Consider the following 55,867-nt stretch of genomic DNA (forward strand, 5'->3'; position numbering starts at 1 on the left):
TCTTACCAAATTAAGGCTGTGAAACAACCCTTTAAAGTAAACTAGCATCCCTTTCCATGAGTACAGTTTTTACGTACGCCTGTCATCATAAATCCGGTCAACCATCTAAATATCAACGTCCATTGAAAATTTTATATAATCCAAGTTTTACACTAATAGCACGAGAGTAGCTGGGTGATTGGCTAACATCTAACAATGGATTCAAATAATGCATGCAATATCAGCCAAGATGCAATTAGCATGAGGCCACCCCCTAAGGCTTGTTTATTTCACAAATGACCCCAATAATACAAGGAAAATGTGTCATCCTTAAGATTTTACCATGGCTAATTTAAATACCATAATTGTTGATCATATGTAAATGCATTTAGGAGTCAGCTAAAGTAAATTGTAATCATTAAACCCTTTGATATAATTAACATAAAAATCTTCAATTCAAACAACACGTCTTTATTTTAATGATGGTTTAACATTTAAGAATGGTAAAATTGTTGTCATTACATTTTTGTCACATCTAAATTTTATAAAAAAAAAAGAAAAGAAAAACATAATTTTGTTATCATTGTAGTCAAATACAATTGATGCGAGGAAAAGTATAAAATCATTGTCTGTTTTCTTAGCACTACCAATGTAATTGGTTGACCACAAGGTAATGTTATTGAGTAAGTGTTTCTTGTACACAACGGAGGATAGAAGAAAAGGATAACGAGACAATTAGATCTATCAAGTTTAGGGCTCGACTTGAATAATTAATTTCTCAAGACAAATTTACTGTACTTTTTTTGAAATTTTCAGCAAGTTCAAACGAAAGAAATATGCAAATTGTCTTCAGGATACAATGAGCTTTCAATCCAAATTTCAACACGAAATTTTGCACATTTAAGTATTGAACAGATCTCTAGTTTTGACATCGATATGCCTTTAAGACATGGGTATTAAATTTTGGTGCCAGTCATCCAAATAGGATAAATGGAAACCAAATTCGATTCCGACAAGTGACATGATCCAGAGAGTTCTAGTTCTGATTTACATCCAAACAGAAATCATGCTTCTTGGAACTGCTGGATTGGGGGGGTGGGGTTTTGTCGGTTAGTACTGTTGGCGACCCTGATCTACGGATACAGGTCACATTCGCAGTAGGACCACCTGATGAGTATCTCGGATCTCTTACACATGTTCCCTGTTCAAGGCCTGTGTGCAGGACTCTGTCAAGTGAGACAGATGGACCTCACTACATACATGCAATGTGCCATATGTGTGAGATCCTGCACATTCATCATCTGCGGCGGATCATTGTTGTGGGTTGCCCATTCATCAGGTGAGTTACACCTTTATGAGAAAAATAGATGGTCGAAGAAAAATGACCAGAGGTTCATATTCAACGTGGACAGCACCTCTCCTGATGAGGGGACCTGCCGAATTGTTAGGACGGTGCATGTTCAGTGGACTCCACTAGATGAATGAACCGGGTCTGCATGTGCATGGAGGTGGGCTCCCCCACTATCTCACTTGTGTTCACATCCCTCTCCTTTTCCATCTACACTCCAGTGTGTAGATTGGCACGTAACGATGCTGTGTATGATTAGTGGACCTCACATTTTCTTATCCTATTTTTTTGAGCAATGAACTCTACGCTAAAAGTGTGTATGATGAGAGGTTTTCAGTTCCATGGGTGTGTACTAACAAGCTAACCCAAAAAAGAAAAAAGACGAAGAAAGAAATAAAAAGGTTGGAGGTTTTCAGTTCCATGCAGGTAAAACTGTGTGATCAAGATACAGATGCTCTTGATGCTAAGAAGGTATTCGACATCTTTATCTTCCAGAGGCACAACCAAGAATTACCAAGTAATCATTTTATCACCTCATTCATCCATGTCGTAACACCCAAATCCTGTTTCCACTAGTCTGTTAAAAAATGTATCAGACCGGATGTGTGGTTTAGTGATGTGCGTGTGGTTTAGTGATCCAGACCATTGGTTTCACCATTGTTGGGCCACAACGTTAACGGACTGGATCAATCAATTGCTTTAAATTGTTTGATTAGTCCAAGTCACATTTTTCTTTTGAACCGTACTAACATTCCTCTCTCTCTCTCATGGATGACTTCCAGCTCCTTTCAGTCTTCAAATGACCCGAGCCTCCCTTCTTTCCCTCTCCTTCCATGTCGAAAAAGAATCTTCTCTCTCTCATCAAACCCCCTTCCTGCAAAAAGCCCAAATCCCCTTCACCTCTCCCCCAAGCCAGAATCCGCCGTCTTGCAGAGAATATCTCCGAAATCCTCAAAACCCATCAATCATGGGACGAAATCCTCGAAACCCAATTCGCCCAAGACCCCGAAATCGCCGTATCCGACGTCTTGGATCGAATTCGCGACGTCAAACTCGGCCTCATGCTCTTCAGCTGGGCCTCTCGCCGGAACGGCGGATCTCCCAACGCTTCCACTTATTCCGCCCTCCTCAAGATCTTAGCCCGGTCATCAGAGTTTCAAGAAATTGAATCGGTGCTGAAAACGATGAAGAGCGAAAATAAAACCCCGAACCGTGAAGCATTCGATGCTCTGATCATAGCCTTTTCCCGTGCTGGGTCAGCCGAGAAAGCCCATGAGCTCTACTCCGTTGTGAAGGAAACACATTGCTGTTTGCCGAGCGTTGTTGCCTCAAATTCGTTGCTTTCTGCTTTGATTGCCCATGGGCAGATTCACATTGCTTGCCAGGTATATGACGAAATGCTCAAAAGAGATGAAAATGGTGGTGATGATGTTTGTATTGATAACTGCAGTACTTTTATAATGGTGAAAGAATTGTGTTTAGAAGGGAAGGTTGATGAAGGCAGGAAGCTGATTGAGGACAGATGGGGAGATGGGTGCATTCCGAATGTCAACTTTTACAATAAACTCATTGATGGGTATTGCAGGAAAGGAGATATCCGACGTGCTTATAACCTTTTCAGAAAAATGAAATTGAAGGGGTTTCTTCCCACACCGGTGTCCTATGGAACCATCATTAATGGGTTTTGCAAGAAAGGAAATTTCAAGGCAGTTGATCAGCTTTTGTCAGAAATGAAAATATGCGGATTGAATGTCAGTGTGGAAATTTACAATAATATCATGGACGCCCAATGTAAACATATTTCTATAGCTGAAGCGATGGCGACTTTTAGGAAATTAATTGAAAGCGGTTTGATCCCGGATATTACGACCTATAATAGTCTTATCTCTGGTTTTTGTAGAGAGGGGAAGGTTCCAGAGGCTGACAATCTTCTAAGAGAGGCTATGAGAAGGGGATTGATGCCAAATAAGTTCAGTTATACCCCTCTTGTTCACTTGTATTGTAGGAATGGAGAGATTGTTAAGGCATCGAATTTGCTCATCGAAATGATGAAGGGAGGGCATAGACTGGATTTGGTGGCTTATGGAGTTCTCATTCATGGGCTTGTTGTCGCTGGTGAGATTGATGATGCGTTGGTGATCCGTGATAGAATGATGGAGAGGGGAGTGTTTCCAGATGCCGGTATTTATAATGTTTTGATGAGCGGACTTTGTAAGAAGGGGAGGCTTCCGGCAGCAAAGAAGCTGCTTGCTGAGATGCTTGAACAGAACATTCTTCCGGATGCATTTGTTTATGCTACTCTGGTTGATGGTTTCATTAGACATGGGGATCTTGGTGAAGCAAGAAAGGTGTTTGAGTTCATGGGGGATAAGGGTATTGAGCCTGGTGTCGTTGGTTACAATACCATGATCAAGGGTTATTGTAAATTTGGGATGATGAATGATGCGATCTCATGCATTGGTAAAATGATAAAGGACCAGGTTTATCCTGATGAATTTACTTACTCAACTGTCATAGATGGATATGTAAAACAGAACGACATGGATGGGGCTCTAAGGATATTTGGTGACATGGTGAAACGGAACCGGAAGCCGAATGTCATCACGTATTCCACACTGATTAATGGATTTTGCCGGAAAGGAGATTTGCAGAGAGCTGAAGATCTATTTAGAGAGATGCAATCCTGTGGTTTGATTCCTAATGTAATTACATATAGTATCCTTATTGGAAGCTTTTGTAAGGAAGGTAATCTTGAGAAAGCTGCCTCATTTTTTGAAACAATGCTGTCTAACAAATGTACCCCCAACAATGTCACATATCATTATTTGATCAACGGGCTCACGAATAACATGTCTGTTCTTGCTTCCGTCGAAGGACATGAATGTCAAGATCACAGCGAGTCTTTGCTTTTGGATATGTTCAAAATTATGGTATTAGACGGATGGGATCCAAGGACTGCTGCATATAATGCTATCTCCATTTGCCTTTGCAAACATCGAATGCTCAAACATGCTCTCGAGTTGAGAGATGAGATGGTAAGCAAAGGCTGCCTGCCGGATTCTGTTACCTTTGTTTCCCTTATATATGGTGTTTGTGTGGAAGGAAAATTGGAAGAGTGGAAGAGCTCTCTTTCTTGCAGTTTTGATCAACGGGAACTCAATGTTGCTCTCAAGTACTCAAAGTTGTTAGATCAATTCCCATGTCAAGGAATGACTTGTAAGGCTTCGCAGGTTTTGCAAACCTTGATTGAGGAGCACCAGTCTGAACTTGAAATGAATAACCAAGAAGTGACCCAAGTACTCAGCCACTAGTAATGGGATGAAAAAAAAAAATTATATTCTTTGGTTTCGAAGATTTGTGCAAAGCAACTTCAATTGACCCAAGTACCTAGCCACTACTAATGGGTTTGCATAAAACAGGCGCCGGTGCTTCATGACAAGCCTCTAGTTGGGTGTGAGCTACAATTGACATCAGTATTCTGAGCTTCTGTGTTACCTCATGGTGGGTATGAGCTACAACAGAATGATCATATGCACTGCTCCTCGTGGCACCATCAAGGTCAACCTAAGCTGTTGGTCAGATACATATATAAAAAATAGTACATTGTATGTCGTCAGCAGGAGCCCACATTCGGAGATCAAAAGAAATTTTATTATGTTCTCGTGGGTGGTTGAGTGTTGATTGAGAATACACATTGATTTATTTCTATGATCACGCTTAACCTCCAATGTACACAAACGAATTGGTTTTATTGACTGAAGAGGGAAATGATTATTTCCTAGGTAATGAAGCATCTGAATTTTGCTACATTATGATGTTATACTGGTATTGGATTTCAAATCATGACTCTGATATTTGGACTGCAGGGTCAGGAAAGGACATAGGACAAGTTTAGGAGAGCAACGTAGCCATCTGCATTGGTCTCATACACAGGACTGCGCAAGTTTCCTTGGGAGTGTGCTACTGTAACTAAGATCTTAGTGTCATTTGTTTTTCAAATGGTATGTTTTATTTTATTTATTTATTAATTATTATTATTATTATTATTTTTGTGACAGTTATATGCATGGAAGTGTTATAATGTAGAATATCATATTGATAGTTGTTTTTGACATATCTCCTCCAGTGGAATGCATATTCTGCATTTGCATCCTTGGGGTAGTTTTTCGGCAGTCAATGATCTATAACAACTTGCTTTATTCCGTTCATGTTTTGGAAGTCTATGTCCATTAATGAAGCATCTGACACACAATCGCTTCCACATATGGATTTCAATGGGCCAGGCCTGAGGTCGGCTTCTGCCCAGATTTTGAACTATTCAGGCTGGACCTATTCAAAGTTTTGATTTTACTCGGCCCCACACAGCCCTTTGACAGAATATGGTCTAGACTTCCAAAATCATAATCAACCATTTTAGCTCTCCTACTTGATATGGTTTTCAATTTTGACCCGTTGGTTTTAGATTTCAGCTGGGCTAAACAACATTGCATTTCAGCCCTTCCAGCATTTTAGCCAATTAATGCAGCTCCTTTTTCTTTTAATAATTTGTTATTTTTCAACAAATTAAATATATGAAGGGGCAAATTGGTTATTTACCTAAATGATCATTTAGGTCTCATCACCATTAAGGTGGAAATAAGATCATCCAGGAAATTAATAAATTTGTATTTGTGGCATCGTGAATTTTATTGAGGTTTGCTAATCCTACTTGCTGGTGAACATGTAAATGGTACCAGTGTATGAGTTTCAAGCCGCTCATCAGGTGGATTCACTAGATGTGACCTGGTCCAAAATCATGCTTCTCGGAACTGCTGGGGGGGGGGGGGGGGGGATGAATGGGCCAATTCGGTGCTCAACATCGGTTAGTATTGTTGGCTAACCTGATCTATGGACCCAGGTCACATTCGCAGTAGGACCACCTGATGAGTATCTCGGATCTCTTACACATGTTCCCTGTTCAAGGCCTGTTTGCAGGACTCTCCCAAGTGAGACAGACGGGCTCACTACATACATGCAATGTGCCATATGTGTGAGATCCTGCACATTCATCATCTGCGGCGCATCATTGTTGTGGGTTGCCCATTCATCAGGTGAGTTACACCTTTATGAGAAAAATAGACGGTTAGAGAAAAATGACCAAAGGTCCATATTCAACGTGGACAACACCTCTCCTGATGAGGGGACCTGCCGAATTGTTAGGACAGCGCATGTTCAGTGGACCCCACTTGATGAATAAACCGGGTCTGCATGTGCATGGAGGTGGGCTCCCCCACTCACTTGTGCTCACATCCCTCTCCTTTTCCATCTACACTCCAGTGTGTAGATTGGCATGTAATGATGCCATGTATGATTAGTGGACCTCACATTTTCTTATCCTGTTTTTTGAGCAAGGAACTCAGTGCTAAAAGTGTGTATGATTAGAGGTTTTCAATTCCATGTAGGTAAAACTGTGTGATCAAAATACAGATGCTCTTGATACTAAGAAGGTATTCGACATCTTTATACCATTTCCAGAGGCACAACCAAGAATTACCAAGTAATCATTTTATCACCTCATCCATCCTAGCAACACCCAAATCCTGTTTCCACTAGTCTGTTAAAAAATGTACCAGACCGGATGTGTGGTTTAGTGATGTGCCTGTGGTTTGGTGATCCAGACCATTGGTTTCACCCTTGTTGGGCTTTTCCATGAACAGACCCCATCTAGAAACTGTTCCATTTTGAAAGTCCATATACCAATTTCAATTGCCTTTTCAGTTGAATTTAGACCATTGCTGTATTTCTCTACGCTTGCGGGCCATTTGCAGCCAACAAATTGAAAAATCAAATTGTTAAATGGACAAGATTTCTGGGGCATGGTCCACAGTAGGGTCCAACAGACCACTGGTCTAGATCACTGAACCATGGACCTCACTCTTACAAAATGTGAACAGGGGCGTCCTGTGCATGTCCTTGGATTAAAAAAGGGTTGGGATAAATCTCTCTGAAATGTATGATATGTTATAGACGGTTCTCATAAGAATGATGGATATTGTTCGTGATAACATGCCAGCAGCCAGTTTTAACGGCTGCCGGCAGGGTCCCTATATATAAAAAGAAGAAGAAAAAAAAAACCTAACCTAATTCCCTCTCTCAAATGCCGTCACACGACCCTCTCTCTCTCTCACTCTCCCTCTCCCTCTCCCTCCCCCTCCCTCTCTCTGCTGCTCCTCTCCCTCTCGTGTGCTCTCCCTTCCTCTGCCACCCTCTCTCTCCCTCCCTGCCTCCCTCCTTCCTCTCTCTCTCTCCCTCTCACTCTCCCTCTCCTTCTCACTCTCTATCCCTCTCTCTCTCTCTCTCTCTCTCTCTCTCTCTCTCTCTATCTATCTCCTCAGCCCTCTGCTGCAACATCAGGTATCTCTCTCTCTGCTCGATCTACCGCACATCAAGGAGCATTCTGCTGCAACATCAGGTATCTCCCTCTCTCTCTCTCTCTCTCTCCTTATCTATTCATATCAATTTGGGCATTTTTTTGGCATTTTTTAATCCTTCAAGTAACATTGTGCAATGATTTGTGTATTGGGAATTTTTGAGTTTCGAATCCCTAATTAGGGATTTGTAGTGTCGATTCCCTAATTGGGGATTTTCTGATATTACAAATTAGGGATTTGGGGATTTTAGAATTTTGGGGATCTTGAGGATTTTTGAAATTGGGAATTTCAGGTGGTTTTGATAGCTGATTTGGTAGATTTGATGTTTATTTGTTCATATTTTGTTTATTTATAGGGTTTTGATGGCCGATTTGGAGGATTTGATGGTTATTTATTCATGTTTTCTTGATTTTTAGGGTTTTGACTGCCGATTTGGAGGTTTTGGTGTTAACTACAATATTCCCTGGTGGCCCTTTGATGATGGACTAGCCAGTGTATCTAGTAGAGATAGGTTTTGGTATATACTTTCCTTTTCACAGAGTATTAGGTCCTTTATCTTATTCTTTAATGGATGTTCCTCTCTTTTCACCAACAGTAATTTGGTGGCTAGCTTTCCATATACAAAAAAAGATCGGTGAGCTTACGCATCCTTCTAATTTGCATTTTGTATTTTTGGGAATGCCAATTACTTTGCTAAGAAATGATATAAATACATGAATCTAAAATTTCATGCCTTTTTTTGTAGGGTTGTAGAATGCTTTAGAGCGAACTACCCCTATTCTGGGAAAGCAAAGAGTAAATATAAAGATCAGGAACTGTGGCCTTTGTCTATCGAAATTATATAGCCATGTAATTTTTACTCATGGTATCTGAGGAAATTTCTTTATGTTTTGACTCTACATGCAAATAAATTTGAATTCCATGCATTTGCAGACTATGAATAATTCATAAATTGTGGTAGTGAGGCACTACATTGATCAGATCAGACCACAGATACAACTAGTGTTTAAAAGTGAATGATAAAAAAAACAGAGAAACAGTAAGTTTTTCTACAATTTGATTTTCATTTATTGAAGCGTAGCACAGAGTCTTACAATTTGTTTTATGCTGGTAAGTGGGTTTAATCATGCATTAGTTGCCTTTTCATCTCTTCTAGAACATCCATCGTTAGAAACCTTAATAGGAACTGCTATCAATGGTAGAATTCATTTCCTTACAGGATCTTGAGATGGTTGAGTGATGGAGACGAGAAACTGAAAGCAACCAATAAGCAAAATACACATATTTTAACATTTCATTATCGAAGCTGAAAGGAGATTACCTTTTTGGCAGTTGCCATGTGACCTTGGTAATATTTTCTAGAGAAATTCCCATTTCTTTTTCTTTCTTTCTTTCTTTCTTTTCTTTTCTTTTCTTTTCTTTACTTTACTTTTTTTTTTTCTTATGCAGATCTAGTTTGATTTGGGAATGGATTGAGAAAATACCATCATAGATGAAGGAAAAAAAAAATTGATGGGTTCTGTTATGTGCACACTCAATTTAGCATTTCAGACTCTTTCTATTTGATTTGGAACTTGCTATCAAAGGAGAGATCCATTTTCCTTTTGTCACGTTTTGTTGTTTCAGTTGGATTTAGAAATTGTTTGGAAGGAAAATGGCATTTGTAAGTATTGGGCATTACAGCTGTTGCTGTTTGATTGGGGTAATGGTTTCTGGAGAAGAAAATAGCACTACATCCGCCACTGATATGTAGTGATTTGGGCATTACAGCTGATTTCTTGTTAAATGTTGGCCATTGGTTGGGACTTTTTTAACCATCTGTTTGTAATTATTGAAAGTCTTCTAGTGGCTACGATCACCTAACGTCGTGGTTTTCTGAGGTACGGCTAGAAGAATGGTCCAGATCTCATGCATGGCATCACATGTTTGGAGAAGTATTGCTGGACAACTAACTATGATGCAAGTGTCGAAACTGGTTCCTTTCTCAACTTGTTCAATGCGAAAGCTTGTTAAGTCTGAAACGAGCCCCGTTTTTTTGTAGTGTTTGGTATGCTTCAGTATAGTCATATGCATTAGTTTTTAATTTCTCGATGATCCATTTGGTATAGTCATATGCATTTAATTTATTTTTTTCAATGGACATTGCTCTTGTCATGTGGCATGTTATTAACATATACTCACAGAGATAGGAATTTCCTGAATAATCGGCCATTCAATGTACATTGTGATATGTAGTCATATGATTTGCTAACTTCCAATTGCAGGGAAAAAAAACCCCACCTGAATTGACTGAATTAGTTATCTTGTTTACCTTATTATCCACGTTTTTATTGTAACCTGATGTTATAGATGTGTGTGTGTATGATTGTAAGTGCCATTGATTTGACAGGGATTTTGGTGTCTTTCTTTGCAACCATTATTTATTAATGTTTTCACATACTAATACCTATTTGATTTGTGATTAGTGTATTTGTGTTTGGATGTATTATGCTTAATTAAAGTGAAAACAATAGTTTGGAGTAGAGGCTTAAAACAAACTGTTTCTCCATGTTTATTTTGCTCCTAGTCTGGTCACTCTTCATCTAGAGAGGAGCTGCACTTGTAGCATTTACAATTATAAAAGGAGTTTCAGCTGTCCTTGTACAATTTACTTTAATTTTAGTGATATTCATGGGATGTTAACTATAAAAGGAAAGACTGAAGATTCAGTGACTAGGATTTTCCAAATTTGGGATTTTTGTGTTAACTATAGGAAACACAACTTGATACTCACCATCAACACATTGAATCAAATTTGGTGACAAAGAGTTGCTATACATGTTGTCTTCTCATATATCTTTTTGATGATGCTTTTCTTCTTCTTCATGTGTAATTTGTTAAATTTCATTTGTCAGTGCTTTTGTTAGACTTGCACTCTTGTTCACTTAGCTATCAGATGTCGACATTTATCTTGATGATAGAATCACTATAAGCATTTCATTTATGCATATTCTGAAGCTTCAAAGAGTGTTATGCAGATTTTATGGGAAATTGGAACATCTGGGTACACTGGTTCTGGAACCACATGGATAAAGGAGTGGACCTCCGCCTTTGAATCGTTGACCCATTATGCCAGAATCTCTTAAATGATTTATCTACGTGTTGCCTTCCTTTTAGTTTTGTTGTAGTATAGTCATTTTATTTTATAAGCATATGTCATTCAAGGTGACCTTTAAAGAGGATGCTTATGAAAGGGAAAACTTTCTGGCTACAAAATATCCTTACAGGCATTAGATATATAATCTTTATATACATGGAGATGCACTTTACAGGAGTATTGCAAGTGTTTGATGGTGGTTTTCCTTTCCTTGACATTGTCTGATATATGATTTTGTCACTGGTTTCCTCTTCAATCTAAATGCAGTGATTTAAACATGTCCATCTAATAAATGCAGGATATCAACTGAACTTGCTGCCTTGTCTAGTCAGCAACATGGTGCCTCGTTTCAAGACTAAAGCAGCAACGATAATTTGTTCCAGCGAAATCTGGGCATATCCAATGATCTCTCAAGTGATCCCAACCAACATTCACACAGGTGGTTACTACTTGGTTTAAGTAAATAAATCTTCAAGTATAGGACTAGCCCACCTTTTGATGGCTATCTATTAGTTCTTTTGAGTAGTATATCATGATACACGTAGATGCTAAGATTCTTTCATTCCTTGAACCAGTGCTCGAAATATCGATACTATCGGCCGATATTATCGTTATCGCTGCACAGCGAGATGAAACCCATCCGATACACGCGGAAATTTTTTTAAAAAAACCAAAATTCTTTTTATCGTACAATATATCGCACAATATCGCACAATTTTTTTGCAAAATCACCGATGTTAGTCATACTATCGTGTTGTATCCGCAGATTTACCGGAAAATCAAGAAAAAAAAGGGAGGAAATCTTTCTTAAGAGGAGATTTCGGTACCTGGGAAAGAAGATTGAGTGATTGGAACCGTGGGGCCACTCAGGGTTCCGAGATGACCGGAACCCTATTCCTGTTGCAGCGAGAATGGCTTCGGAAGCCTTTTTTGAGGACGCCATCTTCTTTGAAAGGTGGGAACGAGCAGCGCTTTGAGTCACGGAAGCGGATTAGCTGGTGGTGCACCACAAACCAGCTATATAGTTGTTGTACTAACGTTAGCAAGTTCTGTGGGTCCCATTATGAGTTATACGTTGTATTCAAACCGTCCATCTATTTGACGAGCTTGTTGCAAGTCTTGAGCCGAAAAATAAGACAGATCTAAAGAACAAGTGAACCACACTAAAAAATGCAGTGGGAGATTGAACGTCTACCATTGAAAACCTTTTGGGGTCACAGAAGTTTTGGATCAATATGATATTTGTTTTCCCTCTAAATCCAGGTCTTTATGACCTTATGAACATATTGGATGGAAAATAAACGTTATGGTGGGCCCTACAAATGTTTTAACGGTGAAAATCATTATCACAGCTGCTATATGTGGTGTGGTCCATTTGAGCTTTGGATATGATTCATTTTTTGGCTCATCCTGTAAAATGATCTCACCAAATGGATTAACGGTGTGGATATAATAAACACATCATTGTAGGTCATGTAATTTTGATCTCCTTTGAACTGGTCGTACAATTCGGAGCTAGAGGAGTGTCAGCGCTCGTCTTCGCACGACACGTACCCACAATAGCTATATAGCTGGTGTGTGGTATACTAGCTAATCCGCTTCCGTGAGTGGCCACGTGATGTATGGGTCTTATCCACACCGTCCATCCATTTTTTTTTTTCATATCATTATAGGATATAAACCCAAAAATAGGCAGATCCAAGGCTCAAGTGGAGTACACAATGGGGATTAAACTCTTACCATTGAAAACTTTTTGGGGGCCACAGAAGTTTTGGATGGAGCTGATATTTGTGTTTTCTCTTCATCCAGGTCTACGTAACTTTATGAATAGGTTGAATGGAAAATAAACATCACGGTAGGCCCTTGAAAAGTTTCAACGATGGGAGTCATTATCACCGCTGCTTCCTGTGGTGTGGTCCACTTGAGCCTTGGATCTTCCTGATTTTTGGGCGTGTACCCTAAAATGATACGAAAAAACGGATGGACGATGTGGATAAGACCCATACATCACAGTGGCTAATCAAAGGTGTTGCTCGTTCTCAGCTAGAGACGAGTTGTGGTAGGACGTAGTCTGGGTACTTTTTTAATTGATGCGCACAGGTTGATAGGTGTGTGTAATGGGCTCTGTGGGGTCCAATATATTTTTTATCCAAGCCGTCCATCCGTCTTTTCATATAATTTAAGGACATTATATGAAAAATTACGCAGATCGAGATCTCAGGTGGACCACACCAAAAAAACTGGTGAATGACCGTTGAAAGTATTTTATAGGCCACAAAAGTTTTGGTTTACACTAATCTTTGTATATTTCCTTCGTTCAGTTTTGATTGACCTTATCAACGATTTGGATGACAAATAAACATTAAGGATCTACTTAAAGTAGGCCTTGATATATTTTTAACGGTGAACGTTCAATAATCAATGTTTCATGTGATGTGGTCCGCATGAGATTTTACTTAATGTTTGGAAAAACGTTCTAAAAGGATCCGTAAAAATGAATGAACGTAGTGGATATATAACATACCATCAAAGGTGGGCCCACATAAATGTATGTATTGTATATCCATTTTGTACATCCATTTGGAGAGATTAGTTTAGGTCATAAGACCAATAATAGGTCAAATCCAAAGCTCAAGTGGACCCCACCACACAAAACAATGGGGATTGAACTCCTACCATTAAAAACTTTGTGAGGGCCATAAAAGTTTTCGATCAAGCTAATATTTGTGTAATACATTATATTTGAATATAGTTGACTTAGTTCAACCAGACAGCGTATGGCTTATGACCCTAAACCTATTGTTTGTACTTTTTTTTTTTTTTTTTGAGATGTTATGATTTAAAAGTGTGTATTGAAGTCTTTTTTAACCATCCCTGAAGTTTCATTGAAAAATTCAACCATTTTCCCAATGTTTCCCAAAAAATGCGATAAATTATGCGATACAAACGATATATCCCATGCGATAACCAATACTTATCTGTATCCCAAGGGTGCGATACATTGCGCGATACCGATATTTCGAACACTGCCTTGAACAATACTCATTCACACTCAAATATTTAAATACTTGTGACAGATAATAATGTTTTCCAATGAGTTGTATGTACAAAAACACTTGATTCCAAAGGGAAACAGAGTCATCTTCTTTGAACTTTGCTCTTTGCTTACTTTCTCTTAGTTTGGTAATTCTCTTGAACTTTCGGTGCTCTGTAATTTCTGCTGAAGAAAGTCTGAATTAAATTTCATTTTTTTTGTCGTGTTCATAGATCCTTGAAAAGCTATACCATGCCAGCCACGTCATCATTGGAAATGAGTTGGTGAAGCTAGCATCCATTCACCTCTCAGTCAATGATTGTGCTTCTGCAATGGATACCATAAAATGGGTAGATGCAATATTTTCACTGTATTATGGATCTCACACGTCGAAGCTATTTCCATATTTGGAAAATCTCAAAAGAAAAGTTCTAAAGCTCGCTCCATAATGAGAAACCTTCTGTTTTATCTGTTCAGGTTAGTAGCACACGCTTTTGCTTCTTGCACCATTTTTTTTTTTCAAGGAATGCTAATTGCTCAACCTTAATACAATAAAGTTCTCATTGCAATGTGCAACTGCTCATCCAGTATGATCACCATGGATGGTCCATGACCTAGAAATAGGATGATCAAACCATCCCAACTGCTCAATCAGGCTGTGACACCAAGATGGATGGTTGGTCATTTTTTTCGTCAAATCGGGTGACTAGGATAATCCAATCAAGTTTGCTTGTTAGTGTGGTGATGTTATTTGGGTAATTCTGTTTGACTGGGGATCCCATTAGTAATTAATGAATTTTACTATTGAATAAATTGGGTGATTGTGTTATTGGGCAGTTGGCTGGCCGCAGATGTAATGAATGTGGACAACCACTTCCTGAAAGTTATGCGCCCCCTGCAGATGAACCTTGGACAACTGGAATTTTCAGTCAATTGTTGCCAAAACTGCCTTGTCAACTGAATGTGTCTCATCTAATGTTCTGGTACCTGTGTCTCAATTCTGCTCTTAACTCATCTCAGCCATCAGTTAGCACCACTGATACATCTCTGTCTTCTGGCAATGGAGCTTTGGATCCTATGGATACGTCTCCTTGTTCTATGGATATCATGCATGCAGACATCTTGAAATTTTTGTTGTATTGATTCTGAGGGTCTTACAAGAATTTGTCTGTTCTCACTTTTGTTGTGCAGGATTTGGCAACTGTGGTTCCAGATCTTGAACCAGCAGGAATTGATCTTCTTTCTGTAAGTTTTGGTTTTCAGTTATTTTGTTTTCATATGCTTACAAGTAATCTTACATAGAAATACACAACTGATTGTTTGTCAAAATAACTCGAAGTATACTCCAGGTTTGTATGTGGTCTCTTACATTTATAGTTTGCTGAATTCCCAGTTAAACACATAATTTCAGTGGAATGCAGGGTTTTATCTTGTAGGGAGAGCAGGTTTTTAGATCTGATCCCTCATCCTAGTCGGAATACTCAGCTGAGCCAACATGCGCATGTAAGGGATCCATTGACACACTTTCTACTTTCCATCATCCAAATTTGAAGTCTCTAGATATAATAGTAAATTTCTGACAGTGAGTAAGATTGTCTTGTGATCTTCATTTTGTGGCCTATGAAATATATGCTGAACCTAGTAGATCTTCAACAACATAGGGAAGACAAAAACCTTTAAACTAATGGAGTTTCAACGGTCCCATAGTCTCTCTAAATCAACAGTCTTATATGTAGAGATAAAGGCAGGCAGTTAGTTTTAAAATTATGATTTAAATATGTTGATACTACAATCAAGAATTAAATGAGTTTGTGACAAAGAATTTAAGCATGGATGGCATTGACTTCAATATATTGGATTTATTTTTGCCTACTGCAGCAACCAATTAGTAGTCATTTGCATAAGCTATGCATCCACTATCCATGCAAGAATTCTTGTGTGTGTTTGCCAATACATGTTAGGAAGTATGGTAACAATGAAAAAACTCACCTCGTCGACTGCCATCCTTAGTAATCTCACTTTCTCTCTCGAAATATTCCTCACCTGAAAGTCATGGTACTTGGGTGAAAACCTTATAATAATAAACTAAAATAAAAGATCTCATATGTGTCTGTGCATGTGAGTTTTGATCCAATACAATCAACACTGATGTAAGTTATGGTTGAGTCGACCTCTATGGCCCCACTATCATGAGGTGGTTCAAATGGGTTCAAAGTTCATTCTTTTGTGTTGATTGAATTGTAAATTTGTTTGATTTGTTCTCTTATCATCTTGTAAATGTAGGCTTGATTAAGTAACTTTAGAAACATGGATTTATATGTTGAATGTTTAATTCTTTAAACTCTATTGAGTTGTATGATTGTTCATTTCAATATACTGATTGATTTCCATTTCCCTTTCTTAGTCCTTTCATTTATGGTCTTCTCTCATTTTTTGGGCTGCAGGTCCGGCAGATTTGCTAGGCTTCAAGGTTCTTCAAAACCAATATTCATATCTACAGGGAAGGTTCCCGTGCATATAGCCCGTTGAGCATTTCTCCATTTGTTTTCTTTTGTAGCCATTTGTAGTTTAGTGTATGGGGTTCCAAAGATGTAGTTTGCTTTTCTTTTATGGGGACCTATGATACCACCAAACCCACAAGATTTTGCTTTTGGGAAAACATATACAAGGTGTGTTTCTTTCTTTCTTTCTTTTTTTTTGGAAACTCACTCGTCTCTCTAGTGATCCCCACTTGCTCTCCAACTTTCTTTCTTTCTTTCTTTTTTGTATCATGGTTCTGAATATTGATTGATACTAAGTTGACTTGGTGTTGGCGGAGAATGAAATGTGTCATTGGCAAGTCACATTCCAAAACCAGACTGAGTCTGAACAATTCTGATTGAGTTGGAATGAGTTGGGTGACTGATACTGGTTTCGATCTCTGGGTGACTTCCACTTTAGAACTTATGCTTAAAACCATGTTCTCTATCATTGATTTCTTTGAGAATTGTCAATCAGCTGTGAAGGCAATATGATGTTGGTACATGATAGAAGAGAACCTTTTTTTTTGGAGAACTGTTCATAATCATTTCGTAATCGTATTCCATTTTCAACAAGTATTTGAAAATGAGATCGAGTGTTATGTCTAGTATATTTTTTTATATCTATTTATACAGACTAACATTTCAGTTTTATCCTATTTTGATATATCCAGGGGCTACTCAGAATGCAATCAAGGCTGCCCAGGTATGTAGGTATGTATTTACTGATTGCTGGTTTTTCTTTTTTCTGCTTATTATTTTGGATAATTCATTATTCAGATAGGTTGAGTTTTTAATGTGTTTCACAGTGGATGCTAGTGCTACAAACTCCTGGTGTGACCAGTTATATGGGTTGCATTAGGAATATTTTGGGTATTATAAATGGATGAGAGGACTCTTGATTTGTTACTTGGTTCATACCATTACAAAATACAAACTGAGATTTTGCCTTCACAATAGAAAAATGATCTTCAAACAACAAAAGTATTCGAGAAAATGTTAAGGATTCTGCACTCGTGTTTGAATTTTGATTTTTACCTTTCTGATTCAGAAAAGCTCTGATCAGTATTTTCAGATTTAAGGAATTGTTTGATACGCCTTTTCACAATATACATAAGTTTTAGAGGTTGATGTTCGAGCTACGGGTAAGGAGCCAATGCATTCTCTACTTTTCTTTCTCTCTTGAGTGTGTATGCTTAGTAGTTCTGTTTTAGCCAAAAGTTGTTGGCTGGGGCTCATCTTCAATTGGAGATTTACTTAGTGTTTCTCTTCAACAACAGTTGGCTATTCATTAGTTATTAAGTTGGCTGAATTTGATGCTTTCTCCTTAAATAATAGTTGACTGGATGCAAGTGAGCTTTGTAATATTACAAGTTCTAAGTAAGGAAATCCAAGGAAAATAAGCATGCTGATGCAGGACGTGAATTTAAATATATATGCAAGATTTCAGGCTTAGATCACACCAATTCAGAAACAATCACACAAATTCCACATCCCACATGAAAATCCAAACATTCAATTAAAGGGGAATCTATGCGGGTCCAAGCCAACACAGGCTAGGACTGGACCAATAAAAATTATAAACCAAACGATGTCAAAGGGAAATAAAATCAACTACTCATGCATAAAAATCAGTCCTTAATCCAAGGGATTCCCTAATTTCAATTCAAGGAACCCTAAGGTGATAAAAAGGGGCAAATCAATTAGGGATTATGTAATCTAGGGTTAGAATTCATGAAAAACGGCTATGAGAGGATAAAAACCTGAGCCAAAAGATGATCCCGCGTGTGGACAACAACAATGGCTCAGACGGACGTGCGTGTGATCCCGGCTGCACATGTGTGGGGCCCACTATTTAGAAAAAGGCCACCTTGGCCCTGGTCGGCTAGAGATGGACTCCAAAACTCCCAAATCTCAGCTCGTTTGCAGGCCGAAATATGAAAACCTGCTGTAATGAAGAAATCTGATGCAACAAAAGGTCAAATTCGAAGTACGGATGGTGAGGGAAGATGGAAAAAAAAAAGATGATGGAAGATGGGGGTGAATTGGGATCGATGTGGATTCGCACCACGGTAGTTAGCCCTTTAAAAAGGGAGGGCTTCGCACCCACTTTTGAATTCTTCCACAACTCACGAAGAGAGCAGAAAAATAAAGCAGGAATTTTTTATTAACTTCAATGAATCAAAAGAACTACAAGGGGTGCCTATTTATAGGGAAAATCCTATACCCCAAAACTCGCACCATGTGCGCAACCTATTACTTGGCGATGAAGTAAACTAAAATAAAAACCAAATAGAGAAATCTAAAGTGTTCACAGTGTTCTAAATAATAACAATAAGCAAAACCTAAAATATGAAATCAATCCGACGAGTGAGCCACAATCATGAGATCCCATGATGGGCTTTTCTTGACTATCGGGCCCACTTTTCTGAACCAAAACTTGTATTCTAGCTAGGAGGCCCTCCCTGGACGTCGTCATCGAGCCAGATCGATGGTGGGGTCCTCCTTCTGCGTACGTACGTGCGTAGGGTTGGTGGTGTGCCTGCATGCATGTGCACGATGTCCTCATCACATGCTTAAACATCAATGATGAGCCTGCACAACTTGAAAGGATTTTTATTATCATGATTTCAAATTCATGTGATCATCTTTTGAGCCCATGCAAAAGAAACAGTAAGGACGATGCTGACGACAACGATGTCGACAACAACAACGACAACGACAACGACTACGTTGACGACATCGTAGCTCTGAAAGTAGCGTTTCGAATAGCAATGGTTCTAAGCAGTAGGAAAATGGGTGACGAAAAAGGTAAAGGGATAGCAGAAGAAATGATCGTGGGTATCGGTGAAAAGGAATGGAATGTTGTCCAAACCAAAAACCGGAACAGGAAATTGGTGGGGGATGGTCGAAGGAAATACTCTTCGTATCCAACCTTATATGTGAAAGGCTACCCCCCTAGGTGGTTCCCCCTCAATTAGGAGAGGATTTTTGGGCGTGTGGGAGCTGTTATGGATGTTATTATGCCGCGAGACAGGGATATGGGTGCGTATTGCGGATTCGCTCTAGTTCGCATGGGTAGTGAAGTAGAGCTGGCAAGGGCGGTGGCAATGCTACATGGAGGCAGCTATGATGACAAAAAAAAATGCTCGTTCAAAGGGCACGTTTTGGCCCTGAAACTCTAACCGCCAAGACCTCTCAGAAGCGTTCCTCCCTCTCAGCGTCTATTCCAACGGAGCGTCAGGCTGCATTAGTCATGGCCTCCCGGCCTCCGTCTCGTTCTGAGGGAGATTCGTCCCTAGATGTCCTGCTCCATGGTCCTAAGGGCACTGTCTTGCCCTCTAAGGGGCCGGAAGGGCCCAATAAGGACCAGTGCAGTCCTAAATGCTCTGATTGTGCTGAAGATCAATCGGATCTCACGGTCGTTGTCGACAGATCTTTGAGAAGAACCGGCAGAGTTGGCTAAGTCGGTGGTTATCATCACAGAAGATGGTGCGACTATTTCGAGTGTGAAGGATTGGATTCAAGAATGCACTAGATTCCAATTCTGCACCTCCGATTTCAAGCCTCTGGGCCACTATGCTTTGTGGGTAAGAGTGTGTCCTGGCCTAAACCCAGACATCTTACCAATGGCGGACCGGTTGTATGCTGATGGCCCGATCAAAAAAATCATGCCGTGGGAGGAATTCTCAATTTTTGGCAAAGAAAATATATGGATCCTCATATGGGATATCCCAATGGAATGTTGGTATGATGATTTCCTCATCAAAGCGGCTTTTCGCCTGGGTTTTCTCCTCGAAATTGATCCTAAGACCCACCTCGGGACGGAACTTGGGGTCATAAGGGCTAGGGTTAGAAGAAAGAAAGGTTATCCTCTCCCGTCTCACTTGAGGGTGAAGATTGATAACCGGATTATCATGCTTTCGGTCCAGAAGGATTCCCCCCAATCCATGAAGCCCAGATGGGGAGATGTATGGTGGGCTAAGGAAATGGTGACGCAGCCATTGTTGCACATGTAAGAAGGAAGGTGGGAAGGAGTTTCAGCCGCATACTCCAGTGGACTACCTAAACATAGGGCTGTTAGACCACTTTTAATAACCGTACATGAAGACAGCGACTGGCTTTTTCAGAGGACACGCGGCTCCCTTTCCTCTGCTTCTGGGTTTCGCCTGTCAGACAAAATCCCCGACGCTGGTGCGAACATATCTCAAGCTATGGACAAGTCGACATGTGTCCCGGAGTCAGATCTTCCCCCTTGGGTAGTGGACCCTCTCTCTCCTCAGGCAGTTACGGTGAGGACACGTGGCCTCTCCATTCTTCATCCATCGAGCAACATTAATTTCGAAGAGACCTTTGCTACGGGCCCGCGACGCGTGTCGCCTGATTGATCATCCAACGGTAGCAAGGCTATCCGGATGGAGGAGCGGACGTCAGTTCCTAAACTGACATCTCTTATTGAAGTCGGATCGTTCGAATTGGGTCCATTTACATCCCATTTCCGTCTCTCCCCTAACAATGGGGTTCGCTGAAGGTATCCGAACTTGTCCCTATCAATCCCAACCTTTTTTCTGCTTTGCACCCGAACATCAGACCCGATAGACCTGATACACTTCAATTCACTGATCGCTCCCAACCTGTCTTTCCTGGTCCACCATCCCATAATCCTGCCCTCTCCGCTTTGACCGACGATATTTCCAGAGACGACATGTCAGAAAACCCGATTTCTGAGTCCAAGTCTACTTCATCTATCCCTTCATCTCCTTTCAACTCCGCATCCAAAGACTGGGCGGACCTTGGTCCCCTTACGCTGTTCTAAGAGGAGACCTCTACGAATGTCATTGCTGCAGAACCGCTACAGATGTGCTCAGAATTTCCCATCCAACAACAGGGCGACGATTCCATGGCCTGTATGGAGGGCAAAAGTAGAGAGGAAATTTACAAGAAAATTGAAGAAAAAAAATGGATTAGAGACACAGTGGGGAACGTGGGTTGATCGCTTGGTATCTCCTTCGGCAATAGGATAGAAGATTACACGGGCCTTTTCCAATACATTGAGAACAGGGGTAAGCCCCTGCCTCCTCCTAAGACCCCCGTCAAACAAGTTTCTCGCTCCCCTAGTAACAAGGAGCTTCTCAGACTTCAATTGTCTCTGGCCATCATGGAATGCCAAATCGGTTACGTATCGGCCGTATCGGCCGATACGTAACGGTAACGGTATGAACCGTTACCCGTTTCGGGGCCGAAACGGCCGATTCGATTTTTTGTACCCGTATCGGCCGATACGGGACCGATACGGGCGTAACGGGCCGTTACGGGCCCGTAACGGGCCCGAAACGGTAACTTGTTTTTTTTTTTTTTTTTTAGCTCTGTTTTTGCTGTTTTTTTGAAACCTCTTGCTTCCAAACTGTTTCTAACTCATTCTACTACTAATTTCGACCAACCTTAGCTAGGTATTTGATAGAAAAGCACATTATATTATAGATTTTTTTGAATCAAAGCTCGGTGGGCCATTTTTTAGAAATTCGTCAAAAATAGGTATTTATACTTTTTTTAATATATTTTGCTGTTTTAATCATGTCATATGATGTGTTAATCATAGTAGAACATGTTAATGTGCATTTTACAGATTTGGGGTGCCATTTAATAAATTTTTAATATTTTTTTCTATTTACGCATGAATTTTGGCCCTTTTTTTTAAAATTCGAAAAATCAGTTTTTAATGGTTGTTTTGCTGTTTTAATCATGCCATTTGATGTATTAATCATAGTAGAACATGTTAATGTGCATTTTACAGATTTGGGGTGCCATTTTATATTTTTTTAATATTTTTTCTATTTACGCATTTATTTTGGCCCTTTTTTTTAAAATTCGAAAAATCAGTTTTTAATGGTTGTTTTGCTGTTTTAATCATGCCATTTGATGTATTAATCATAGTAGAACATGTTAATGTGCATTTTACAGATTTGGGGTGCCATTTTATATTTTTTTAATATTTTTTTCTATTTACGCATTTATTTTGGCCCTTTTTTTGAAAATTCGAAAAACCATTTTTAAATGATTCTTTTGCTGTTTTAATGATGTCATATGATGTGTTAATCATAGTAGAACATGTTAATGTGCATTTTACAGATTTGGGGTTCCATTTTATATATTTTTTATATTTTTTTCTATTTACGCATTTATTTTGGCCCTTTTTTTGAAAATTCGAAAAATCATTTTTTAATGATTCTTTTGCTGTTTTAATGATGCCACATGATGTGTTAATCATAGTAGAACATGTTAATATGCATTTTACAGATTTGGGGTGTCATTTTATATTTTTTTAATATTTTTTTCTATTTACGCATTTATTTCGGCCCTTTTTTTGAAAATTCGAAAAATCATTTTTTAATGATTCTTTTGCTGTTTTAATGATGCAATATGATGTGTTAATCATAGTAGAACATGTTATTGTGCATTTTACATATTTGGGGTGCCATTTTATATTTTTTTTCTATTTACGCATGAATTTTGGCCCTCAAAAATAATTGCAAACACCTAAATGTAAGATATTTTCATATTACATTCATTCTAATGTATCTATCATTGATAGTAGAAGTTAGAAAATTAAATATATGAATTTTGTAGTCAAATTCAGGTTATCTAGTTCATAAATTCATCAGACAGTCCGATACAACTTCTCACTAAAGAGTGGACCGTTACACCACCATAAACATGTTCCAATTTATAAATGAATGCATATTTGGAATGCTTAGAATATTCCGGATTTAATCCATATTTTTTCATATTTTTTTGGTTTTGGAGGTCACCGTTACGCCCACCGATACCGATACGGGACACCTTGCTGGCCATACCTTCCACGTCTTCGGCTAGATGTGGGAGGAAGAGTACTCAGGGCAGCTCGGTGCCCCAATGATTGTTCTTTCTTGGAACGTTAGGGAAGTTGGCTCCAAGCAGAAGCGGAGCCTCATCAAACGGTCTATTACGAGAAAAGATCCGGACGTTATCTGTTTACAGGAAACTAAAGTTCCGGTTTTCTCCAACAACCTTCTGGATACGTTATGGGGAGCTCAGGATGCAAATTTTGTCACATTGGACGCTTCTGGATCTTCAAGAGGTATCCTCATTGCGTGGAAATCCTCCAGGTGGGATCTTCAGTACTCGTTGACTGGAGTATTCTCTAAAGCAGTTGTTCTTCAAGATAAGTATTCATCCTTCCGATGCATTCTCATTTCTGTTTATGGTCCTAATGATGATTCTCTAAGATCCAACTTCTGGGATGAGCTGATTGCCATCAGACAGTCTTATTCAGGTCCTTGCTGTTATGCAGGCGATTTCAACGTGATCCGTTTCGCTGAGGAACACTCTCAAAGAAGGCGATCTACTCTTGCCATGCAATCGTTCTCCGACTGGATTCAAGCCCAAGAACTGGTGGACTTGCCTCTCTCAGGTGCCAAATATACCTGGTCTAATGGCCGCAGATCCTTGATTTAGTCGCGATTAGATAGATTCCTCCTATCTACGGACTGGATTGAGGAATTCCCGACTGGGACTCAGATTGCTCTTCCTAGATCGACTTCTGATCACTGCCCTATTCTCCTCTCAATCATAATTGATGATTGGGGCCCCAAACCATTCAAATTCAACCCCGCTTGGCTGAGTATCGAGGGTTTTAAACAGAAAGTTGTTGATTGGTGGGCCTTATTTCAGGCTGACGGCTTTGCTGGTCACCGGCTCATGTGCAAGCTTCGTATGCTAAAGGAAAAATTAAAAGATTGGAATCAAGATTATCTTAGGAAGAGAGACCACGACACTGAGGCTTTATTTGTAGTGTTGCAGCTGATCGATTTCGGATTAGATGGCCAAGTCCTCCCCTGGAGGTCTTAGCCAGATGCATTCAAATTATTCAATCCATTTCCTCCAGATCCTTGGAGGATGAACTATCCTGGAAGGTCAAATCGAGATCCAAGTGGATAGCTGAGGGTGACAAGAACGCTAAGTATTTCCATAGCCTTGCCAATTTGCGAGCCCGGGCTAAGGTTATCCACAACATCTCTGTGGACGGTAGACAGATTGATGACAAAGATGAGATTTCGGAAGCTGTTGTGTCCTGTTTCAGATCTCTCCTTTCTTCTAAAGGCTGGACTAGGCCTCGGTTGGATGGGATCCTTTTCCATTCTCTTTCGTCGTCTGAAGTTGATCGGCTGGAGTCTCCTTTCTCGGGTGAGGAGGTTAAAGCAGCTATCGATGCGATGGCTGGGGATAAATCTCCTGGCCCTGATGGTTTCCCTATGAGTTTCTTCCACTCATTCTGGGACACACGTTGTTGATTTTCTAAGCGAGTTCCACGCCAGGGGAAAGCTTTCTAAGGGTATTGGAGCATCTTCCATCTTTCTCATTCCTAAAGTGCCAGGGGCAAATTCTTTCTCCGAATTCAGACCTATTAGTTTAATTGGCAGCGTGTATAAAATCTTAGCTAAAATCCTATCCATAAGGCTTGCTACTGTGATGGATAAGCTGATTTCCAATCATCAAAATGCCTTTATCAAGGGAAGATAGATTGTGGATGCAGTGCTTATTGCGAATGAAATTCTTCACTCCTGTCATAGTTCCGGTACTAAATCAGTATTTTGCAAGCTTGACATAGAGAAGGCCAATGACCATTTGGACTGGAAGTTCCTTCAATACATGCTCTCCCGAATGGGTTTTGGTTAGAAATGGAGGATGTGGATGAAGGCCTGCGTTGAATCTCCTCACTTTTCGGTTCTTCTCAATGGCATCCCTAAGGGTTTCTTCCCCAGTTCGAGGGGCTTGCGCCAGGGAGATCCTCTCTCGCCCCTTCTTTTCCTCTTGATATCCGAAGCTCTATCCCAAATGCTGCTGAAGGGCCAGAGCGCTGGGCTGTTCAAAGGCATCTCCATGCCAGGGGTTTTCATGCCGATTTCTCATATTCATATTCAATTTGTAGATGATACGTTGATCATTTGTGAAGCCGATGAAGAAGCCATTGTTAATCTTCACACGACTCTTTGATGCTTTGAGGCAGTGTCGGGGCTGCGCATCAATATGGCTAAGTCCAAAATCTTTGGGATCAATGTTTCCGAGCAGGACTTAAATTCCTTCGTTCTTATTTTCAGCTGTTCCACAGCCCTTCTGCCGACATTCTTCATGGGTCTGCCGCTGGCCATTGGCTCCCCTCCTCTTTCCATGTGGGACAAGGTGGTGGAGAAAATCCAAAAATCATTGGCCAGATAAAAATTTAGGTACTTGTCTATGAGGGGCAGGCTTACGCTTATCAAAGTTGCATTGTCAAATATTTCCATTTATTTCATGTCCCTCTTTATCTGCACTTCGGCTATTCGGCGTTGGATTGACAAGCTGAGAAGAGATTTTCTGTGGAGTAGTAAGGAAAATCAGAACAAATTCCATCTCCTGGACTGGCAAGAGGTCTGTACGCATTTCAAAGGAGGCGCAAGCGTAAAAAATCTGAAGGTGATGAACAAGGCCCTCCTGGGCAAGTGGACCTGGAGACTTGGATCGAAACCGGAAGCTTTATGGAACAACGTCATCAAAGGGAAATATGGGCCCTCCTCGGGAGGTTGGTGGACTAGGGATTCTTCCGCATATGGAGCTTCTCGTATTTGGAAAGGAATCCTTCGATCCAAAAATCCGGTTATGGGGAATATTGCTTTTCATTTGGGAGACGAGTCAGCAATTCGATTTTGGGAGGACCACTGGATTTGGGATAGGAGTTTGAGAGAGAGCTTCCCATCTATTTATCGTCTTGCAGTTAGGAAGGTTAACAGTTTTTTCTCTCAATATGAAAATGGCATAGTCTGGGACATCAGCTGCCGCGGGAATTTGTACGATTGGGAGGTTACTCATTTTGCTGATCTTCTTGATTGCTTATCCAGGGTTTCCCCTTCCCTGTCCGATCCGGACAAAATCATATGGACCAAAGATAAATCCTCCCAGTTTTCGGTGAAGTCTCTTTACTCTTCCCTTCTCCGCTCCTCTCCCCCTGCATCGTCGGTTACTCCATTTATCTGGAAATACCCCGTCCCGCCAAAATATATCTGTTTTGCTTGGTTGGCCTCTAGGAATCGGATTTTAACAATTGATAACCTCATGAAGAGAGGAATGCAGTTCGCCAACATCTGTCTTTGTTGCATGGCCTGTGATGAATCGGTCGATCACCTTCTTGTGCACTGTCCGTTCGTCTCTCAGATTCGGCTGGATTTTTTTTCAAGATTTAGTGTTAGTGGCTGCGTGCCAGCTTCAGCTTCATCTTTTCTTGCTTACTGGCATGGGTTCAAGATGGGTAAAATCAGATCTAAGGTTTGGAAAATGGCAATCATGGCCATATGGTGGGCGGTTTGGATGGAAAGAAATGACAGGTGCTTCAACAATGCGCAGGCTTCGGTTCAAGTTGTGGGATTGAGAGCCAAAAAGTTGCTTATCGAATGGGCTTCTGTTGTGCCTAGTCTTAAAGATTTTAATTTTCTCTTTTTAGGCTTCTAGTTTCTTCTTTTCTGGCTCTGTTTCTGCTATCTCAGCAGTCCCCCTTGTTTCTCTCCTTCATTTTTTAATATATTCTCGTTGCTTTAAAAAATAAAATAAAATCATGTGATCATTCCCCAATGAAGACTTTTGAGATTTTTTTGGTTTTTTTTGGAAAAGTGTAATTATTACCATAAGCTCAATTACTGTGATCATTCCCTAATGAAGATTTACCTCTTGAGATTGGCTTAGTTATTACAATTTACATACCTTGGGATGGTAATTTTAATTTTCAAACAGCTGTTGGATCTATTTTTCTCAATTACTGTTGATTTTTCATGAACAGAACCGTCAATGCTTGTATCTGGTAGTGATGATTCCAAGGTACTCTACATGTATACTTGTAGCATATGTGCAACGTAGCAAAGATATTCTTGCATGTTTTTTTTTTTTAAAAGCGAACTGATTAATTTTAGGATTTACAGCAACCCAGACCATTGATTTGATGGGTTCCATCATGGATACACCATGAAGTAAGAATCTTACTTGGGTACAGTCCCAACCTCAGTTCCATCATGGATACACCATGAAGTAAGGCATCTGTTGACTGTTACCCAGCTCATTGCTGTAGGTGTCTCAACATCTTGACTGTGTTGCAGGATTTGATGTTCTCCTTACTCATCTGAGCTAGTCCCTCCCCCTTTTTAATGTTTTTTTTTTTTTTTTTAAATGTTATTGATTTGGATCCCCATTTCTTGAGTAGTTTTTAATGAAGGATCTAAAATTAAGCTAGGGAAGAAAGAAGATGAAGAAGCTGATGAAATATAGCAGGTACTTATGACAAGTTTCCTTTACTAGATGTTGCTCCTGGTGAAGCTACACTGTAGTTATGCCGAGCTTCTAGGATAGGTCTGAATGACTAAGCAACCAACTGCTCTCTGATTCTTCATCTGTACTGTAGACCTCTTGTTCAGATTTATAGCTAGTGTTTTCTGCTTTCTGTTTGTAGTCTTTCCCCCCCTAATATACCACCCTGGTTCTTTTTAGGTAGAGACAAGAACCCATGTCAGATTCGGCCAAATAGTTATTCTTAACAAAGCAATTTCAATGTTATTTTTTTGAAATTTTCTTGACTTGGCATATGATTGGATCATCTGAATATTAGCAAATCCATCTTGAAACTAAGTTGCCACTCTCACTTGAGAATATTACATTTTTTGCTCTTAGAAACTTAGAAAAAAAATCCAAAAGATAACAAAAGTGAGTCTATCCAAAGACTAGTGCAGCCACAACGAAGTATGAAATTTTTATTTCAATGTTTTATGGTAGAAAGGGTTGGGGCTTAACTTGAACCAGGGAATTAGAATCTGGAAGCAAGCAACAAGTCGTATTGATTTTCATAACACTTACTGATCTTAAAAGGCACGTGCTAGCATTTATTTCACATAGGGCATCTCTCATTGCTGATTTCTATTGGCATTTCTATAGAATCTATACTTGATATGGGATTATATGTATCAAGTTCTTGGAAGGATGTCAAATAATGCCAACAAAGTAATTTTTAGAGCTTAATTTAATTTCTTGAATAGTTGTTTACAAGTGATTTTCATGCCATGCTAAAATCGGTTTCATTTTTCTTGTTGCAGTACCTATGGCAGTTATTGCTTCTTTTAGGAAAATGAAAAAGCTTGTCCAAGACATTTCATTGGTTGAGGCTGCACTTAGGACCCCGTCTCAACTTGTAAGTTTAGCATGCAGCCTCTAAGCCTTTTCAAATCCATTATCCAGTAGCTCTATCTCTCTCTCTCTCTCTCTCTCTCTCTCTCTCTCTCTCACACACACACACACACACACACACACACACACACACACAATGCACGAACACACATCTTATTTCCATTGTCCCTTCACATGCAGGTTGTAAGTTCCGATGGAAAGAAAGTGAAGCGATTGCATGCATTGCCTGATATTGACATCGAAGATGCAAAGGTATTTCTATGATGGCTTCTTGATCATTTTCACAGCAATCTGTTACAGTCATAAACTTTATTCTAGTATCTAATTTGTGAACTCTTAGTTGCACACTGTTTTGGTAGAGAACCTTCCAGACGCCTATTCAACAGAGAGCATTCAACGAATTTTTGGTGACGTTGGAAAGTATGCCTTTGCGTTGTTATCAAATTATTAATTGATGCCCCATGTTTGGGCTAAAAAAAAAACATCTTATGATTCTTTCTGGATGTTCAGTATAAAGAATATTTGCATTCATAACCCTCACTCCACTGAGGAATCAACAAAGGCCAGTAAGGCAGAGAAGGTGATCAGCAGCAAGGTATATCGCTTGAAATATTTTTCTTAGATGTTAATGTCATGCGAAATGATCACAACATTTCATTTGGTTTCTTCATTATTAGGTTGCTTTCTTCATGAGCTCTAGTAGTAAATAACTATTGCATTCTTTCTTTCAGGTTAACAAACCAAATCTTCCACTTGCATCGCAATTTTCAGGTTTTTTGGAAACAACAGCTTGTCTGATACATGACTGCCATCCCAAAAAAGCTATAAACTTCTTAATGTGTATGTTCATCTGACTCTATGCTCTGTTTCCCTCTGTTGACACAATCTCCTAGGAATAGGTAGTTGGCATCTGGTGGAAAACCTCCATATTCAAACAGTCGTAGGAGGTCCGAAAATTGCCCATGTATGTCGCCTGCTTAGCACTGGAAGAAGAAGAAGAAGAAAAACCATTCATTTGACCAGACAGAGAATAACAAGTCAAGAGAGCTAATATTCCAAACATTGAAATGAAATAGGAAAAAATCAAAGAGAAGATGCAAATCATTCATGCAGTGGAAGATGATGTGAGATAGGATGTAAGCTATTTAACTCAGGGGTTGTTTGGATGCCTGTAAATGGTTTAAGTTGTAAATGATTGTCTGCATTTGGATAGCCTATAAATCGTTCTAGTTCTATAAATGCAGAGCCAATCTTTCCAATGGAGAGCCTGTAAATGAAATCCAAACTTTTTGCCTGTAAATGAGACGGGTAAAATGATGTTACAGCCTGCAAATGATCTACTGTTAAAAAAGGCGTTGGAAGGGACCCCTTAGCCTGTAAATGATTTACAAGTAATTTAAAACTTAGCCTATTTACAGGCTTCCAAATGACCCCTTAAGACACTGGATACATGCGTCGGTGTTGGGCTCATATCAGATAATGTGGTATGCATGTTCATTCTTTGAATGGTTCATCAGGTGAGCTCTTTGTGCAGGCCACTTTTCCTTGGAACAAATGCTTTAAAATATTGGGTGAATGGCCTGCATCCTACGTATATGTATAGCCCCAACTGATCAGCAGATGGTTGGTATTCTGGGTAGAACACACAGGGAATATGTATGTGATATCCACTCAAACCACTGTTTGAATATGGAGGTTTTCCACCACGGTTGCCAACTACCTATTCCTAGTATACTCATTTTTAACTGTCTAATAAATGAACAGCAATCTAATAGCCAGATAACCAAATAAGAGTAATTTTCGGTAGATGACACATCTAAAATGGTACTGCAATTATTTGCATGACAGGTATGCAATTTCTCAATAATTTCCAGCTGCATGGAGGTCAACCAGCATGCTGTGCCAGAGTATCAAAATATTTCTCTATGGAATAAGCAAGTTCCAAAATATTGTTTGGATGTAATTTTCTATGTAATTTCCTGGGGTGAGTTTTGATGCAATTCCATAATATGTATTTCCCTGATTTGCTGTTTTTTCCTGTTTGCAAATGCAGGAAACACCTCAGATTATAGGTTTTAATGTTTACCCTATGAAACCTGCTTAACCCCCATTGTACACTTTTAAAAGTGTTGATTAACCATGTTTATATACTTTTTAATACATTCGACTGTGAGGAAAAACTGGTGAAATGGTAACAGCATTTTTTGTTTTTAAATTACAAGGCTGAAAATGAGGAATGATTATTTACTCTTATAATTTTATAGTAACATTACTTACATTTGACTGTAGCGATGAATTTGCTACCATTATTTGTTTTACTTGGACAACATTAGATAAATAATAATTTTCTAATATAATGTAAAAATATAATGATTATAATTTTCTTTACCTATATACATTTTACTATAATTCTTATTTAAATAAACACTTGAAAATAATAATGAGGATTCATTTACCTTACATCATACAAAAAATAAAAATAAAAACCAAACACGCCTCAAAGTAAATCTATTTCCAACAATGGCATTGTTGGGTTATGTGGTGATGTTTTTCCTTTCACCTTCTTTTTTTTTCACCATCCAAAAATGCCCATTGTGAATGCCAGACTACCATCTAATATTTGGAACCTTGATGCCTTGGTAGGTTAGTAATATCCTTGAAGCTTCTGAATGAATGTGGACAGCCAATCTTTAATCTGATATGTCCCTTTCTTCCATAAAACTATTGGCTAGCCATGATGCTAGTACACCGATGCTGTGGTATCAACCATTTGATCAATGCATGAAAAATGTATAGCCAAGATTAAGTGGACAGATACCATTGACTCCAAGAAGCTACTTTGAGTATATGATACTGATAATCTGAAATAGGAATGTTAAAAAATAAAAATGGATGATCATAGGACAATGGCCAGAATTCAAGAGGTTCAGGTCATTAGCCATGACTTTTGTACCACGGCCTGCCCCCGATTATTAGGCCCCATGACAAAAGAGCACTTCGGCAGAAAAATCAATCCGGTTGACTCATATGGTGAGCATACCAAAAAAATAATGAACGAGCACTGCTCTGATCCAAAGTAGGTGTGACCCACCTAATGATGTTTCAAGTTTATGAATTTGAAATAGTTCTCTTATCAATCTTCACCATCCATCTTTTCCGTTATGTTGATTGGATGATCAGGATTGTCCCGCTGGTGGGATTTTGCCTTGTTGCCTGACAGGAGTCTTCCTGGAATGGATGAACAACCCGGATGGATGATTGGGCTGTTTCACATGTCCCAAGCAGCAAGTTGTATCTTAAGCCCACCTATTCTAGCTATATTAGATCCTCAGCCAAGGCCAAAATATAATAGGTTTCAATACTGATGACTGGGGCCCCTGATTTGTTAATCTAGAGCACTCGTTTTTTTAACTCCCAAGATGGATGTACCATCCCTCAAAAAACTCCCTCAATGGGACAATCCAACCCGTTGACCTGTAGCCTGTCATAGACGGTTAGGATAGAAATATTGATATGTTCATAATTAAATAAGTACATACCTAAGTGGCTGTCGACCCATGATGGATGCATCATCAATAGAAGAAACTGGCCTTCCGATTTGTGTCCTTCAAATGGATGGTCGGGAAAGGAGATAACAGGGTGGTGCACGTGAACTAAAAAGAGAAACAAGACAGGTGGCCGAGATCTTCCCATCTCGGAGATTTTTGGGGGACGGTCCATCCAAGTAACGGCCCCACACAACGGTCTGGATCACTGAAATGGCCCGTGATTCAAGATGAAAACTAAGTATCCTGTGCACATCCTCAGGTGGAGGATGAAAGAATATCCTCCAAAAGAGAAAAAGGACAAGGAATGATTATACCCTAGTGGCTTTCATTCAATATGAGAAAGTAAGATGAGAGAGAACCCTACCTAAATATATTCAGATTAACTCAAATGAAGAGAGATCACACTATCCTCGGCCTCAGAATTCAAAAGGCCGAGGACCACCTCTGAAAGCATTCCTCCCCCAAGGACTGGTATACTTCATCCACAATGACAGCCTAAAACTATGTGGGAGGAAAAAGAAAAAGAAAAAAACCTATTTGTTCAACAGTGCAAAAACCTGAAAACCTGATTCAGCTTGACTTGGAAGACTTAACCCGACTCGACTTGATAATAAATTATTATAAATTGAAGATATTAAGAATGTTAATTGATATTTAAGAAGTTAGATCTTATCAGTAAAATAAAATGTAATTCGGAGTAACAACCTTTTCTTTTCTTCTTCTTTTTATTTATTTATTTATTTATTTATGAGCAACTCAAAGTAACAACATTACCAGTATCTCACTGGTTAGTTTAAGGTTGTTGCCGAGTTTGAATCCCCCTCCCAATACAATTATTGTTAATATAAATTTCTTAAATTATTTTTAATAAATAAAATCTGGCAACTTAGGTGAGTGACTTAGTTCGAGTCACACCAGTTGTGTGAAGTTGACTGAAACATCAAGTCGACTCGGTGTGCCTCTCCAAGCTCATGCCGAGTCAGTCCAAGTACTGAGTCATGCCAAGTCGACTGAGCAATCAAGTCAACTCGACAAGTTTCTCTGAATCCAGGGCGAAATCAGGCCAAATACCGAGTTTCACAGAGAATCAGCTCAAAATCTTGCTGATCCGAGTTGACTTGGCTGAGTTTTGAGTTGAGTCAGCAAGTTTTAGAACACCGCATTAAAAAGAAAAAGAAAAAAAAAAACATGTAATTGACCAAAATTTTAAATCTCCATATATTTTGAAAGGTGGGAAAAACTCTTTTTAGGCAAACCGAATTAAACACATTTTTTCAATAAAATACCTTTTTATTCAAAAAAAAAAAAAAAAAACAAACAAACAAACTTTTGGGGCACTTGGGAAAATAAAGATTGTTGAACACTACCCATTGATAAAATTGAGTAGAAGGTGAATTTTTTTTTAGTAGAGATGGACTAATTTATACGAAGATTACTTGAAAGGATTTAAGAGAGGTGAAGAACAACATTTGACCATCTATATACATTATTATTCATATTTATAGAACTCTAATTATCTTAACTAAAATGTTCTATTTTAACCTTATTTATATAAAATATATGCAAATGTATAGCCACTTCACTCTGTTGTTTTGAGTCCAAATCATATTAAACCCAAATCTTTCATTCTCCAAATAATTAGTGTTTTGCTTCTTCTTTTTAAACCGTATTTTTAACAACCAAGACCAAATTAAAGATAAACATTCCCCGTACCTTTTTCTTCCTGTAAGCCGTTTTGCCAACTATGTTCGAACTATGGTTTGTTTGCTGTGGAATGTCTTTCCCAGTTGTGCTTTTCCCAGGAATGCCAAAAGAAATGACACATTCACCCATTTCCCACATTCCACAGGGAGCACTTTCTGTGATCCCACCATTTCCTGGCTAAAACTTCTGGTGTCACTTCCTAGGAAAGGGAAACTCATAAACCAAGTTCCACCTTTCATTGGATCCAAACAGCCTCCAAGGGTGCATTTGAATACCTGCAAACTGGATGGCTAGGATGCCTTTTATTCAGAAAAATTAAGGCCGGGTCTGGTTCCATGCAAGAAAAATGATTTACCAATTACCATAATTGGGATTCAAATCTTAGTAGAAATTTCCCAGAATCGTGAAATGCTACTCTTATAGAAATGAAAAAGCTTTTTCTTTCCAATACAGCACATGAGATCCTCACTTAGCAGTGAAAGTTCCCCCAGGAGAGTAGTAGTAATCTAAGAAACCTAAAATAAAAATAGTGATAGTTATACTTTCTTTTTTTCGATAAACTGCTGCTTCAGGGAGGCGATCCTACAAAAACAAGATAAGGGGGGATTTCTACCAAAACGGAAGGCGAGAGAACCATTTCGTTTCATTTCATTGATTCATTGATGCATGTTGCTTTACAACCCACTTATTTATAATCTCGTCTAGAATCTTCCCAGATACTAATGATTATCACTGGATCTAAATGGACCCACTCGAATTCTAATAATCTCCTAAAGATCTAAAAGATTTCCCCAAAATCTTAGTGTTATCCCAGTATCATTCCTATTCAAGGAATGCCTGTTTTAGAACTAAATCTGCCTTCAAATACCAAAATGCAAACAACATAATTATGATCATAAGTAGAAATTTCAAAATCACAAATTATGTTCTGTTTTCTACAAAATTTGAACTCAGTTTGGTAAACAGAATCTATTGATCTGTAAATTTTAAACCATGTTTGCTAAACAATCAATGTGCTATTCTAGAATCGAAATTAAATATCAAAACACTTTCCATCAGATATTCAACAATCTGCAATTTAAGATACTATAACTTCATTTTATTTGGCGGTTTATGATCCATCTAAGATGGGCCCTTCTGGGTTAAAATTTTAACCTAGTTAAAATACTCGTCCACTTGTGCATTTCCCAAACATGGTTATTTTTCGGCTAGCTGGTTGAACTTTTCCACTTTACCATCTTTGTATCCATAGACACCAGTTCTTCAAGGTAGCAACAGTAAGGACGTATCTGACAGCAGTCATTTTCGCTATTTTCTTGCAAATCCTCGTGTTGGTACTTCTTCTCTTCTTAGAAAAGGAACTAGCTCAGGTTTTCTGTCCTAGACCTCTGTACCCAATAGCTTAAGCATTAACGCACCCTGCTCACATGTTCAACTATATATTGGTGGGGGTATTCCAAAAGCTCCTTAAGAAGCTAAGCAATATGTACACAGGATGGACTTTAATGGCCTGCTTGGGTTTTCACTGATCAACAGAATGTCCTGTCAGCATATCAGCCTGCTGCAGGACATTTGTTTTCTCAGACTAAGTTTAATGCAAGCTAATTATTGTATGGAAAAGAAAACACTTTTCATGATGCTCTTGATGCTATTTTCCATGTCTTTCCCCCCACCTTTTCTACTAATAATTTTCTACTCCAATTTGGTGAAAATTTACCAAACCAATATGAGTGACCAGGTCAACTCACCAAGTCCTAGCTCCTACACAACCCAAAGATATTCATATAGTGCAGTAGGGAAGTGGATTTTTTTTCTCCTCAGGATCTAAAATACATGTACACATAGTGTGGAACATGGTTTTCGACAAACTTCAAATCCAATGCCATAATTCATCCAATTACAGGAAAAAACATGCTTCTCTAGTTTCCATACCTTGAGAAGAAAATGGCACGGCAAAGGTCATGTATAAAAATTGCTGGTTTTCCACAATTGCTGCTTGTTCTCGACAACAATCAGGTTCTTCTATACTTGTTGCTTGTTCTCGACAATAGTCAGGGCCTCCTCGATAGCTTGAATAAAAGTAGTCACCTTGTAGGTGAAAAACCCCACAAGCATTGGTATCAAATCAAGGTGCATGAAGCCATAATCTGGCGCCAGGATCCTGCAAACAGGAGGTGCTGTTAGTGACTCTCTCTTTTCTTTTTCAAAACATAAGTTTTTGAGAGAGGTGGTAAAAGATCCTCGCCCCAGGATATGCATAGGATCCTTGGGCTTTCTGTCTGTAAAAGCTGTGCCCATGCTTTCATGATCTAGACTGCCAATCTGATGGTGCTCACCAAGGATAGATCATATGGCTGATATCTCCTTAACCTTTCAATCAGTGGCCTGCAGGTAGATGGTTAAGAGAAGAAATACAGAAACAATCTGCATTCAACTGAAAAAAGAAGGCCAAATTCCAATCTGGGAGAATATGGGATATGGTCCATCCACTGTGGGGCTATCAGATCAATGAACTGGGATCACTGAAACATGGGCCCCACTGGTACAAACTGACAACCTGAGACACAAGCATATCGTCAAGTCAAGGGATCATATGATTCCTTTTCTTAAGGAACCAAGAAGGAAATGCAACAGATCTAACAAGGACCCAATTGAAGGAGAATGTCGACAGAGATATTCAATTAAGAATTAACAACAGATCCACTGCAGAAAAGAAATTTTCAACAAATGATGCATGATTATGGATGGAGTTCTGCAGCTAAAGATTCTTTTATGAACAAAAATTTTTAAATTTTTTTTTTTCTTAAAGGAAAGCACATCAGTCAATGTACGCACCCATTCCAACAGTTATAAATCATGACCAATGCCACTGGAACCAATAGCCTCGGTTGCCCAATTGCTCCCCTGCCAAGGAACTTCTGTTAGCACATGTTATAAGCTTTGGAATCAAAACTATTTTTCTTTACACACTGCAATCTGAAATGCTGCAAACACAAAACATGACTACAGCTAAGGGTGTCAAAATGTCGGACCAGGTCTTCAGACCTGGCTTGTCATGGATTGGGCTCAGGCCTTGACTCCTATGCCTGTAGGATTGGATTGGGTCTAAAATTTCAAGCATGATTAGTAGTTTTTCCAGGCTCAAGTTAAGCTTGTTGGTGTATCAGGTTGGTATAGGGTGGTAATTTGGGGTTGTATTCTTTTTCACTTTGACTTTTGGTCTATGTGGCTTTTAATAATATTGCAGTATATATCTTTCAAAAAAATTTAATATTGCAGTATTCTTCAAAAATAATTTAACATACATGTAGAAATTGCTTAACAGGCTGGGATTTGGCTTGACAAACTTTCAATCAGGTCAGGATAGGACCAAAAGAACTTAAGCCGCATCAGGTTCAGGTCGTGCTTGGGCCTTGTATTTTCGGTTGGACTCACACTGACCCCATTGCCCATAGAATTCAAGCTAGGTGGAAGAAATGGAGATGTGCCACTGGAATTTTATATGATCATCATGTACCACTCAAACTAATGCAGGGGCATTTCACACCGGGCTCGAGTGGGGTAGCCTGTGGGATGCGGGGACACACTCGGGGTGGGTGGCCCATGTGATTTGGGGCCCACGAGCCCACGAGGGGGGTTCGGCCGAGGTCCTAACCCATGAGATGTGGGGCCTGAGCTATGAGATAAAGGGTTTAATTTGTCATACTCTAACAGTTTGAGCTTTTAGAACAAGTGGTTAATTGTCCTGCAACAAATTGGTATCAGAGCGGGAGGTCTCGCGTTCGAGACTCCTTACCGGGGATGATTAATGCAGTGGCATTTTCACACCGGGCTCGAGTGGGGTAGCCTGTGGGATGTGGGGACACACTCGGGGTGGGTGTCTTGATGACCTATGGTCTAACTGAAGTTATGGCCCTTGGTAGAGTGGAATGGTGGCAAAGGATGCATGTAGCCGACCCCAATTAGTTGGGATAAGGCGATGATGATGGTGGTGGTGGTGGTGATCACGACAATTAAGCATGCTCGAATACAGAATTTTACAGAGTTCAGCCAATGGAAAAGTTAAAAGCAAATGGAGCCACATCTACACCCACTGTGATTGATCACAGATTTATTTATTTTTTTCTACTTTGGTACAACAGTACAGAGTTTTCCCTATTGTATTGCCTAGAACAAAATAGTAGGTACCATTATCAATCACGGTGGGTGTAGATAATATTTCCAAAAGCCAATTAGAATTGTATTTCTCAGTTCAGTTAATATTTTCAAATTTTTGATGTTAAAAATTCAATATATAATAATTTCAAGAGGATGTTGTATGTACTTGATAACTCCTAGCTCCATCTGCCATATGTATGTAAATCAGTGAGCCAACCAACCCTGCGCCAAAGCTGAAGAAGGAAGAAATGCATTGGAATGAGAATGAAGCTGGTAGAACTCATATGAGGAAACTTTGTGCCCTTACGCACGTACAGTATGAGTAGCCTTGTACAAATGCCATTTGACATAAATAGACAGACGACAAAGTGACTGTGGGGGTTTGATAGCCCCATATGCAAATGCACATTCCAAACTGGCACACGTATGGGACATCGTGTGTAAGACATCAGCGCCGTGTATCAGGTGGGACCTGACCTCTAGATGATCTTGCCAACAGATGTTCAACTATAAGGTAGGCCACATGTGCATTAACTAACTGGTGGCCAAGAAAAACTTGGAAGATTTTTTAGAGCATCCACTGTTTCCATACATGTGTCGCCCACCTGATGTTTAAAGTTAAACAGCTTGTGTTTTTGTACAAATAATCTATATGGTGGGTCCCACCAGGTCTACGGCTTGGATATCCTCCACTAGTGCCAGTTTGGCACATGTGGCTGCATTGTGGGCTAGCAATTCTCCGACTATTGAAAGAAAAGATAAATGGTTCTTTGCAAAGGAACCTGTCAAGTGCTGATGGAAAAGTAATGGGGCCATCGAGAGAGAGAGAGAGGGAGGTAAACAATGTAACAGAGATCATGGTTGAACTGTTTCAGAAAAGAATATTTCATCAACAATGTTGCAAGGGAGCTAAGGAATCTCCAAAATAGTAGGAGATAATCTAAAGACTCCGTCATTCACCAAAAGGTTGGCAGCCTCATTCCCTTTGGCATGTTGAAACAGTATATCAAGAAGAATCAGGAGATCACAGACCTAATAATCTACGGTATCCGCAACTCTCCATTTCATTGGTCATTTAAAAAGAAACCTCTTATGACACCTTCCACCATTAAAGGACCAATAAAAGTGCTAACCCTGGAAAAAAAAAAAAAAAAAAAACCCTACAAAATCTAATCTGACAATACACTTGTATGATCCCTGATATGTCCAATTTCTCCTAGAAATGGATTGCCCAACTAGCAACCATCAAATTTACTTAGAAAACTCGTCCATGAAGCTTCTCTCGTATTCATATGATCTCCATTTCTTTCATTCTTCAGATTATAATGCTGAAATTTGTTATATTTATAGTTGCATGAAGCATGAAGCATGAAGCAAAGTGGCAACAGATTTAGGCCCAAGAGAAAGCCTTTGTTTCACACCCACACACACCACAATGGTTACTTGAACCCATGACCTTAGTGTTGAAAATCTTGTGAGTCTACCACTAAGCCATGAGTAAGGACCCGAGTGGCACCTGGTTAGAAGGACCATGCAACTAAGGTTATATTCTCTCAAGGCTCAACAGACATTGATTTCATAAAAGAGTGCCATACTCAATGAACAACAATCTTTCTTTATCCAAGTAACAGTGTGGTGGTTGAAGTCTATGGGAGTTTGATGACCCATTGTTGGGGAAATTGTAATGGTGGCTATTAAATGGGAGAAAATAGCTCTGAGCCTCTCCTAGAGCAGTGTACAATACCGTACAAGATATTAAACATAGACGGTCTGAGGTTATTAATTCAATAACCAGTACTTGCTAGGGCAATGCAGCTTGCTAGGGCAACGCATGCAAAAACTAGGGCATTGAGTTTTGTTTCCTGCAAATGTGAGGTGCTCATCAATTGCATACCCTGCAGTATGCTTCCAAACATGGCTCCACATCTAGAATATGTTGAAACCAAAAAGGTCATTTTCTCATATCAAATCTATACCATCAGATGGGAGGGCACATAAAATTGTGATCTTGGAATACATATCAAAGTTTGTGCAGTATTTTGCACCAATAGTTGCCTTCCTCAATTTGAATTGAAGTTTAAGCAGTCATTTCTAAGGATATAAAAGACAATATTTGCTAGTTGTCAGTTCATAGAGTTCCTTCCAGTGGAGTGTTGTTGCAGAAGCTTAGAGTAACAGTGATGCGGACATCAGTGGTGCGCCCTTTAGAGTGGACCAGAGGAGAAGGCGTCACAGAAAGAGTACCAATGCGGAAGAGTTGATGTGGATGGACGACGGGTCCATTGGACCCACTTTCTGACGTGCTACGAGTGTAGGAGTGGCATGACCGCACCCTGACCATAGATCCATGGGTCGGATTTCACACCCTCCCACACGGGTGTTCACCCCGACCATAGATCCATGAGTCGGATTTCACACCCTACCATATGGGTGTTTTAGTTTTGGACTTTTTTTTGTTATTTTTCTTGTTTCAGGAACTTTATTGCACTTTTACTTTTTCCATAGCTTATATATACATTGTGAGGAACCCTATTTTCGTTATCATTGAATGAATAAGAATTCGTCTATTTTCTTCCTCTTTATTCAAGAGATTATGGTTTTAGGATTGACCCTTGGGTGTTGAGGATTCTACCCTGAATTCGGGTTTCCCTCTTTCTAAGATCTTTGAGGTGTATGAAAAGGTAAGAATCATCCTCCTCCTTTTCTTCTGACAACAATGGACCTATGCTTTCTTCATCTCGAACCCCTCATCCTTCACCCCTTTTGTTTCTCTTTGGATACCCCTTTCTAGTTCGAACAAAAAAGAGAGATAGTTAGTTAGTAGAATCAGATCCAAGCTTACTCGTAGACTGACTTATACTAGATCTAGGATCTCCTCATATCCCGAGGTCCTCCCTTTTTATTGTTTACGTGATCTTATACTAAGGGGCATGATCCTGACGGAATAACCTCATCTTTGTGTTGAGATTTACCTAATCTCTTTGTTTGGAAATAATTAGTTAATTGGCGTATTTATTTGAATATTCTTTAACCTGATTATACATGCATCTAGGGTTAGGTTATCACATGTCCCTGCATCAAACAGGCTTCCCATTGATTTCTGCAGGAGAATAATAGAAGTGAAAGCTCAACAACTACATAATCCAGAAGCACCAGATTGAGTTTCTCAATGGTCTCATCCATTAAATGGACTTGAAAAATCATCCACAAAACCGTAAACTAACTCAGCAGAGGGAAAGGGAAAGAGCAATCCCTATAGGCAGTAACTTCAGTCCCATGGCCCAAAAGAAAGAACCACTAACTTAGACCTATGAACCTCAAATTTAATATCTTAGCTTTAGAACAGGATTTCAGGATCAACTGCTAATATGAAATTTATCAATGCATGTTTCATTTTTCCTACTGGCTTGAAACAATTTAGATACAGAAATTGAGGGAAGGGGGGGGGGGGGGGGGTGGGATGGAGCTCTCTTTCCCAAGGAGAAGTCATTGCACATATTTAATCCTCCCATTTGATTCAGAGTGGTTCTCTAATTTTACCTAGTATGCCTCCAAAGGCATTGCAGGATACTGGCCAGAATGGCCAGAAATAGCAAAATTGTCCACTGGCTTTTTTTTCTGGCTGAAACAATAGAAACAGATGAAATGGCTGTAGCAGACCAGAAGACCAGAACAAAGAGTTGTGCATTTCAAATCCTGTAACCTTACTGGTGCAAAACGGTGGGGCCAGAATGAAACTACGTCGATGAACACACTCATCTTTCTTACCTAGCTGCGATTTCTGGAGAGTAAGAAACGTAAGCAGAGAATACACCAACGCCACCTATCCCCAACGTGAGGATTTGCAACTTCTGCTTCAACTGCAAAAGTAATTATGAAACGTATAAAATGTCAACAGCTCGATGGACTTTCCACAAATAATGTAGTCATGCACCAACAAAAGTAAAGAATTCAGAGGATTGCCAATAGTTCATCTGCATAGATAAATACCTTAAAATACTGCTCCCTTGATTGAGCTGCCAATACTTTTGGATCCCCTCTCTCCCTTTTCGACTCACGCAGCATGACTTCCTGTAAATGGAAGCTATGTCAGAAGCCCAAGATAGAGATTATTAAAACATATGATAAAAGTAAAAAAAGAATCACACATGTTCATCTCCATCTGTGATTGATTATTTCCTTCCCATTTTTTTAATAGCATTTCCAGCCCAAACCATGAATCTACAAAATGAGAAAACGGCCTTTGATGAAAAACTCTTTGCCTAAACAAGCATAACAGTCTCAACAACTGATTTGCCAAAGAATGGAAGTACTAGATTAGAGGAGTTCAAATTCATTGCAAGTTCTACTCTTATAATGTGTGAGAGTTCTCTGTATAATATATGTGTTTCATCATCATCATCATTGCCCAGTCACAGCTATTTGGGGTCGGAATTACTTATCCTGTTTCGCAAATCACAAGATTCAAGACAAGAATTCTTGTGATTGATTAATAAAAGTTTCACCTTACTGGCTTACCCGAGCTTGGGACAATCTGGCATGTTGCTACCAGGCAAAGTTCCGTACTTATGCACAGTATTTAAAAACAGGACAGACATGAGAGATGATGCCGGATATGAACAGAGGCGTCATATAGCCACACAAGTGACCCTGGAAACACAAACACAGCAGCTAGGGGTGTCAAAGGGCCAGGTCTGGGTCAGCCCAACCCCGACCCAAACCCAAAACACACCAAATGTTAGGCCAGAGCCCAGCCTGATTGAAAATTTGTCAAGCCTAAGCCCAGTCTGTTAAGCAATTTCTACATGTTTATTGATGGTACACCTATCTAAACAACTAATATACATCAGTAGTATGATGAGGATGGCCCCATTCCAAGCTAGACTGATCTGACTGGATGGAGCAATGAGCTAGACCTGATCCTGGCACGGCTACTAATTAGGCCTAAACTTTTAGACCAGATCCCACCTGATGGACCTAGGAATCTTGGCCCAGACCTAAATACCTGACAGGCTTGCCAGACCCATTGACACCCTTAATACCAAAACATACACAGAGCATCTTAAAATGTTTTAAATATAAATAGTAGTTCATACATGCATAAGTTGTGGGAAAATGTATAAACATCACTTGAAATAGATTAAAACTGTATAGCTAGTGCATGAATACTGCTAAACTAATAAACTTGTTAACATTTTCCCCCTGTAATTTGGACACAAGCATGTCTTGGCATCAGACAAGGATATGGGGTGTGGAGCATAGTAGCTTTTAATGGTCTGATTTGCTCGCATGCCCATAGAAAATTAAAATAGCAAATTGTATTGAGAGCTAATCTCCAACAATCAGGTGTAGGTTAACCTACAACCTTTTTTACAAGCATTTTTCTCTTGAAATAAATAAATAGTTATATGTATGCATGTGTGCAGGTATGTATGTATGTATGTACATGCGCGTGCACACACACATTCAACAGAAAAATTGGAAAGGTATAAAAAATGGGTTGTAGCACACAATCAGTCGTAGGTGATCAGTCCTCTATTGCAATTACTTATTGTAAGAAGCCCAATAAATAAAGAAAACAACAAACTTCTATTTATTTGTGGAAGGTGTGATGAGGCTACAGACATCTCTAGTATAGAAGGGAACATTGATTTGGTTGAAGCGCTTGAAAAAGGATGAGAGGAAGACCTAAAAGGACTTGGATCAATTTGGGGAGATTGGATATGAAATCTTGTTCACTTACCAAGGATGGGCCTTCAATAGGATCAATTTATATTTAAGTTGTGATGAAGCTACAGACAGCTCTAGTATCTTGTTCACTTGGATCAATTTATGTGTAAGGTGTGATGAAGCTACAGACAGCTCTAGTATGGAAGGGAACATTGATTTGGTTGAAGCGTCTGAAAAAGGATGAGAGGAAGACCTAAAAGGACTTGGATCAATTTGGTGAGATTGGATATGAAATCTTGTTCACTTACGAAGGATAGGGCCTTTGATAGGATTGACTAGTGAAATGATACTCAGAAAGCCAATCCCAAATAGCTAGGGAAGGCTATGACAATGATGATGAATTATGTATGTGATGTAGGACAATTAACCACTTGCTCTAAAAGCTCGAACTGATAGAGCATGGCGAATTAATCCCTTTTATCTCATAGCCCATGCCCCACATCCCATGGGTTAGGACCTCAGCCGAACCCCTCTCGTGGGCCCCACTTCACATGGGTTCCACTTCACATAAGCTACCCACCTCACACGGGCCACCCACCCCGAGTGTGCCCCTACATCCCACAGGCCACCCACTTGAGCCCGGTGTGAAAATGCCCCTGCATTAGTATGTGTAAAAGGGATCCTTGAAATAAAATATTATAATAATTTGCGAATATTAGGTTTTTCTATGAGCCATTCCCAGGAGTGTCAAACATACTGACATGAACACATGAACATGGATGATTTAAAATATATATAAGGTGTCATCGGGTTTTTCATAATTGATGGGCTGGCATGGGTGTCATGGGAATCTTTTTGGAAATGGAGTGTCCTTGTTGCATAAACTTCCACTCTTCAAAAGAACTCTTCAATGTCATTGCCCTCAACAAGAAGAGCTAAAGCAATGTTCACAGGGTGGTACTTATGTAATAAAATTTGGTATTTCTGTTATTCTCATGAGTCAGTGGAGGAACAATGCTCACTTACACTGCCACCAGTTGCAGCTTTATTTGCCCGATCCCACTTCTCTCGATCCCATCGAGTAGGAACAAATCTCCATCTAGGTGTCGCATTCCCACCACTCTGGAAAAATCATTTTCTTCTGCTGCTTAGTGAAAACCACAATCCAATAAAAATCAAGATAATTGCAATGGTATCTTAAAAACCAAACAGTTTATCTTGCTTCAGCCAACAAATGTCCACGCCTCGCAGCCTCAACTTGCAGTTCTGACACAGGCTTTGGAGGAGGCAATGTGAGCTCTTTACTCAGATCAATGTCCACACTATACATTGATGATAAACGTAAATCCTTCTAGAATGTTTTAAAAAAGAAGAAGAAGAAGAAGAAACAAACATCTAGTTTCCTTTTCTATTATGTAGATATTTTTTTCCAAGAAAACTATTCGAAGGCAGAAGATAAAAAAACAAACCTGTCAAGGCTCATGGCTCTGTTTAGGCTTAGAAAACCTGAATCCTCCTGCTCCCCAAAAAGAAGAAGAAAAAGAACAAAAGTTAAAATTTGTCTACTCTGCTTATACAGGTGCATCAATCATGCATTATCCTTAAAGTTGATATCCATCCATTACCAAAACTTTCATGAACAAGGAAATATGCAATGCCAACATTTACAAAAGGGTCATAACAGCGCTACAGTGGCCGTTATAATGGCAAAGGTCACCCTATGTTTCATTTTGTCACGAAAAAGACCTGTTAAATAACAGCCACTATTTTCAAAATAATGGCCATTATCTATTCAACAGCCTTGTATAACAGAACAACAGAATAAGTTATGAATTACAAGTAAATGGGCATGTATGATGTGCATGGAGAGAGAAAACTGTTTGCGAGTCATGGGAGAGAGGAGAGGTGAAGCAGTGCAAAAGACAAGTTTCTTTTGGTGGAGCCGGACACCACCATTTTGAAGATGGTGATAACTCATTCTCCTTACATGTAGCATTCATGTACACTATCCAAACCATCCAAATTGCGGGGCACAGTAAAATTATACTGACCAAGCAATCATAACCATCTAATTGATGGCCATGAAATGGATGCTTAAAAGTAAAATAGTGAATTTCCAAAATTCCAGGGGTGAAATCAGATGGTTAGTATCATTTTCTCAATGTAACTTCTAGGTTATGCTCTATCCAAAATTGAGTCAACGATTTTAGATGGTCTAGATTTCTGCACAGCTGTGCCATGTGTATGGTCAAAGAGTTGCCACCATTTTTTAAATGGTGGTGAAATGCCATAGGAGTCCCACCATTTTTGGGGGAGAGAGGACCATGAAACAACCATGAATAAAATGGTGTTGAACTACCATGGAATCTCATCACTTTTGGTGGAGGGCACGATGAATCAACTTAATATGGAGCTTCACCCCACTCACCTAATGCTCTTACTTTTGCTTAAAATCCCTCATTTCTTAAGGCACAGTTTAATGAGACATGATCCAGAGAGCTGAGTGTATGGAAACCTTCTGATGCATGCAGTTGCATTTACACTCATTGGCATCCACATCAAGTCCAGTTCATTAGGTATTTGTGTCCACTCTTCTTCTGCTACTTGCCAAATATTGCAACAGCCAGATGGTCCTGAACATTTGCAACTAGGCATACCTTCTATGAGCAATCTTCACCATCCATTGTTTGCATGCCACAGAACTGAGCAGTTTGGACCATTCTATTAATCTAATTCTTTTTTAGGCAGACAAGAAGAATGCACTGGACCTAATGGATTGTCCAAGTAGCTGATGTGGATGGCAACGACTCCAGATGCAACTATGAGCATGGGAAGGTCTCCATATACTTAGCCCGTCAAAGAGGATTGCCCAAGCCTATGTCTAACCACTGCCCTTTTTTTTAAAGATGACAAAATTTTATTAAAAGCGGAAAACAACTACAAGCAAAGCCTACAACAAATAAAAACATAGCAACAACAAGCAAAGCCTACAATAAAGAAAAACATAGCAACAACAACAATGGGACATCGAGGCAACACCCCAAGAAAATCCATATTACAACCCTTTAGTTGCAATATAGAAGAAGCCCATTCAATAATTAAAAATGTAGCCCTTTGGGAAGTGTCATCTACCGATTTCTTGGAATTATCAAAGCATCTAGTATTTCTCTTTTTCCAGACCGCCCACCAAATAGCAAGCAAAGCCATTCTCTAAAGCATACAAAGCAAGCAGACAGTGGCTCACCGACTTCAACAGGACCAAACAATAAGGAAACGGCCCAAATTTGGGGGCATTTCTCTCTGACTGTAAACCGGGAGGAGCTGAAATCTTTTCTGTGTTTGAGACAACCCAAAGGGGTTGAATATATGGAGATTACAGTCATCTATACAAGGAAAATAATAAAAGCAGAATCCTCTAGCTATGGAAACGAACTATACAAGGTATACTAGCTGTACAAGGTATGTGAGTCTGTCTAACATCCCCCCTCAAACTAATGCTGGTCATCGATAAGTAATAGTTTGCCAACTAGAAATGAGTGACGTGCAGAAGTGAGGGACTTGGTGAAAATGTCAGCAATCTGATCATGGGATGCAACATGTGGAAGAGAAATGAGCCCAGACTGAAATTTTTCGTGGATAAAGTGACAATCAACTTCAATATGTTTCGTCCGTTTATGAAAAACCGGGTTAGAGGCAATCTGAATAGCACTTAGATTGTCGACATGGAGTAGAGTAGGATTCTGCAGAGGAATGCCCAAGTCAGAAAGAAGTCCACGTAACCAGACAAGCTCACTACACGCAGTGGACATCGCCCGATACTCGGCTTCTGTGCTCGATTTGGAAATATTGGCCTGCTTCTTACACTTCCAAGAGATGAGAGAAGTGCCAAGAAAAACATAGTAGCCAGTGGTAGATCTTCGTGTGAGAGTGCAACCGGCCCAATCAACATTCGAATAAGCACGAAAGTCCAGAGTCGCCGTGGAGGAGAAGAACAGGGATCGATCTAGAGTCCCATGTAGGTACCGGAGGATGCGCAACACCGCAGTCATATAAAGAGTCCGAGGAGCAGAAACAAACTGACTGACGACTTGGACAGCGTAGGCAATATTAGGGCGAGTCATAGTTAAGTAAATCTGACTCCCAACCAAACGACGGTATAAGTCGGGCTGTGCAAGTAGATCACCATTGTCATGGCTATATTGAACGTTAAGTTCTAAGGGAGTCTGAACTGTCTTCTGATCCGTCAATGATGCTAAGGCGAGAAGATCCTTGGTATATTTACGCTGGCTGACTAAGATCCCACGTTTAGAATGTGAAAATTCAAGCCCAAGAAAGTATGTAAGATGGCCGAGGTCTTTCATCTTGAAGGATGATTGCAGAACTTCCTTTAAATTCGAGATGCCAGTAGCATCGCTACCAGTCAGAAGTAGGTCATCAACATAGACGAGAACAATGACAATTTCAAGAACAGTGGTGCGCAAAAATAAGGATGGGTCATGAGTCTCATAACCACTTTGAGTAAAGCCAACACCGGTAACAACATCTTGAAAGCATTGGAACCATGCCCGAGGTGCCTGTTTTAGGCCATACAGGGCTTTCTTTAGGCGACATACCTTATTATTAGGAATTAAAGAACTAGGAGGAGGTTTCATGGAGGTCTCCATGAAGAAAGGCATTTTTCACATCCATCTGAGCAAGTGGCCAAGAGCGAATGGAAGATATTGCCAAAAGAGTATGAACAGTTTTCATCTTGGCCAAGGGAGCGAATGTCTCATCATAATCAATTTCGTATTTCTGTTTGTATCCCTGAGCGACAAGTCGAGCCTTGTATCGATCCCATGATCCATCAGACTTGAGCTTGACAGAATAAATCCATTTGTTACCAATTAGCTGTCGGTCAGCGGATCGAGTGACAATGTCCCATGTATGATTATCATCCAATGCTGCAAGTTCTTCTGCCATTGCCTTCTTCCAACAATCATGAGTGGCTGCCTGAGAGTATGAAGTAGGAATAGAAACAGTATCCAGAGTAGCAGTCATGGTAGACATAGAGCATATCAAGCGATCAGGCGCTCAATGTACACGATCGGAATGACGTATCGAGGTAGGTTCAGGATTTGCAACAGGTACAGTAAGTGCGGGTTGAGTAATAGATGGTGGAGTTGTACGTGGTCGACACGAGTAAATCTGCAATGGACGAGAGAGAGTACTCGAGGCAAAAGGAATATCAGGAAAGATTGTTAGACCAAGAGAATTTGGGGCATGCGGAGGAGGAAGAGATGAATGAAAGGCAACATGTTTAAGAAAAACAACATGTCGTGAAACCCGAACACGACAAGAAACCAGATCATAACATCGAAAACCCTTCTGAGTTTCTCCAAATCCCAAATACATACATTTGATCAATTTTGGAGATAGTTTGTTACGCTCACGTGAAGCCAGGTGAACATAACAGACACAACCAAAAACACGAAATGTGGAATATGCAGGAGGTAAGTCATTGAGAACAAAGTATGGAGATTTACTGTTCAGAACGTTGGTTGACATCCGGTTAATCAAGTAGACTGAATGTAACATTGCTTCCGCCCAGAAAGAACGAGGAACACTCATAACAGTCATCAGGGTGTTGGTAGTTTCAACAATATAATAATTTTTTCGTTCAGCCACCCCGTTCTGTTGTGGAGTATTAGAACAGGTGGTCTGATGAATAATCCCATGACCCTGAAGAAATGTACGAAAATCTGTTAAGAGAAATTCCCCCCTGAGTCAAAGCGGAGATTTTGAACGGGAACCCGAAATTGAGTCTCCACCATAGAGTAAAATATCTTGAATTTTTCAAAAACCCGTGACTTCGAGTGTAGAAAGTAAATCCAACTGTAACGGGTGAAATCATCAATGAATATAACATAGTATCGTAACCCAGAGAGAGACATAATTGGTGAAGGACCCCAGACATCTGTATGCACTAGTTCAAACATAGAAGATGATTTCGTAGTACTTAGAGGAAAAGGAATACACTTACTTTTTGAAAGACAACAAGATGAACAAGAATAATCCAAATCTTTTTTATTAAGAAAAATGTTCCCTAACATGCTAGAAGAAAATAACGGAATTAACCGATCGGAATGTGGATGACCCAGGCGAAAGTACCACAGTTTCCACAATTTATTTGCCGAACAAATATCTGATGAAGATGGAGAAAAGAAACAACGAGCCGGAGTGACAGATGGATCAAAGTCCAGCATGTACAGACAACCATGCCGCCTACCCATCCCAAGTACCTTCCCCGTTGCTAAATCCTGCACAAAACAACAGTTGGGAAGAAATATGACTAAGCAGTTATTGGATGTGAGTTGACCAACTGAAATTAAATTGGAGGAGAGGTTAGGGACATGAAACCCATCACGAAGGGTGAACTGGTGATGAACAGAAGGAGAGAAAGTCAATGATCCAACGGACTGAATAAGTAGTCTAGTGTCATCCGCAGTAGAAATAGCCTGATTTCTGGTGTAGGGACGAATGTCATGAAGATGGGATACAGCACCGGTCTTATGATTGGAAGAATCCGAATCGAAGAACCATGTAGAAGATGGGAATATACCTAACATACCAGTCGTAGAAAGGGCCTGAACGATTTGTTGGAGCATAGCAGGAGTTAAAGGCGATGAAAGACCTTCAGCTAAAATAGTAAATGCAGAATCACTAACAGACGGCTCAGAAGAAAAAGTGGTGGCAGTAGCAGAAAGAGCACAACCACGGCCACGACCACGGCCACCACGTCCACGACCGAAAGAAGATGCATAGGCACATGTTCGGCAGTCCTAAATACTATGACCAGTCCATCGACAATAAGCGCACCATTCTTTTCATTGAGCGACAACATGACCCAACTGTAAACCGAGACGAGCTGAAAGCTTTTGTGTATTTGAGACAACCCAAAGGGGTTGAATATATAGAGATTACAGCATCTATACAAGGAAAGAAATAAAATCAGAATCAACTATATAAGGTATGCTAGCTATACAAGGTCTATACAAGGTATGTTTCAGCCTGTCTAACATCCCCCTTCAAACTAATGCGGGTCATCGACAAGTAATAGTTTGCCAACGAGAAATGAGTGACGTGCAGAAGTTAGGGACTTGGTGAAAATGTCTGCAATCTGATCATGGGATGCAACATGTGGTAGAGAAATGAGCCCAGACTGAAATTTCTCACGGATAAAGTGACAGTCAACTTCAATATGCTTCCTCGTGGGCCCCACTTCACATGGGTTCCACTTCACACAAGCCACCCACCTCATACAGGCCACCCACCCCGAGTGTGCCCCTACATCTCACAGGCCACCCACTTGAGCCCGGTGTGAAAATGCCCCTGCATTAGTATGTGTAAAAGGGATCCTCGAAATAAAATATTATAATAATTTGCGAATATTAGGTTTTTCTATGAGCCATTCCCAGGAGTATCAAACATACTGACACGAACACATGAACATGGATGATTTAAAATATATATAAGGTGTCATCGGGTTTTTCATAATTGATGGGCTGGCATGGGTGTCATGGGAATCTTTTTGGAAATGGAGTGTCCTTGTTGCATAAACTTCCACTCTTCAAAAGAACTCTTCAATGTCATTGCCCTCAACAAGAAGAGCTAAAGCAATGTTCACAGGGTGGTACTTATGTATTAAAATTTTGGTATTTCTGTTATTCTCATGAGTCAGTGGAGGAACAATGCTCACACTGCCACCAGTTGCAGCTTTATTTGCCCGATCCCACTTCTCTTGTTCCCATCGAGTAGGAACAAATCTCCATCTAGGTGTCGCATTCCCACCACTCTGGAAAAATCATTTTCTTCTGCTGCTTAGTGAAAACCACAATCCAATAAAAATCAAGATAATTGCAATGGCATCTTAAAAACCAAACAGTTTATCTTACTTCAGCCAACAAACGTCCACGCCTCGCAGCCTCAACTTGCAGTTCTGACACAGGCTTTGGAGGAGGCAATGTGAGCTCTTTACTCAGATCAATGTCCACACTATACATTGATGATAAACGTAAATCCTTCTAGAATGTTTTAAAAAAGAAGAAGAAGAAGAAGAAACAAACATCTAGTTTCCTTTTCTATTATGTAGATATTTTTTTCCAAGAAAACTATTCGAATGCAGAAGATAAAAAAACAAACCTGTCAAGGCTCATGGCTCTGTTTAGGCTTAGAAAACCTGAATCCTCCTGCTCCCCAAAAAGAAGAAGAAAAAGAACAAAAGTTAAAATTTGTCTACTCTGCTTATACAGGTGCATCAATCATGCATTATCCTTAAAGTTGATATCCATCCATTACCAAAACTTTCATGAACAAGGAAATATGCAATGCCAACGTTTACAAAAGGGTCATAACAGCGCTACAGTGGCCGTTATAATGGCATAGGTCACCCTATGTTTCATTTTGTCACGAAAAAGACCTGTTAAATAACAGCCACTATTTTCAAAATAATGGCCATTATCTATTCAAAAGCCTTGTATAACAGAACAACAGAATAAGTTATGAATTACAAGTAAATTGGCATGTATGATGTGCATGGAGAGAGAAAACTGTTTGCGAGTCATGGGAGAGAGGAGAGGTGAAGCAGTGCAAAAGACAAGTTTCTTTTGGTGGAGCCGGACACCACCATTTTGAAGATGGTGATGACTCATTCTCCTTACATGTAGCATTCATGTACACTATCTCCAAATTGCGGGGCACAGTAAAATTATACTGACCAAGCAATCATAACCATCTAATTGATGGCCATGAAATGGATGCTTAAAAGTAAAATAGTGAAATTTCAAAATTCCAGGGGTGAAATCAGATGGTTAGTATCATTTTCTCAATGTAACTTATAGGTTATGCTCTATCCAAAATTGAGTCAACGATTTTGGATGGTCTAGATTTCTGCACAGCTGTGCCATGTGTATGGTCAAAGAGTTGCCACCATTTTTAAAATGGTGGTGAAATGCCATAGGAGTCCCGCCATTTTTGGGGGAGAGAGGACCATGAATAAAATGGTGTTGAACTACCATAGAATCTCGTCACTTTTGGTGGAGGGCACCATTAATCAACTTAATATGGAGCTTCACCCCACTCACCTAAATGCTCTTTCTTTTGCTTAAAATCCCTCATTTCTTAAGGCACAGTTTAATGAGACATGATCCAGAGAGCTGAGTGTATGGAAACCTTCTGATGCATGCAGTTGCATTTACACTCATTGGCATCCACATCAAGTCCAGTTCATTAGGTATTTGTGTCCACTCTTCTTCTGCTACTTGCCAAATATTGCAACAGCCAGATGGTCCTCAACATTTGCAACTAGGCATACCTTCTATGAGCAATCTTCACCATCCATTTTTTGCATGCCACAGAACTGAGCAGTTTGGACCATTCTATTAATCTGTTTCTTTTTTAGGCAGACAAGAAGAATGGACTGGACCTAATGGATTGTCCAAGTAGCTGATGTGGATGGTAACGACTCCAGATGCAACTATGAGCATGGGAAGGTCTCCATATACTTAGCCCACCTGATGGTCTCCCAAGTTTAATAATTTCAAAAAACTAACTGCATACAAAGAAAAACATAGCAACAACAAAGGGACATCGAGGCAACAACCCAACTACGCCCCAAGAAAATCCATATTACAACCCTTTAGTTGCAATACAGAAGAAGCCCATTCAAAAATTAAAAATCTAGCCCTTTGGGAAGTGTCATCTATCGATTTCTTGGAATTATCAAAGCATCTAGCATTTCTCTTTTTCCAGACCGCCCACCAAATAGCAAGCAAAGCCATTCTCTAAAGCATATTCTTGGATTTTCTAAGACCCATGCCATACAAAGCAAGCAGACATTGGCTCACCGACTTCAACAAGGACCCAAATTTGGGGGCATTTCTCTCTGACCACTGCCCTACTGTCCTGGAAGTAGACGAAATCAACAAAGGCCCTAAGCCTTCAAAGTTCGAGTTGGCTTAGCGGGAGTTGGAAGGCTTACGATCCTTGATAGGCGAGTGATGGTCTTCCTTTACGGTCAAAAGGTACTGGATTTTATGCTTTTTAAGAAAATGCATGTGTTAAAAGAGAATTTGAAGGTGTAGCCCCGTGAGATCTTTGGCCAAAAAGAAATAGGATATAGGTTCTTTGTGCCAAATTCGGGCTCTGGACATCAAGGAAGGAGCGGCCCTTTTAGAGCAAGAAATGTCGTTAAGAGCAAAGTTATTGTCTAACTATTCTAGTAGACTTGTTGAAGAATAAATAATGTGGCACCAACATTCCAAAGCAGTTTGGCTTAAAGAGGGAGACAAAAACACAAGATTCTCTCATGGCATAGCCAATGCTTGAGTGAGGTGTAACTCTATTTCTTCTAATGTAGTTGAGGGCAAGAGATTAACTATGAAAAAAACCTATTGCTGAGGTTGTTGTCCTTTTATACCCGTCTTCTATTGGATGAAAACTTAGATAGGCCTCTGCTAGATGATCTATCTTTTGATCATATCTCTCCCGAGGACAGACTATATGGAAAGACCTTTCCTCCCATAAGAGATTAAGGCTGCAGTGTTTGATCTCGAAAGAGATGCCCCTGGTTCTGACAGATTTCTTTTGGCGTTTTTCCTGTCCTTTTGGAATTTGGTGAAACAAGACGTCTTTGATTTGGTTCATGAATTCCTCCACTCTTGTCAAATTCCATCGGAAATTGGGCATTCTTTCATAGCATTGGTCCCTAGGCACGAGGGGGCCGAAAGCCTCAAAAACTTCCGACCCATCAGCCTTATCGGCAGCCCTTACCAGACTTATTTCGAAATAGCTAAGCTCCAGAATTAGGCTAGCCCTGTCTTTTTCTTCTTCTTCTTTTTTTTTTTTTTTTTTTTTTGAGAGATAATAGAGACTAGTCCTGTCTAATGTGAACTCTACTTTCCAAAGTGCCTTTGTTTTTGGGAGACAAATTCTGGATTGTGCTCTGCTTTCTCACGAGTGTATGGATTCCTATCAAGAGGCTGGTAAAAAAGGAATTCTCTGTAAACTATACCTTAAAAAAGCTTATGACCCTGTCGATTGAAATTTTTTGGATTACATGCTTAATCACTTGGGTTTTGGGATCAAATGGCATGGATGGTGTAAACCGAGAGGAGCTGAAAGCTTTTGTGTATTTGAGACAATCCAAAGGGGTTGAATATATAGAGATTACAACATCTATACAAGGAAAGAAATAAAATCAGAATCATCTACCTATGGAAACCAACTATATAAGGTATGCTAACTATACAAGGCATATTTTAGTCTGTCTAACATCCCCCCTCAAACTAATGCGGGTCATCGACAAGTAATAGTTTGCTAACGAGAAATGAGTGACGTGCAGAAGTTAGGGACTTGGTGAGAATGTTTGCAATCTGATCATGGGATGTAACATGTGGTAGAGAAATGAGCCCAGACTGAAATTTCTCACGGATAAAGTGACAGTCAACTTCAATATGCTTCGTCCGTTCATGAAAAACCGGGTTAGAGGCAATCTGAATGGCACTGAGATTATCAACATGGAGTGGAGTATGATTCTGCACAGGAATGCCAAGTCGAAATTCCACGTAACCAAACAAGCTCAACTTAAGTCGGCTCGGAAGATACTCACGTGCTTGATTTGGAAAGCGACAGTGCCACTTCTTACACTCCAAAAGAGGAGGCAAGAAAACGATGTGCACGGTAGATCTTCGTGTGAGAGCGCAACTAGCCCAATTAGCATCAGAATAAGCACGAAGGTCCAGAGTCGATGTGAAGAACAGTGATCGATCTAGAGTTCCAAGTAGGTACCGTATGATGCGTAACGCAGTCATATGAAGAGTCCAAGGAGCAGAAATAACTGACGACTTGGACAGCGTAGGCAATATCAGTGCGAGTCATAGTTAAGTAAATCAGACTCCCAACCAAATGACAGTATAAGGTCTGTGCAAGTAGATCACCATCGTCAGGCCATAATGAATGTTAAGTTCTAAGGGAGTCAGAAATATTTTCTGATCCGTTAATGAGGCCAAAGCGAGAAGATCCTAGGCATATTTACGCTGATCGGGATTCCACGTTTAGAACGTGAAATTTTAAGCCCAAAAAGTAT

At 39.8% G+C, this 55,867-nt stretch overlaps 3 protein-coding genes and 3 long non-coding RNA genes across 9 annotated transcripts; 5 read left to right on the forward strand and 1 right to left on the reverse strand.

Moving 5' to 3' along the window:
• The first annotated feature begins 2,003 nt into the window (after positions 1-2,003).
• Positions 2,004-6,934, forward strand: LOC131241002 (pentatricopeptide repeat-containing protein At1g52620). 2 transcript variants are annotated; one of them, XM_058239603.1, is made up of 3 exons: positions 2,004-5,109; positions 5,194-5,328; positions 6,769-6,934. In XM_058239603.1, exon 1 carries the CDS (start codon positions 2,161-2,163, stop codon positions 4,636-4,638), a length of 2,478 nt encoding a protein of 825 aa, XP_058095586.1. In that variant the 5' UTR covers positions 2,004-2,160; the 3' UTR covers positions 4,639-5,109; positions 5,194-5,328; positions 6,769-6,934. The 2 variants fall into 2 exon arrangements, with proteins under 2 accessions (XP_058095586.1, XP_058095587.1); XM_058239604.1 differs by having other exon boundaries at positions 6,794-6,883.
• Positions 6,935-7,640: 706 nt separating this feature from the next.
• Positions 7,641-8,712, forward strand: LOC131241006 (uncharacterized). 2 transcript variants are annotated; one of them, XR_009168920.1, is made up of 4 exons: positions 7,641-7,778; positions 8,154-8,371; positions 8,483-8,532; positions 8,671-8,712. It is a non-coding gene; the product is annotated as an uncharacterized LOC131241006 (long non-coding RNA). The 2 variants fall into 2 exon arrangements; XR_009168919.1 differs by lacking the exon at positions 7,641-7,778 and having other exon boundaries at positions 7,788-8,371.
• A 1,185-nt stretch (positions 8,713-9,897) lies between these two features.
• LOC131241007 (uncharacterized) lies at positions 9,898-15,025 on the forward strand. The gene is made up of 3 exons (XR_009168921.1): positions 9,898-11,312; positions 14,141-14,384; positions 14,745-15,025. It is a non-coding gene; the product is annotated as an uncharacterized LOC131241007 (long non-coding RNA).
• A 13,486-nt stretch (positions 15,026-28,511) lies between these two features.
• Positions 28,512-29,547, forward strand: LOC131241005 (la-related protein 6A-like). Its single transcript, XM_058239611.1, has 5 exons — positions 28,512-28,667; positions 28,844-28,915; positions 29,004-29,083; positions 29,174-29,258; positions 29,395-29,547. The coding sequence occupies exons 1-5, from the start codon at positions 28,578-28,580 to the stop codon at positions 29,515-29,517; spliced, it is 450 nt and encodes a 149-aa protein (XP_058095594.1). The 5' UTR covers positions 28,512-28,577; the 3' UTR covers positions 29,518-29,547.
• A 6,153-nt stretch (positions 29,548-35,700) lies between these two features.
• Positions 35,701-52,119, reverse strand: LOC131241004 (protein CONSERVED ONLY IN THE GREEN LINEAGE 160, chloroplastic-like). 2 transcript variants are annotated; one of them, XM_058239609.1, is made up of 7 exons: positions 51,925-52,119; positions 51,678-51,777; positions 51,482-51,577; positions 42,064-42,144; positions 41,842-41,933; positions 36,751-36,819; positions 35,701-36,076 (listed from the first exon to the last, which is right to left on the reverse strand). In XM_058239609.1, the coding sequence occupies exons 1-7, from the start codon at positions 52,038-52,040 to the stop codon at positions 35,938-35,940; spliced, it is 693 nt and encodes a 230-aa protein (XP_058095592.1). In that variant the 5' UTR covers positions 52,041-52,119; the 3' UTR covers positions 35,701-35,937. The 2 variants fall into 2 exon arrangements, with proteins under 2 accessions (XP_058095592.1, XP_058095593.1); XM_058239610.1 differs by lacking the exon at positions 36,751-36,819 and having other exon boundaries at positions 51,925-52,111.
• On the forward strand, positions 39,756-41,510 carry LOC131241009 (uncharacterized). The gene is made up of 3 exons (XR_009168923.1): positions 39,756-40,250; positions 41,159-41,344; positions 41,428-41,510. It is a non-coding gene; the product is annotated as an uncharacterized LOC131241009 (long non-coding RNA).
• Positions 52,120-55,867: the final 3,748 nt, after the last annotated feature.

Source organism: Magnolia sinica, chromosome 3, assembly GCF_029962835.1.
Source record: "Magnolia sinica isolate HGM2019 chromosome 3, MsV1, whole genome shotgun sequence".
In the NCBI taxonomy this organism is placed as follows: Eukaryota; Viridiplantae; Streptophyta; class Magnoliopsida; order Magnoliales; family Magnoliaceae; genus Magnolia; species Magnolia sinica.

Bases quoted from the DNA above. Each gene is read 5' to 3' on its own strand.
- LOC131241005 (XM_058239611.1), top strand. From the start codon at position 28,578: ATGGCAGTTATTGCTTCTTTTAGGAAAATGAAAAAGCTTGTCCAAGAC. The intron at 29,084-29,173 runs GTATGCCTTTGC...CTGGATGTTCAG, and splicing joins ATTTTTGGTGACGTTGGAAA to TATAAAGAATATTTGCATTC. The intron at 29,259-29,394 runs GTATATCGCTTG...TCTTTCTTTCAG, and splicing joins AGAAGGTGATCAGCAGCAAG to GTTAACAAACCAAATCTTCC.
- LOC131241004 (XM_058239609.1), bottom strand. From the start codon at position 52,040: ATGCACCTGTATAAGCAGAGTAGACAAATTTTAACTTTTGTTCTTTTT. The intron at 42,145-51,481 runs GTGAGCATTGTT...TTCCATTTACAG, and splicing joins AAGCTGCAACTGGTGGCAGT to GAAGTCATGCTGCGTGAGTC. The intron at 41,934-42,063 runs GTATTTATCTAT...TTACTTTTGCAG, and splicing joins CAAGGGAGCAGTATTTTAAG to TTGAAGCAGAAGTTGCAAAT.
- LOC131241002 (XM_058239603.1), top strand. From the start codon at position 2,161: ATGTCGAAAAAGAATCTTCTCTCTCTCATCAAACCCCCTTCCTGCAAA.